Genomic DNA, 72,089 nt, shown 5'->3' on the forward strand with positions numbered 1-72,089 from the left:
AGAGAAAAGAGCTAGAAGAAGAATTTCAAAATTAGTACAGTAGAGTGGAAGCCACACTTTCTGATGTTGGGAGGTGAAATGGGGTCCAAGTATATGGACTGAGAACTCACAGTCTGGCTTCTAACACCCAGCTTCGCCTTGGCTGCTGGCTGACTCCGGCTCCAGCAGGCCCACAACTGGGATTTCCTGGCACAAAACAGGTGTGTATTTTTTCAGGCATTTCCTTGGCTGGAGTGCTCGCCTGCCTCTTGCCTGCTCAGCCAAGCCCTAACAGGAAAGCCTGGGCTGGTCTCCCTGAGGCAGGGAGGTTGGGGAACTGCCCTGTGCTTCGACAGCAGTCCCTGCATCCCCCCCACCCTGCCCCACTTTCCCTCCACGGCCCCCTCAGGCTTGATTCTGCGTCATGTGTGGTGCTGTCCATCATCCACCCTGATTCTGCCCACAGCCTGGCCCTGTCATCACTACGGTACCTTCCTGACCACCCGGAGGTGCTCTGACCTTGTCTTTGACCCATGTGGTGGCTGGGATTTGTTTTACAGTGCAAGAGTCACAGTGCAAGAGAGGCAGTCTGCTGCCTCTCTCCCTGCTTTTCTACCTCCAGAGCAGCAGCTCCGTGCCCCCTGGGATAGCCTAAGGGCACACAGTAGGTATTCAACAGGGAGCTTCTTACAAAGAGGAAGGAGGGCCCAGTCTATCTGGGGAGCCTCCTTGCGGAACCTTGAGGCCTGGCTTTTTGGAGAGATAGGAGGCTGATCCAAACAACCATTTCTGTCCACATTTCTGAGGGAGAAGAGGAGGTGCGGGCAGCCAAGGAGAGCGTTCTCACGCCAAGCAGATAATTATGTGTTCTTGGAAGCAGGTTTCATGGACTGGCTCAGAACTGAACTGGGAATGGGCTCTGAGGGCTGCCGCCTTCTGACGGGACGTGGCTCGGGCAGCGATTTCACTGTCCAGTTTTAACAAGTGGCCGACGCCTTATGGAAACTTTTGAAAGGCATTCTGCTTCAGACCAGCCAGTTTGCACCTCATCTGGTTGCTTTAGCCATCTTTCCCTTCAATTTGGGAGAACACGAAGGGAGGAAAATAAAAATCACTGAGCACCTACTGTGTGCCAAGAACCAAGTCAGCAGTTTCACTGTCCTAAGAACCCGTTAAAGAGGGAGAGACAGAGGCCCATGCAGCAACTCCTGGCAGAGAAAAGAGTGAAGCTGGGCATCTCAGCTTCCACGGCCTTTGCTCTTTCCAAACAGTGACCTTCTCTTTACAAGGCCATTTTTGCTGCACGTCTCGCCCCTACCCCAAAGCCAAAATTCCCCCATTTGAACAGGATAAACATTCCCATGGCAAAGGAACGCTGTGTTCCCCAGAGGAGATGCAATCACGTTGTGGGCTTATGAAATAGGACACTGGGCTGAGGGCCTGGCCCCAGGCTGGAGGGCTGCCTGCCTCCCCCCGCCTCCCCCAGCTGTGCCCTGCAAGGCAGTTGGAGTAATAGAAGGAGCCCAGGGTGGGAAACTGGGTCTAATCTTGACTCTGCAGCAAGCTGGTGTCTTCTCTGGGTCTCTGCTCCCTGTAGCCGTCACAAGGCACCAAGTTTGCTTCAGAAAGTGCAGAGAGTTAATCCACGTGAGAAACAACTCTTGCTTTGCTTTCCTGGGCCTTGATTTCTCCATCGGTAATTGGGAATATTATCTGCATACAGGAGGGACTCAAAGGAAGAGAAGATGGAGCCTTTTTGGAGACACTCTGGAGAGTACTTCCGTTGTGCAATCATTCATTCTTTCCATAATCATTAAACATATATTGAGGGTTTATTATGTGTCAGGCTTTCTGCTGAGCAATGCAAATACAGAAATCAACAAGGTAACAGGCCCTGTTCTTAAAGGGCTCATAATATACACACACATTTTTCATCAAAAAAATATATAAATGTTTGAAGTCCCGTAGTTAGAAAACAATTCCTACTCCTGTATTCCTGAGCCGCATCACTATGATTTTTATCATGTTTCCTTGATTATATAATATACATCTTTCTCATATTTTAACATTTCTTAAATCAGGGTGCAACCTGCAATTTTAATTGCCAGCATTTTCTTCTTTCTTGGTTATATATGAAACAATGATACATCTTACAGTTGATAACATCTTAGATTCAATGAAATATGTTTGGGGAAAAAACTTATTTTTCAACTGGATTTTTAATGTAATTCACAGCCACTGAATTTAATACACGATTTTTCCAGAACATTTCTAGTTCATTCAGATATATAGTGTCATGCAGATCGTGTGTCTAGATATCTCACTGCCCCTCACGTTTTCAACTAGGTGACTTGGAAGGAATCGTACCAACAGGCCGGGATGCTGTATCACCTCTTGGCCACCAGAGGGAGAGAGTGCATTGGGAAGGGACAGATTCTCAGGCTTGCGGGCTTTCCCTCTCCTAAACCTTTCCAGGGTGCCCCCTCCAGGGCAGTCTGAAACTCACTGAAACGCCACCTGCAAACTCAGAATAGAGGAAAGGCCCTCTTTCAGAGCCATGGCAGAACGAGAAAGAGGAGTTGGTTGGATCTGAATGATGTTTGCTGACCCATGCTAAAAATCATCCATGGTTCAAATGAGCTCTTCCTGGGAATGAGAACAAGTGCTAGACACAGCAGAGTTTTGCCTCAAAGTGCAGAGCTGGTGGGCAGGCCCACACCTTCTTAAACCATTCAACACCTGAGACCCACAGTGATTTGTAAAGTTCCCCCACTCTAGCAGTTACCTATAGCTTTCCACCCTTCCTTCCCCCTTTTCTTCCTTCCCTCCTTCTCCTTCACTGAACTACTTATTTATCGAATACCTACTATGTGCCAGGCTCTGTGCTAGGAGCTGGGATACAGCAGTATAAGGAAAAATACTGGGTCCCATGAGGACATGTGACAGGAGACCATCAGGGAACGCATCACTGATAGGTAATAATTGACACAAAGGGAAAAGTAGGAGTCACCCAGGTAAAGAATGAGGGAGAAGCCTTCCAGGCAGATGGACCAGCGTTTACAGAGACCCTGAGGTAGAAAGTGCTAGAAGGAGGCCAGTGTGGAGCCCAGTGGCTTTCCCTCTGTAGCCACTGAAGGGATTTAATCAGGAAACAGACATGAGTAGTCTTGAGAGTTAATATGACAACTCTGACTGCCCGTGGAGCACGGCTTGGAGGAGAAATCTGAGAAGAGGTAGAGGTGATCATTTGAGAGTTATTGGAGAAGTGACAAGAAGTAATGACAACTAAGTGGTGATACTGTACATCAAGGTGTATCTTAGAATTACTGGATTTGGAGAGTGGAAGAGAAGGGAGCATGAAGTTTGACTCCTGAGTTGTCTGAAGGAGCAGCTTGGAAGGGGGAGGAGACTTTTCCTGGGATGGGCCCCTTTGAGGGAGGAGGACAGGAATTGGGAAGGGAACATTATGAGTTGTTTCAGTGTATTAAGTTTAAGCTGCTTCTGGAACATCCACATGCAAGTATGAAGTAAAGAATTAAATCTATGAATCTAGTGCTCAAAACTGGGCTGGAAACGTTAGATTTGGGAGTTACAGGTATGTAGATGGAAGGTTAACCCATGGCAGCACAGACCAATGAGGAAAGTTCTAGCTCATACTGAAATGAGACTGTGTGCAGATCCAAAACCACCTCCCAAAGAAGCAATAAAGTCAAAGTCAAGGAAGACGTAACTGAGCTGGAAGAGGCCAAGGAAGAATGGCTGAGACAGGAAGAGGAGAAGTACAGAACTACGAGGGGGCAGGCGGACTAAACTGGAAACTAAGGACGCTGGGCAGAGGTTGTTTAAAACCAAGTCCTGGCATAAGCCCTGGCCCAGTGGCGAAAGGAAAAGGAGCCCCACATGGAGGGACCTGTGCACATAGCCTCCAAGAGATCATACCAGAGCTGCTTACTGCTCCTGGGGAAGGGAAGCGGGGAGGAGCTGGAAAGGGCACTGAGGGCAGAGGGGAGAGAGGGGGCACTGCAGGCCAACTGTCAGCAATATAAGCTGCACAACAACTAAGAAAACAAATCTCTCTTAGACCTCCATTTGGTTGGAAGAACCAGATCCACATGTATGTATCAAGGGGAAAATATATGTACAACTAATTACCACAATAAGAGAGTACAATGGACGATATGAAAGGTAGAGAAAAAATATTTTAGTGATCAGAAAAAAAAAAAGAGATCTAGTCTAACTGGGTGGTCAGGGAAATCTGCACAGCAGAAATGGACTTTCTTCTGGGCTTGGAAGAATGGGGGGATTTTGAAAGGTACAGGTCACGTGGGTTGAGGAATGGCTTCAGGCCCCTCTGGAGACTGGAGGAGTAGGTCCCTTGTGTCAGGACAGACCTCAGTCCTCCTGGGGCCTCCATCCAGCCTTGGTCAAGTCCCTGAGGCCCCATCCTGACTCACCTGTTCTTTCCCTTTCCTTTCACCAGTCACATGATCCATGAGTGACCGCCGCATGGAAGAGATGTCTGACACTCACATTCACAGCAGTCCTCTCCTGCCAGAGCCTCTTTCCAGCAGACACAAACTCTATGAGTCAGAGTTTACCAGCCCTAGCTGGCCCTCAAGCCCCCAGGATACACATCCGGCTCTGCCCCTCCTGGAAATGCCTGAAGAAAAGGTGAGGAACGTCGCTCCCAGGGTGTTTCCTAGGTGGATGGTAGGAGAAAGAGTGTAGAAAGATGCTGCCTCCCAGCACATGTGACCTAATGCCATGGAAGTGTCGCCGCTGGGGAGATTCTGCCCCCCATACGTGCTCACACCCACAAGCAGCCCTACTTGGCCTTAGATGGAAAATGTGGCTCTGTGTGCGACATGATTTTAAGGACAAGTAGAGAATGCACACACACACATACCAGTCTTCCAACCAGTCCCCAAAATCTTTCCCCTTACACCTGCACCCTTGAATTACTTTACTATCTCCAAAAGGAAGCCCTCATTCAAACACAGGCCTTCAGCACTCCTTGGACCCAGAAGCACCAAGGCAGCCTGGCTAGCTACAGATTCAGTGGAAGAGAACCCAAGACTGCTTAGGTTTTTTTAATGAGATGTAATTCAGGTACCGTAAAATTCACGCCTTTCAAGTATACATTACAGTTTTTTAGCATATTTACAAAGCTGTGCAAACATCATCATTATCTAATGCCAGAATATTTTTATCACCTCAAAAAGAAAATCCATACTCATTAGCAGTCAGTCCTCATTCCGTCCTCCCCCCAACCCCTGGCAACCACCAATCTACTTTCTGTCCCTATGGATTTGCCTACTCTGTACATTTCATATAAATGGAATCATATAATTTGTGGCCTTTTGTGGTTGGTTTCATTCATTTAGCATAATGTTTTTGGGTTCTTTCAGTAGATCATTCCTTTTTATGGCCAAATAATATTTCATTGTATGAATATACTGTATTTTATTTATCCATCAGCTGATGGACATTTGGGTTGTTTCTGCTTTGAGGCTGTATAAGTAGTAATCCTACTACAAGCATCTGTGTAGAAGTTTTTGTGTGGACACGTTTCTATTTTTCTTGGGTATATACCTAGAAGTGGTATTTCTGGGTCATATGGTAAGTCTATGTTTAATATTTTAACAAACTGCCAAACTCTTTTTCCAAAGTGGCTGCATTAGTGTATATTCTCACCAGCAATGTGCACATCGTGCCACTACACCTCCTCACCAAAATGTGTTGTTGTCTTTTTTGTTACAGCCTAGGTGAATGTGAAATAGCATCTCATTGTGATTTTGATTAGCATTTCCCTAATGGCAAATGATGTCGAACATCTTTTCATGTTCTTACTGGCCACTTGTATATCTTCTTTGGAAAAATGTCTTTTCACACCTTCTGCCCATTTTTTAAATTGGGTTATTGGTCTTTTTATTGTGGAGTTGTAATCATTCTTTTTATATTCTGGATATTAGACCCTGTCCAGATATATAATTTGCAAATAATTTCTCCCACGCTGTAGGTTATCTTTTCACTTTCTTGATAGTGTCCTAGAAGCAGAGTTTTTCATTCTGATTAAGTCCAATTTATCTATTTTTTCTTTGATTGCTTTATGCAAGAAAACATTTTCTTATCCAAGGTCACAAAGATTTACTCCAATGTTTTAATCTAAGGGTTTTATTGTTTTAGCTCTTACATGTAAGTCTTTTATCCATTTTGAGTTCCCTTCTGTATATGATATTAAGTAGGGGTCCAATTTTAATATTTTACCAAGTGGATGTCCACTTGTCCCAGAATCATTTGTTAAAAAGATTATCCTTCCTCCACTGAATTGTCTTGATATTCCTATCAACAATCAATTGACTATAAATGTATGGGTTTGTTTCTGGACTCTCATTTCTATTGAACTGATTTATATGTTTATCCTTATGGCAATACCACACCACCTTGATCACTGTAGCTTTGCAGTAAGTTTTGAAATCAGAAAGTATGAGTTCTCCAACTTTGTTCTTCTTTTCCAAGATTGTTGTATCTATTCTGAGATCCTTAAATTTCCATATGAATTTTAGGATGCAACTTTCAATTTCTGAAAAAAAATAAAAAGGCAACTGGCATTTTGATAGGGATTGTGTTAAATCTATAGATCAATTTGGAGAATATTGTCATCTTAACAATACTAAGTCTTTCAGTCCTTGGACATAGGTTATCTTTCCTTTTATTGAGTCTTTAATTTCTTTCAGTGATGTTTCGTAGTTTTTAAGTGTACAGTCTTGCACCTCTTTTGTTAAATTCATTCCAAAATATTTGATTCTTTTTCATGCTGCATAAATAGAATTGTTTTCTTAACCTTATTTTTCAATTGTTCATTGCCAATGTATAAAAATAAATTTGTTTTGTATATTGATTGTCTATCCTGCAAACTTGCTGAACTCATTCATTATCTCTAATAGTTTTTTGTAGATTCCTTAAGGATTTTATATATAAAAGGATGTTCCATCTTCAAATAGAGATAGTTTAAATTCTTTCTTTCCAATATGGGTCCCTTTTTTCTGTTTTTTTCTTACCTAATTCCTCTGGCTAGAACTTCCAGTACAATGTTGAATAGTAGTGACAAGAGCACACATCTTTCTCTTGTTCCTGATCTTAGAGAGAAAGCATCCAGTCTTTCACCATTAAGTTTGATATTAGCTGTGGGTTTTTATTATTAGGTTGAGGAACTTCCTTTCTATTCCTAGTCCGTTGATTGTTTTTTATCAGGAAATGTTGCTTAATTTTTCAAATGTTTTTTCTGTGTTTATCAAGATAATCATGTGAGTTTTTTTCTTTATTCTATTAAACAATCTGTTGACAGTTTTTATAGGTTGAAACAGTCTCAAATTCTTAGAATCTCTTTTGGTCATAATCTTTTTTATATCCTGCTTGGATTTGTTTTGCTAGTATTTTGTTAAGGATTTTTGCATCTATATTCATAAAGCATATTGGTCTATAGTTTTCTTTCTTGTGATTACTTTGTCTGGTTTTGATATCAGGATAATAGCAGCCTCATAGAATGTGTTAAGAAGTGTTCCCTTCTCTTCTACTCTTTAGAAGATATTGGTATTAATTATTTAAACATTTGGTGCAATTCACAAGTGAAGCCACCAGGACTTGGGGTTTTGTGGGAAATTTTGGTTTGGTTTGGTTTGGTTTTTAACTAATTCAGTTGCTTTACCTTGTTATATGTCAATTCAGATTTTCTATTTCTTCCTGAGTCAGTTTTGGTAGTTTGTGGCTTTCTAAGAATTTATACAGTTCATCTAGGTTATCTAATTTATTAGCATACAATTATTAATTTCTTTATAATCCACTTCCTTATAATCCTTTCTTTTTCTTTAAGGTTCGTAGTAATGCACCCTCTTTCATTTCTGATTCTAGTTATTTCAATCTGCTCTTTTTTTTCTTTGTAAAACTAGTTAAAAGTTTGTCAATTTTGATCTTTCCAAAGAACCAACTTTTCCTTCCTTCTACTTGCTTTGGGTTTAATTCGCTGTTATTTTTCTAGTTTCTTAAAGTGAAAGGTTAGGTTGTTGAGATATTTCTTCTTTTTTAACATAGGTATTTATATTTACAAATTTCACTCTACTCAGTGATTTAGCTGCATCCCATAAGTTTTGGCGTGTTGTGGTTTTGTTTTCATTCATCTCAATGAATGAAATATTTTCCAATTTCTCTTCTGATTTCCTCTCTGATCCATGGATTATTTAGGAGTGTGTTGTTTAATTTCCACATATTTTCCAAATATCCTTCTATGTTTGATTTCTGATTTCACTCCATTGTGACCAGAGAACATATTGTGAATGATTTCAATCCCTTTACTGATATTTTTATCAGTAAAAATGTTTCACTTATTTATGGCCTAGTATGGTCTATATTGGAGAAGGTTCCATGTGCACTATAAAAGATATATTCTGCTATTGCTGGGTGAAGTGTTCTATAGATATGTATTAGGTCTAGTTAGTTTATAGTGTTGTTCAAGTCTTCTATTTCCTTGATCTTCTGTCTAGTTATTCTATCAATTTTTTCAAGTGGAGTATAGAAGTCTCCAATTATTATTATTGAGTTGACTTTTCCTCCCTTCAATTCTGCCAACTTCTGCTTCATGTATTTTGGGGCTTTGTTAGGCATGTTAGTGTTTATAATTCTTATATCTTCTTCATAGATTGATCCTTTTATCATTAAAATTGTTTTTCTTACTCTCTAGTAACAATTTTTGTCTTAGCAAAAGGTTTATTTTGCTGATCTTAGTATAGTCACTCCAGCTTTTTTTTTTGGTAACGGTTTGCACAATATTATCTTTTTCCATCCTTACAATCTATTTACATATTTGAATATAAATTGTGTCTCTTGTAGACAAGATATAGTTGTATAACTTTTTAAATTCCGTTCTGCCAATCTCTGTCTTTTAATTGAATTGTGAATCCATTTATATTTAATTTAGTTACTGATAAGGTAGGATTTATGCCTGCCATTTTGCTATTTGTTTTCTATGTCTTTTTTCTGTTTCTCTATTATTTCACTATGCCATCTTTTGTCTTAAACAGATATTTTCTAGTGTATCATTTTAATTCTTCTGTCATTGTTTTCTATATGTTTCTAGTTATTTTCTGAGTAGTTGCCCTGGATATTACAACTAAACATCTTAATTTATAACATTCTAGCTTGGATTAAAACCAACTTAATTACAATATTATCCAAAAGCTGTGTTCCTATGTAGCTCTATCCCCACCTCCTTTGTGCTGTTACTGTCATACAAATTATATCTTTATACACTGTATGCCCACCAACACAGACTTACAATTATTTTATGAAGTTGTCTTTACATCAGAAGGGGAAGAAGAGAATTACCAAAAATACATTTATACTGTCTATTGTATTTACCTATGTAGTTACCTTTACCAATGCTCTTTATTTCTTCTTGAGATACTAGTGTCCTTCTTAATGTCCTTTCATATCAGCCTGAAGGACTCATTTTAATATTTCTCATAGGCAGGTCTACTAGCAATAAATTCTCTCAGTTTTCATTTATCTCAGAATGTGTTAATTTCTCCTTCATTTTTAAAAATCTGTTTTGCTGAATATAGAATTCTTGATTGACAGTCTTTCTTTCAGCACTTTCAATATGTCATTCCACTGCCTTCAGACTTCCATGGTTTCTGAAATTGGGAGTTAATTCTATTGAGGATTTCTTGTATGTAATGACTTGATTCACTCTTGCTGCTTTCAAGAGTCTATACAAAATTACTCTTGTCTTTGACTTTTCATAGTTTATGATATGTCTAGGTGAAGATCTCTTTGAGTTTATCCTACTGGAAGTTTGTTGAGCTACTTTGATGTGTCTATTACTGATTTTCATCAAATTTGGGAAGTTGTCCAATATTCCTGCCCCTTTCTCTCTCCTTCCCTTCTGGAATGCCCATTATGCATATGGTGGTACACTTGATGGGTCCCACAGGTCTCTGAGGCTATGTTCATCTTTCATCTTTCTGTTTTCTTTCTGTTCCTCAGATTGGATAATCTCAATTGACTTGCCTTTAGGTTTTCTGATTCTTTCTTTTTTGTTGTTTTTTTTGTTGTTTTTTTTTGCGGTACGCAGGCCTCTCACTGTTGTAGTCTCTCCCGTTGTGGAGCACAGGCTCCGGACGCGCAGGCTCAGCAGCCATGGCTCACGGGCCCAGCTGCTCCGTGGCATGTGGGATCTTCCCGGACCGGGGCACGAACCCGTGTCCCCTGCATCGGCAGGCGGACTCTCAACCACTGCTCCACCAGGGAAGCCCTGATTCTTTCTTCTAAGTGCTCCAAGCTGCTGTTGAGCTCCTCTAACAAATTTTTCATTTCCATTTTTATACCTTTCAACTTCAGGATTTCTATTTGTTTCTTTTTTATAATTTCCTCTTTATTGATAATCTCTATTTAGTGAGATTGTTCTCATATTTCTCATACTCTCCTTTAGCTTTTAAACATGGTTTTCTTTTGTTCCCTGATGATATTTTAAGGTGATTTTAAATCTTTGTTTAATAAGTCTGGCCTTCCTCAGGGACAGTTCCTATTGATTGCTTTATTTCCCTTGTCTCATACTTTCTTGTTTCTTTGCATGTCTCATAATTGTTTGTTAAAAAACTGGATGTCTTAAATAATGTGACAACTCTGAAAATCAGATTCTTCCCTCTCCCCAGGTTTTGTCATTGCTGGCTTGTTTGTTTAATGGCTTTTCTGGACTAGTTCTGGAAAGTCTTTATTCTTTTGTCATTTGTAGCCACTGAAATCTCTGCTCAGTCAGCTTAAAGTTTAGCTAATTATTGGCCAGAGATTTCCTTAAATGCCTGGGATCAGTAAGCTTCTCAGTCTTTGCCAAGGAGAGCTGTCTGTGTGTTGGGGCATCTTCAACACTCACCTAGGCAGTTTTCAACTCCACCTAGCCTTTAATTTCTGCTTTCATAGAGATTCAAACTAAGCCAGAGGTGAGAGCTTAGGGCATTCTCAGGTCTTTCTTGAGCATACATACTGTCCTGGGCATGTGCAAGCCCTACACATGCATGAGGTGTTCTAGATTCACAGCAATATGCCCAAGGCTTTTAAAGCCCCCTTTGGATATCTCATTCCCCAGTTTTTCCTTTTAAGCTTTTTGATGAGCTTCTTGTTTTCCTCAACTGTTAGCCACCACCTCCAGCACATTTTTTTCCAATGTTCTCATTGCCTTAATGGAGGAGAGAATTTGAGGAGGTCCTCACTTCACCACTTCTACTGACATCTTCAAGACATTTAAGTTTTGATGCAGTAATGAGGTTAGAGAAAGCTGTAGACCATCAGTATACAATAGTAACATAATATGAGCCACACATGTAAGTTTAAATTTATATTAACTACATTTTAAAAAGTAAAAAGAAAAAGAAGCAGGTGAAATTTATTTTTTATTGAAGTATGGTTGATTTACAATGTTGTGTTAGTTTCAGATATACAGCATAGTGATTCTGTTATATATATAACTATATATATATTATTGTTCAGTTTTATATATATATATATGTTCTTTTTCAGATTCTTTTCCCTTATAGGTTATTACAAAATATTGAGTGTAGTTCTCTGTGCTATATAGTAGGTCCTTGTTGGTTATCTATTTTATACATAGTAATGTATATATGTTAATCCAAACTAACCATCCCTCCCCCCACTTCCGCCTTGGTAACCATAAGTCTATTTTCTAAGTCTATGAGTCTATTTCTGTTTTGTATATAAGTTCCTTTGCATTATTTTTTCTTTAGATTCCACATATGAGCAATATCATATATTTGTCTTTCTCTGACTGACTTACCTCATCTAGTATGATAATCTCAAGGTCCATCCATGTTGCTGCAAATGGCATTATTTCATTCTTTCTTATGGCTGAGTAATATTCCATTGTATAAATATACCACATCTTCTTTGTCTATTCATCTGTTGATGGACACTTAGGTTGCTTCCATGTCTTGGCTATTGTAAATAGTGCTGCAATGAACATTGGGGTGCATGTATCTTTTTGAATTATGTTTTTCCCCGTATATATGCCTAGGATTGGGATTGAAGGATCATATGGTAGCTCTATTTTTAGTTTTTTCAGGAACCTCCATGCTGTTCTCCATAGTGGCTGCACCAATCTACATTCCCACCAACAGTGTAGGAGGGCTCCCTTTTCTCGACACCCTCTCCAGCATTTATTGTTTGTAGACTTTTTGATGATGGCCATTCTGACTGGTATGAGTTGATACCTCATTGTAGTTTTCATTTGCATTTCTCTTATAATTAGTGACGTTGAGCATATTTTATGTACCTTTTGGCTATCTGTATTAATCAGGTGAAATTAATTTTAATAATATATTTTATTTAGCCTAATATATGTAAATACATATATTATTATTTTAATATTTAATCAATATAACGTATCACTGAGATCTTTTACACATTCTTTTTTCATACTAAACCTTCAAAACCCACTTCAAGCACATCTCAGTTCAGATTAGCCACATTTTAAGTGCCAAGAGCCATATGGATACTATATTGGAAAGCACAGTTTTAGAGCAAGGAGTCCTGACCCAGGCATCCATAGACAAGATTGACGGGGATATGAACTTGGATGGAAAAACTAATTTATCTTTGTTTTCACTAACCTCCAATGAACTTTAGCATTTACTTCAATTATAAATATAAGCAAAGAACAACAGCCGTATTAGTAGTACCTGAGATTTTTGTCATTGTCACATGATTGGGTTCCCCCAGAAAGCTGACTCTGAGATGGAGAGTTGGATGTAAGAAGTTTACTGGGGTGTATCCTTGGGGTCAATACTTGTAGAGAAGTAAAGGCAGCAGAATTAGGCAGAAGTTGAGCTGTGATGCAGTCACAATAAAGGCCTCAGGTGAGCCTACGGTGAGTTCTGGAGCTAGAATGGCCCTATAGAGTTGTCCTGAGTTGTTATCCCGCATAGTAACTCATCAATACTTTAAAATTATAATTGGTATTGGATCTGCTGCCCCTATATGCATAGCAGGGGTTTTTTTTAATACTGTGATAACTGCATTTCAATATAATTGGTTTTCATTGCAATCTTATTTATTTTATTCATTTACAAACATTCTGGAAGGAAGCCCACAGGCCTACCAAACTGCCAAAGGGGATCCATGGCACAAAAAGTTAAGAACCCTACTATGAGGAACGTGTAGAAGTCCTGGGAAGAGCAGGCCTGCGTGGGGCACTCTAGACAACATTGCACAATGGACATTTATTTGTCTCATGATCCTCTACCTTTATCAAAAAATCTGACAATCTTCCCTACTCCCAAATGCCCCTGCTCTCAAAAAGCTATATTATTTGATGTTTTGTCATGGCTTCTCCTTAAAGGATCTTCGGTCATCCAGCGAAGAAAGCCACATTGTGAAGATTGAAAAACCCAATGAAAAGGGTAGAAGAAGAGAAAGTGGGGCAGCCCCTCAGGGCTCTTTGGGCCAAGGGGGCATCAGCCTCTTTCAAGCTGTGGGCTACCTCACAGGCGAGATGAAGGAATGCAGGAACTGGCTGAAAGGTAAGCCAATGCCCAGGGCAGAAGCAGCCAGGCCAGGCCAGAGAGCCAGCCCTCCCTCTGGCTTGGACTGAGGAAGCTGCTCCCACACTCACCAATGGCAGGGCCCCCACATTTGAGGTCCTCCAGCTCAGGGCTGGCTCTGGGTGGCCGTAATGTATCCTACTACCTGAATTCCCATGGTTTCAGAATTCAGTGCATTCCACTGATTTTAGTTCTTTGCAAATTCTTCACTCCTACATGGAATAGATATAGGACAACCACATTAGCAACGTAGAAGCCATTTTCAAACAAACTGAATGGCCATTCCTTCACTTATTCCACAGTCATTTTCTATGTGCCAAGAAAATATTGGCCTCAGCCTCCCCAATGTTCCAGATTCTTCCCTTTTAACATCATTCTTCTCCTAGTTTCCCTAAACTAAATGTTGCAACAAATATCCCTAACCTACCCTCTCCCGCTTGCCCCCCACTTGTATATATTGTCCTGGAAACCAAACCAGAGAATGAGACAGAATGCATGTCAATTCTCAATGTCAATACATAACTCAATGCTGATTTCACAGCTGGGCTAAAATCATTTCTTTCCAAGCCTTTTTTTCTCCAGACTGTATTCTTTGCTGCTCAGATACCAGCTCTCAACTGAGTCATACAGCTCTACACAAAAAGAGTTTCCTTCCCTCCCCACCTCTTCCTTTGGACCAATAAATTTCCCTTGGAATGTTCCTGGGGCTTCCTTACCAACCAAGGCGATGGCTGGAATAGCGTTAAATTGGTCTCAGCATGGTGCCTCAGTCTGTATGGCAAAACTGACACCACTGTGGACTGATTGTCAGGCCACGCAGAGATTCGGGCTGGGCGCCAGACTGAATGAGGGAAAATGTCCTGGCTAGTGCATCCCTGTCTGCCTTGGTTGCCTCGCCAACCAGTGGTCCAGCAGGGAAGCACAGGCTGATCCCTGCTGATGACTCTGCTTATCTCTTTCAGATAAGCCCCTGGCCTTCCAGTTCACAGACTGGGTTCTGAGGGGGGCCGCTCAGGTGATGTTTGTCAACAACCCTCTCAGCGGGCTCATCATCTTCATAGGGCTCCTGATCCAGAATCCCTGGTGGACAATTGCTGGGGGTCTGGGGACAGTGGTGTCAACTTTAACTGCCCTTGTCTTGAGCCAGGACAGGTGAGTTCCTCTCTCTGAGGGTCTTGGGTTCTTGGGATAGACAGGTGGAGAAGTGTTTACTTGAGTGACCTTATCCTAGTATCAGCCAACCACAGTCTCCTGAGTATCAGCTTTAAACATGTCACTGGAGTTCTTTACACAGTTAAACTTCTCCTAAGTTCACAACAAGTGACAGTACCAGGCTCCATCTGACTGTAGAGACTTCTGGAAACACTCCCTCGAAGGCAGGTGCAGAGGAACACTTAAGCTGCTCTTTCTTCATGGAGCCTACAATCTAGTTGAGGGAGATAAGACTAACAGATAAGAAATGTCTCAGAATAATACAAGACAGTATATACTGGAGAGCTCAGAGAAGGCAGAGCTCATTAAGTGTTGGGAAGTTTAGAGAGGGCAGCCTTGAGCTAGTAACATTGATGTGGGAGAGAGGAAGGCGAGAGGAGAGGGCAGTGAGGGCATGGGGGGGGTGGCATGGAGAAGGGAACAAGTGGGGGTGGGGGGGGGGGGGTGGGGGGGGGGGGGGGGGGATAGCTCTGCACCGGTGGTCACAAAGCCCAGTAACAAAAACAAGTGCATTTTAGTGAACGGGACCATTTCCTCAGACTTTGCCATATGTTATTCCAATGGTTCCCAAACTTTCCTGATGGCCAGAAACACCTGGAGTGATTGTTAAGAAATGTAGTTTCTCAGCACCGCCCCAGTCCCCCTCCCTCCCAGAGATATTCCCATTCAGTGGATCTGGAGGTGGGCGGTGTTTTAAACAAGATTCTCCTGGGTAGTTCTGATGATCAGAGAGGTCTGGGAATGCCCAGAGTCTCAGGTTTTTTTTAAATTTGGTGGTCACCACTTCATTTGTAGATCATGAATTTTTAAAAACAGGATTTTTTAAATTAAAATAATAGAGTAAAATAAAACAGATTAGAGTAATCCATATGTAGTAAAGGTAAATATTATTTTGTGAAATTTTTGTTTCAATCATGTTGGGTGTGTGGGGGGGGTGAGAGAGAGAGAGAGAGAGAGAGAGAGAGAGAAACTGGGCCATACTATAAAATATGAACACATTCCTTCCTTACCATGGGGTACCGTAAAAATATTGAAAAACACTGTCGTGCCTTGTTACCTGTGATTCTTCCTCCCACTTCACAAGGCAGACAGTGAAGGTAAGAGGGTCCACATTTTGCAAGTGAGAGAAAGAAGGCTAGGAGGAGTAAGGTGCTCACGGAAGGAGCCACAGCCAGTGGATGGCAGGGTTCAGGCTTGGACACGTGACCTGCGTCTTCTAGGCTGGAGGTCAGTGCTCTCCCTGGCACGTGGACAGAGTGGACAGCAGATCCGGGGGCCCCTGGTGACCCCAGAGCCTGGGGAGTGATCCGAGTTGCTTGTGTTATAACCAACGCTGCACTCCTCCAGCCCCCCTGACATTCCAGCTCCACCAAGGCACAGGCGTGGGTTGACTTGTCTCCCATGAGAAGTGTCAGTGCCCTTCTAAGGTGGCCTTGGGGGACCACGCCAATTCTAGCTGGGAGACCATACAAGATCAGATGAATAAGAGGCTGAATTCTTTGGGGTGTAGGTCTGGTAGGTGACAGAAGAAATGGGCTCCAGCCAAGATTTGTGTCTCTGTTTCAGGCAGTGGGTTCCCTATTCCTTGCTGCCACTCACCTACAGCCTCACGGAGAGCTGGCATAGAAATGGCCTCCAACAGGATCAGCTCTTGTCCTACTGTTCCATCACTGTTCGCCAAAACTGCCCTGAGGTGAACTCCATCCAGCCCACCTACAGGTCACCTTCAAGAAGGCTGTGTCCCTTCCTGCTCTGACAGTCTAATTCGCCAACTTCCCTCCTGACCATAATCCACTGGAAAACTTGCCAAGCCATTCAAAGAGTTGATCCATGGACTCTTTTTTTGCTCCCAGTTTTATGAGGGAAACACACACACATTCCCTGCCTAATCTTCCCAAACATCTTGATTAAGAATCTAAGACAAGTGTGAAGTAGCTAAAAACCCAGTCCCTCAGCTTGGTTTCCAAAGCCTTCTCTGACAGGTCTCACCCAACCTACCATGTAGCATCACACTCTTCCCAACTGAGCACTTGTGCTTCGGCCTAACTAATCCTACCCTTCCTTCAAATCCCTCCTCTGCCAGGGAGCCACCCCTGACTACCCCAGTGCTCTCTGAACCCTCCTTTCTCTCTGAAAAACCACACACACACACACCCCTTCCCCGTGACACACCTCAGGTTTCTCTTAGATTTCCCTCTATATAAAGCAGTCTAGACTCCCCTGAGAAGCAAAGGGGAGCTTAGACACAAAGTGCATTATTTAATTCTAGATCAGTAAGGGTAATCAAGGTATGTGTGTGTGTGTGTGTGTGTGTGTGTGTGTGTGTGTGATCTAGAAATGTGCTGGCAGCTGTGTGACTACCCTATATTCATTGACTAAGCTGACTTTTTTCTGTGAGCAGCAGGAGAAGCAGACCCAGTGAGTGCCAACAAATTCACACAGTACCTCTGTTTTCAACCCCAGGACCACCATCGCCTCGGGTCTCCATGGGTACAATGGGATGCTGGTGGGAATGCTGATAGCTGTGTTCTCCGAGAAGTTAGACTACTACTGGTGGCTTCTGCTTCCTGTGACCTTCACAGCCATGTCCTGGTGAGGCACCTCCTTCTTTCCGCTCTCGGACCTACAGGGCCCCAAGGTGCTGTGTCTGACACTGTTGTGGGGCCCAGTGTCTTCATAGTCAACCTGGTTTGTCTCTATCTTGCAAGAGTCCATGAGTTGAGTTGCAACAGAAGAGGATCATTTTGAGTTTGAAATAACACGGACCTTTCAAAGAGCAAACGCTACATTTTTTTTTTTGCTGTACGCGGGCCTCTCACTGTTGTGGCCTCTCCCGTTGCGGAGCACAGGCTCCGGACGCGCAGGCTCAGCGGCCATGGCTCACGGGCCCAGACGCTCCACGGCATGTGGGATCTTCCCGGACCGGGGCACGAACCCGTGTCCCCTGCATCAGCAGGTGGACGTTCAACCACTGCGCCACCAGGGAAGCCCTGCTACATATTTTTTTTTTTTTTTTTTTTTACTGTGCTGACAACCTCCTCTGAATGATAGGCTTAGTAATAAAGGTTAACATTTACTGAGTATTTTCTACATGCCAGGCACAGTGCTATGCAAGGGAGGACTATTACTGTCCCCAATTTACAGAAGGGAAGGCTAAGGCATGCAGAAGCTATGCAACCTGCCCCAGATGATGAACCCAGAGTCTGCACTTTCAACTCCAGCCTACATGGGAATCATCTATCCCGTGGCCTAACCAAGACCCAAAAGCTGAAACTCACTTGTGATAGAATCAGAGAGCTTTCTTGAAACAAAATGTCTATATTTAAAGCATAGAATCTTTGAACAAGAAGCATCAGTTGAGGTCTTGCTGTGCATTTGCCTCATTTTTCAGAAGGAATAAAAGTCAAGATGAAGGGTGTTAGCAACCAAAAGGCCTCTTACATATGTAATGTTCAGCTCACTTGAACCTACAGTGGTTCCTATAGCGTTCCTATAGGTTCCTATAGGTGCCTAACCTATAGCATCAAGGGGTCTGGTCGCACCCACTGTCACATGGTGGCAGGAAGCCTGAGGGGAGCCCATGTCCCCCAACCCCCTGAACTCTACCACTCTCTGACATGTTGACTGATTTTTAACATCTTTCTTTTGTTTCAAAGTCTGGAGTTACTAAAACCAGTTCTTTTAATTTAGTTTAAGTGCTGTTTCGTTACTTTTTAGGAGTGTTTGCAAATAAATTACTACATTAAGCATTCTGGGCAATTTACATTTCTTCTTAGGATTTCTTCGTTAATCTATCAAGACAAAATGCTAACACAGTCATTTCTGTGGGGATTTCCTTAATGTCCCCCACACGCCACGCCTGAGGAGGAGGAGAACTTGTCTTCATTTGCATACATTTGGTTTATAACTACATAGATTAAGCCCCTCAGACACAGTGCACTGGGTGGCAGTGTGTCTGCCGTGCCCCCATCCCCACCCTCACTTCCCAATTTAAAGTGAAAAAAAAAAAAAAAAGAAAAAAACATTGGGCCCCTACGCTGGCTGAGCTCTGTGCTACTATCCGGGCACTTCATGAATCCACTCACACAATCCTGGAAATCCAGTCCACAGCGTAGGTACTAAGTAGTGCTGGAGTTATCCAACAAACAAAAATTTGCTGAGGGCCTGCTATGTGCAGAGACTATTCTAGATGTCGGGGAGAGCTGTGAGCAAGAGAAAGTCTCCATCCTCTGGGAGCTGACATTCTTCTTGGCAAAGATAGAAATAAACTCATCAATTGTTCAGTAAAATGATCGTTTCAAGATATGATATGTGCTTTGAGGAAAGCAAAATGGAGCAAATGGGACAAAGAGTGATCCCAGACTTGGGTGGTCAGGGAAGACCACTTGGAAGAGGAGACATCTGAACTGTCACCTAAATAAGAAAGTACCTGCCATCTGAAGATCTGGGTGAAGTATATTGCAGGCAGAACCAGTGGCATATGCAAAGACACCTACTGGAGAAGTATGATGTGTTCAAGAAACAAGACCAGAGGGGCTGAAGCCCAGTGAATGAAGGAGGGGTGGCAGGAGGTGAGGGCAGAAGTAGATGATGGCCAAGGCCCATACACCTTGTGGATCTAGTAAGTCTTTCTTTTAATTGAAATATAGTTGCTGTACAACATTATATAAGTTATAGGTGTATAATATAGTGATTCACAGTTTTTAAAGGTTACACTCCATTTATAGTTATTATAAGATTGGTTATATTCCCCGTATTGTACAATATATCCTTGTAGCTTATTTTGTACCTAATAGTTTGTACCGCTCCAGTAAGCCTCTTGAGTTTTACAACTGTGATGAGAAGCAGTTAAAGGGTTTTAAGCAGAGGAGTGACAGGATGTGGTTTAAATTTAAACAAATCACTCTGCTGGTAGTGTGGAGAATGGATTTTAGCTGGAGTGGGAGTGGATGCTAGAAGCATAGTTAGGTCTGCTGCAATAACCCACAGAGGACAGGAATGCTTTAACCAGGGTGATGTCCATGAAGGTGAAGAGAAGTGGTTGGGCTTGGGGTATATTTTAAGGAAGGTAGTTGGCAGGACTTTCTGGGAGGCTGTGGAGTTTGGGGGTGGGGGTGAAGGAAGACTCGGTGCACTCCTATAATTTGCCTGAGCACCTGGGTTGATGGAGGAGACGGAAAGAAAAACCAGTTGATGGTGAGGGACAGGACACATGTCAAGAGTTCTGTCTGGACATATTAAACTTCAGCATTCTGAGTAGAGATGCTGAGAAAGAAATTGGATGTGCAAATCTGGAACTTAGTGATTTGGTCAAGATTAGGAAGGCAGAAGCATATGGAAGATATTTCATCCTTGAAACTAAAGGTTATCACCCAGGAGGAGAGGATTCCAAAAGAGAAGATCCAAGACAGAGCTGTAGGATCTTCCAAGATTTAGATGCCTGGCAGAAGAGTGGAAGAACCACTGAAGGGGACTTGAGAAGGATAAGCTAGAGAAGCAACTAAGTGCAGTGTCGTGGTAGCCCTGACAGAAAGTGTTTCAATCCAGGCGGAGGATCCAACTGTCAAATGAAAGGGGCAGAGAATGACCACGGCAAGAGAGATGTCATCGGTGAACAGGACAAAAGCCATTTCTGTGGTGTGGGGAGAACATCCACCTGACTGGAGTGGGTTTAGGAAAGAATGGGAGTAGAAAAATTGGGGACAACAAAGATAGACAAGTTTTGAAGAGTATTGTTGTGCAGGGGGCAGAGAAAAGGGGCAATATTTGGAGCAGAAATAAGAAAGGGGGAGGATTTTTAAGGTAGAACGTACTAGAACACATTATGTATTTATGAGAGTGACCTGGAGAAAAAGGAGAGGTTGAAGCTGCAGGAGAGAAAGGAGAGAATTGCAAGAATGAAGTCTTTGAGAGACTGGATCCCAAAGTACAAGGAAGAGAATTGGCCTGATAAGGGAGCAAGGACACTTCCATTATACGAAAAAGGCAGAGAGGAAGAGTATGTGGGAACAAAGCAGTCGGAGTATGAATCTTACGGTCGGGAAAATGAAGCATTTCTCATCTTGTCATTTCTGTTTTCTTAGTGGCGTAAAGCAAGGTGGTTAGCTGAAACTAAAGGGAAGCAGAAAGTGAAGAATTGAGAAAGGAGAAAATGCAAAATTGTTGTCTCAGCAAGTTGGAGAGTTAATTTGCTAGGGACGTATAGTAGGGATTTCAGGCAGTCTTAAATGCCCAATTGAGATTCATCGTACTTAATTAAAAGTGAGCCAATCAACTGCATCACATGAGTTCAAGTTTTGTCCTGCAGCTCACTGCTTGTGGGAGATGTAGAGTGTTGGGTGCCAGGTGGATGGCCCTTTCAGAGGAAACTGAGGCTAAGGAAGGTTAATTTCCTAACGCAGCTCACTCAGCCTGTAAGTGTAGGAGTTAGGATTTGCACCTCGCTCCATCTTTCTCCAGAATCCACTCTCTCCCCAAGGAAGACACCAGGAAGACAGAGGACACAGTCAACTGAAGGTTTCATTTTCACATGGTGGCTCCTAGCATAATTCCAAGTACTTCAGCTGAATTGCTATATTCGTAGCAGCCTCCTCTTAGAAGGTTATTTAAAGCATACAGTCTAAATGTTATCACAGCCCAGGATACACTGTGATGTACATTGTAATGATCCAAAGGCAATACATGACGTTTTGTAAGGATAAGATTTTGTTTAGTTTTCTTGGTTTAAGAAACAAGGAAATATATAAATTATTTTGTAACATTTTCTATTGAAAACAAGTTATAAGACTTTTAAGTTCTGTTTCCCAAAGATGTAGACTTATATTGAACACCTTATTTCCAGTCCCAGGTAAATGGACCACTCGAGTCTCAAGGGAGCCAGGAATGGCTGTGCCAAGGAGAGGGGATAGTGAGTGGTCCAGTGACCAGAGCTGACTAGACAGTATAGACTGAAGGATGAGCACAGCGATTAATCCTTTGTCCCTTCCATCTCCAGCCCTGTCTTTTCTAGTGCCTTGAGTTCCATCTTCAGCAAGTGGGACCTCCCGGTCTTCACACTGCCCTTCAACATCGCAGTGACCCTGTACTTGGCGGCCACGGGCCACTACAACCTCTTCTTCCCCACGACGCTGGTGGAGCCCGTGTCTTCAGTGCCGAACATCACCTGGTCAGAGATTGAGATGTCTTTGGTAAGTCACCAGTGGCAGGTGTGTGGGGCCCTGTTTCCACTGCAGACCGTCTCACTCAACACTTTGTGGATTACTCAGGCTCTCATCTTCTCTAGATGCACCTCCAGCAGATGATGGGTCTTAGCAGAGAGGAGGACAGGAAACGGTCACTGCCACCTCCATATGTTCTTTCAATAAACCCCTACTGAGGACCTTATCAGACACTGGGAATACATGGAGAACAAAACAACATCCCTGCCTTCATGACACCTACACTCTGCACAGGGAAACAGATAATAAACAAGTTTACAGATAAAGGTTAAGTTGACAAGACAGAACGGTGGGATTAAGGGGAAAATATTAAATAAAACAGATAGTTGGGTGAAGGGTCAGGACGCTAAAATAATGTTTAAAATTAAGATTTTAAAGATATTGTCAATAGAAGATGGGGTTAAATTTTTGTTTATTTTCCATAACAGCGGTTCTCAAGCAGGAGTGATTTTTGCCCTCCTGGGGAAGGCAAATGTCTGCAGAAATGTTATAATTATCAAGACTGGGGAGAAAGGGGGCCACTGGCATCTAGCAGGTAGAGGCGAGGGATGCTGCTAGATATCCCACAATGCACAGGTCAGCCCCTGTCCCACAGCAAAGAATTAACCAGCCCCAAATTTCAGCAATTCCAAAGTTGAGAAACCCTGCTTTATATTCTATCGCACGTGTACATATTCATTTATTCTACTGATCTCTAGACATCAGAGATCAAGGGATATAATAAAAACCTAACATAAGATTAGATATACAGAATCGTAAAATTTTGCCTTTGTTAATGAACATAGAGATAGCTAACAGCTTACACTAAAACAAGTTTATTATGTATCAGACACTGTTCCAAGCCCGTAGCTTACTAACTCATTTAACCCTCATCATAACCCAATGCTGTAAGTTCTATCATCATCCCCTTTCACAGACGGGAAAACCAAGGCACAGAGAGGGTTAGATCCCTGAGGTCAAACTGTAGCTAGTGCCTCAAATATTGTTCACAAAATCTGATTTCTGAGCCCTCCCCCCCGCAGCCAAGTCCTTTGTCTAGATGTGCTTAAACCTCTGGGTGGCCCTGGTGCCGGGCAGACACCAGGTGGGGTGGACAGCACAGGCCCTGCAGCGTCAGCCAAACTCCGAGCCTGAACCTGTCAGAAAAGGAAAGGCTCCCCTGCCCCTCATGGCAAACACTGCTGCCAGCAATGCCAAACCTTTTTCAAGCTTTTGTCTTTTTAAAAGCTTTACCTGAGGCTGAGGTTAGAATGGGATCAGAGGCAGGATTAGGGCCTAAATTCAAGACAATGGAAAAGACAAGAAAAGACAGAGCCCTGCATTTAAGCAAAAGCCCACCCTCTCAAATGGAAAACTGCTGGGGTCAGAGCAGGGACAAAACTAATTTTGAATCATCAATGATCAGCCATCTGGCGACTGGACACACACGGCCTCAGGGGCACAACCCGCTATCCCTGAGCCCTAGGGGTGAGTCTGAGCGACAGCCACAGGGACATGTGGCACTGCCAGAGAGAAAGGGCCACCAAGCCCCCCACCCACCCTGCACGGTGAGGCTGTACTGTCCTGTGCTGAGGGGACCAGAGTGGAGACAGCCACACAGAAGAGGTACCTCTTGTTCATCTTCAAAACAAACAAAGTGGTAGGAGCCAAATCCAGATACCCTGAGGCCCAAGCACACCCTCTGAATTCCCCACCACCACCACTCTGACCACTGGCTCCTTTTCTTCTGCACATCCAGATCTGAGTTTTGAAGAATCAATGCCATTTCCCTCTTTCTCTTCAAAACAATGAGGGGAGTGACTTCTGTTTTGTTTAACCAGCTTGTTGTTGTTACACAAGGATTATCCGGAGTACATAGGAGGCCGGTCCTTAGTAAATTTCCACCGCACACCTGACTGCACTGAGCACCAGGGTATTGGCTGTGGCCCGGAGCACAGCTTGGAGGGACCAGGGCCACCATTCGCCAGGCTGAAATTTGGAAACCGGCAGAGCTTCATTCTAAACCCAGGCTTCACTCCAAAGCAGCTCGTCCCCTCATTCTTCTCATTCTTGCCTGCTTGGGCTTTAAACCTGGGTCCCCAGTTGGGAAGGTGGGAGTCGGATTCCCCGCAGCATCCTGCATTCCTCAGATGTAGGGAAGTCATGGAATATTTACTGAGTAGATTTCCAACCTGTTCCCACTCTGAAGCTGAGCTCCCTGGACTGGTACAAAGGGTTTTCAGGGTTTCTTTAAATAAGATGGGGCCCCCACCCTATGATTTCTTGCAGAAGTCTATAGACTCTGGCCCAAACAGTGCTTGGTGATTAAAAGGCCACCCATTCAGAGACAAGAATGGACATAGTTTAAAAGCTCTCTGGGACTCCTCAAATTCTCTAAAGAAATCATACTGACTCCAGAATTAAGTCAAGTTGTTAAAAAGAACAAAATTTCATCAAAGGGAGAAATGCAATGCACTCCCAACATCTACAGTAGCTAATGTCTGTAGCTAATGTCTGTAGCTAATCCATTGGTCCCCAAGCTCTGTTGTACATTAGAGTCACCAGAGGCCCCAGCCATGCCTCCTGGCCCCCCACACCAGTTAAAACAGAATGTCTGGGGAGGGGCCAGACATCAACATTGTTTTAAAAGACCTTTAGGTGATTCCAATGTACACAAAGTTTGGAAACCACTGAGCTAACCAACACATATTTATTAAGCACCTATTACGGGCCCAGGTAAGGGACGCCTGTCCTCAAAAAGGTCATGTGAGCTGGTAATGGAGAAAGGAGTTGGCAGAACCTTAAAGCTGGAAGATAGTCGGCTAGGACAGCCTCCCCATCTTACGGAGGAGGCCACCAGAGCCCAGATTAGGAGGCAACATGCCAGCGGTTACACAATGACCTCCTGCAGAGCCCCCTAAAAGCTAGAGCTCTCAGGCTTCCCTGGTGGCGCAGTGGTTGAGAGTCTGCCCGTGAGCCATGGCCGCTGAGCCTGCGCGCCTGGAGCCTCTGCTCCGCAATGGGAGAGGCCACAACAGTAAGAGGCCCGCATACCGCAAAAAAAAAAAAAAAAAAAAGCTAGAGCTCTCGACTCCCAAGCCAGTCCTCTCCCTGCCCTGTCAATCTCCCTCCTTTCCTTTTTGCCCTCAAAGAACTTTTTGCCAAGGTGTGGGTGGTTCAGCTAGGGCAAAAAAAGCCTATCTGACATCACTGCCAAATCAATCACCTCCAATTCCAGCGCCACCCAATGACTGTCAGGCCCAGGGATTTGGGGCTCCATGCTGTTCTCCAGATGTTCCTCGCGCTACCTTTCTGCAATGCGAAGTGCTCCTCCAGAGCAGGGGAAGTGGCTTCCCCTCCTTCCCAGGGTCCCGCCATCCCCCAGGTAGCACTGAATGTGAGGCAGCCACCAGTAGACTAGGGGTCAAGCTCAGAGGCTCTAGCCTGGGTTTGGCCACAATGAGCTGGCTGACCTTTGGTCAAATCATTCATCAAAATGGCCTAGAATATTTCCAAAATTCGTGGAATATTTCTAGAATTTCAGAAGGTCTAGGGGAAATCCCCTAGTGCCTGAAATCCCCAGTGGCAGTCCAGGGAGGTATCCTCTGGTCCCCTCAAAGCAAAAGCCATGTGTCCCTCAGAAGCACTTCTGTCTGGCCTCTGTGTTGGGGGACCTGCCCGGCTTTGCATGAGGGATGCTCAGATGCCTGCCAGGTGGTGGAGTGAGGAGTTATTTGTTCCAGTTTGTGCCCTCCCACGTTCTCCCACACACTGGAGGGCACAGCCATCCTTCCGTTCCACCCCATTACCCACCCAGGAATGGCTCACTCCTGGCCCTAGGGCCTGGTCCTTGCATTATCAGCCCACGCTCCAGTGACCTGGATTCTGTTGACTTTGCAGCTGCTACAATCCATCCCCATTGGGGTCGGACAGGTGTATGGCTGCGACAATCCCTGGACAGGTGGCGTGTTCCTGGTGGCCCTGTTCATCTGCTCGCCACTCATCTGCTTGCATGCAGCCATTGGCTCAATCGTGGGGATGCTAGCAGGTAGGACAGGGCCCCCTCTCTGCAGGGATCATTTTCCTGGGGTCATTTTTCCCCAGCACACAGCAAATTGTCTAGACTTATCTTCACTGGAGTTTTTAAATACTGTCAGGGCTTGAGAATTATTTTTCCATTTCTCGAGTCCGCAAAGGGAGCAGATTGCAGTAGCAGGATGTGTGGAGAGATGCAAAGGGACTGAGACGTGTTGACCTGTAAACTGAGCCCCTGGGAGCTGAGGGGTGGGAGGAGGGTAACCCAGTGAGGGTGGGGGCCAGTAGCAGACCAAGCAGAGGTATAAATGACCCAGCCCTTCGAAATTTTGACTAAGCTGAAAGGAAAACTTTTCTCAGAAATTGAATTGCCATTTGACAAATGTCATTTAATTTCTATATATGTGTATATATACACACTTATATATGTAACTGCAGACAGTAGAGTCAGAAATAGACGTCAGGAGCTTTAAGAATAGGAGCCTGTTGATTTATCGCAATATTTTTCAAAAATTTCTTGGAAGCACAACTTTAAAAATAATTTGTTTTATTTGGAAAGAATTTCAAACTTATCAAAAATTATGAAAATAGGGCTTCCCTCGTGGCGCAGTGGTTGAGAGTCCGCCTGCCGATACAGGGGACACGGGTTTGTGTCCTGGTCCGGGAAGATCCCACATGCCGCTGAGTGGCTGGGCCCGTGAGCCATGGCCGCTGAGCCCGCGCGTCCAGAGCCTGTGCTCCGCAACGGGAGAGGCCACAACAGTGAGAGGCTCATGTACCACAAAAAAAAAAAAAAAAATTACGAAAATAAAAATAGTCCAAGAGGCACCCACAAATTCTTTACCCAGATCACCTGCTGTTCACATCCTACCCCTTTTGCTTCCCATTTCTCCAACTGTATATATAGATATAGCTATATCTGTATATACATAATGTTTTTCAACCAGTTGAAGCAGAACTTTTTCAACTGAAATCTTTCTTGCTAAAAATGCAGCTGCTCTGGCCAAAGGAGTGGGGAGGGCCTAGAGTCCACCTGTTTGGCTTACCCTCACCATAGAAGTAGTCATACCTCTGAGTGAAATCTTTGAAAAACAGTGGAAACCACTGCTCTCCTCCCATTTTTGGTTTCCTAAGACCAGACACTATTTGCAGAGGCTCCTCTGATGAGTAGGGGTAGCAGGTGTGGGGGGAACGATGGAAGAGAGGCCACCTGAGACCTGGCACCAGCATGGGGTGATCTTTGCACTGTGACCCTGAATCAGCCAGAAATGCAACACCTTGTCCCACAGCCCTGACGGTGGCCACGCCCTTCAAGACTATCTACCTGGGCCTCTGGAGCTACAACTGCGTCCTCTCCTGCATCGCCATCGGTGGCATGTTCTATGCCCTTACCTGGCAGACCCACCTGCTGGCCCTCATCTGCGGTGGGTATCTGGGAAAGCTGGCAACCAAGCCACTCTGCTGTTCCTTGCCCTCCCCACTCCCCTGGTTATGTGACATCCATGGTGGCCACTAATCAGTACTGAGCAGTAGTGATGGAAGGACTGTGGCTGGGGTCCTATCACTAGAGGGTTTAATGGTAGGGTCCCTAACAGCTGGGGGATTTGAGGCTCCTCCACTGTCAGATGGAGTCACCACCACTATTACTGCTACTATATGTACACAGTGTTATAAATTTCACAAGGAAATCCCACACACATTTCCTCATGTGCTAGTGGCAGTGTTCCTGCCCTGAATAACTCTTCATTCAACCACTATTTGTAAGGCACCACTAAGTTCTAGGCCCTTGGCTAGGCATGGAGAATACAGAGGTGACCACATCCTCATGAAGCCATGGTCTAGCAGAGGAGAAATAATTGCACAATTATTCAGGCTAAGATATCTAAAAAGATGGTTGGAAAGATCCAGTGAGATGATGTATGTACCTGGCAGCACTGAGGTCCCAGAAAATGAGAACATAGCGCTAAGGAAGCTTGATTTCCATAGAGTAAACAGAGAAGAGAAGAGAAATGGGCCACGATCATTACACCTGCACCCCAGCGCCATGCTCTTAAAGGGCAGAATATCATCTAGAAGAGCTTTTCCTGTTTTTTCCCCACTTACGTGTGGGGACTGTAAATGACTTCCATGTCTCTCGTATCCTCCTCAGCATCCGGCACAAGGCTGGGCTTGGAGACAGTGGGCTCTGTAAATATTTACCAAGTCAAAAGTGCCGGGTATTTTGAGGTTCAGACTGTAACTGTCTTTGTCCTTCAGAGGAGTGGCAGATTCCTGTGGCTGGAACCATCTGGGAAGGCTTCAAGAGGAGGCTGGGGTTTATCTCAACACTTTCAGGGTGGGATTTGGATGGGCAAAGATGGGGGAAAAGGTGCTCTGGACAGAGAAACAGAGTAAAGGTACAGCAGTAGAAGGAGCTTGTCCAGAGGCACCAGGGGTATGGATGCGCTCCCCTAACTGTCCAACTACTCTCATCCTATGGGTGAACCCACATGCCTGGCTCAGGGACCCAATAAGGCCCAGCCGTGGTGGGACTTGATTAAGGTCCAACAGCATCACAGCAGCTCAGAATCTTGGACAGGAGGGACTTTATCCAGAGCTCACATAGTCTGACCGCTCACCCCCAGACAGATCAGCCTGTGCTAGACCATCACCAAGGTCAGTGTGGACTAGTGAAAGATGCATATTGACCCCTGACTCTATTCAAGGCCACCATGGAAGTGGGGAGGGGATAAAGGGGTATGTAAGCTTTAATCTCTACCCTCAGAGAACACACAGCCTGATGGGAGATGGGTCACATCTACCTGCAAAGATAACTAATAATGTCAGGCAAACATGCCAGATGTCAGGGTATGGTGCAAACACCAAAGCTGCTGGAGCCAGAGCGGAGCCCTGCTCTTGGGGAGGGCTGGGGGTGGACCCTGGAAAGCTGACTCCCGATGGTCCTTGTTTTTCCACAGCCCTGTTCTGTGCATACATGGGAGCAGCCCTCTCCAACATAATGTCAGTGGTAAGTTTGGGGTCTCCTGACACTACCCTAAAGTGCCCCTCCCCAGCCAGGACTTCAGGACATTTGGAGTCTTGTGATTGTGTTCTGGTAGCTAGCACTCCATACAACACCCTTGTCAAGGTTTATCCAGGGTCTGTGCAGAGAAGGACTGGCAATAGCATACATGTGCCTCTGAGGGGGTGTGTGTGTGTGTGTGTGTGTGTGTGTGTGTGAAAGAGAGTATTGTAACTAGCAGTGGAGAACATGGATGGACAGATGGAGGTATTCATGTTTGGCCAGATATGGGAGATCATCCCTGGGGGATTTTCAGCTCCATCATTAAAAGATTCTGATTGTGCCCAAAGGTACAAACACCTCAAATTCAGACCAACTACTCTGACATGATAAATCCAGAAACCAATGCCCCATCCTCAACCCCTACCGCATCCTTCTCCCCCAAGGTCCCTGGAACCCAGGAACATTTTCAGATCCCAGTGTTTTTGATTTCAGGTTGGTGTGCCACCAGGAACCTGGCCCTTCTGCCTCTCGGCACTCACCTTCCTGCTCCTGACGACCAACAACCCGGCCATCTACAAGCTCCCGCTCAGCAAAGTCACCTACCCAGAGGCCAACCGCATCTACTACCTGACAGTGAAAAGCAGTGAAGAAGAGAAGTCCCTCAGTGGTGATTAACCAAGTTACAGGCAGAAATGCTCTTTGCCTGGACCTGGGTCTGCTCCCTGTAATCTCAACTCTGGGTCAATCAGCTGCAGCACTCACTTTCTTTGCTTCTCTTTGTACCCGTGTGGAACCAAACACACCTGTAACTCCCTTTCGCTGGTGCTGATTTTCTCTTCCTGCCCAGATCACCTTAACTAACCATTGTGCATCGTTAGAGGAAGTTGGTGAGGAGCTTGCTGGCACTAATAGTAAGGGATGTGTTTTCAATGTCATTGGCTTAAGTCTTTTGGAAAGGTGATTAAGAGATGATCTTTTGGCATGTTTAACTAAATAATAGATGCTGTGAAACTGAACTTGCTGAGTGGTTCCTGAGTGGGTGAAAATTCGGGGGATGCAGGCACCACGGTGCACGGAGCTAATGGCTGATGGGCACATACAGCTTTCCATTAAAGAGAGGAATTTCACACAGGTAGTTTTAAAGTAAAAACAGGGACAGCTAGGGCACTGAAAGTGTCTAAATAGGGAGTCTTGAATGTTCAGGGGTCAAAGTAAAGGACAAGAGGGTATTCCGTAGCAGGAAGGAATCAGTAAGTTAGAATCCTATATGACTCATGATGAAGGATAAGCATTTCTCAGTGTAGGTCAAGCCAGCAACTTTGAGCAGGGAATTCAGTTGAGGAAAGTACCTGAGCTCAGTATGTGAGAGGCTGGGGAAATTTATTTCATTTTCCTGTCTGCTTGTGGGTGTTGGAAGCTTTATGAGATTTATGATACTTTAAACAAAGGGTTAGGCTTGAGTAGAAGAACAAAACTTATCCATGAATTTCATAATTTGCCTTCCCAATTACAGGCATTAGCTTACATTCAATCTTTATTTATATATAGATCAGGGGTTGTCAACTTTTTCCCAGAAAGTGTCCAATAGTAAATATTTTTGGCTCTGGGGGCTATACAGTCTCTTACAAACACTCAACTCTGTCATTGTAGAGCAAAGCAGTCTTAGACAACATGTAAATGAATGATGGTAGCTGTGTTCCAATAAGACTTTATTAAGCAAGCAGCTAGATTGGGCCCACAAGCTATAGTCGGCTAGTCCCTGATGTAGATGATCAATATAGCAATGCTTAGGAGCTGGAGATCCACATAACAGTTATAGGAGCTGGTGGGAAGTGGGCAGACCCAGAGGACACCACCATGTTCTTTACACCAGATAAAGCCACAAGGCATTTCCATGCTGGGTGATAGTGTGAAGATCCTTAGGAAATGGAGGGCACTCAAGAAACAGTGATCAGTGTGACTGGAAGCAGGAAAATCTGTCCTGAGGCTCTTTCCGAGACTGACAGGCCCAGTGATGAGCACCAAGAGGCGCAGTTTTACACAGGGACTTCCTTCCACACACGTCTGGGAACCACCCCAAGGCTCACCCTCTCCGGCCCCTCGCTCTCTTTCCCCTCTGCCAGCAGGTACACCACCACGAGAGGAAGAAGAAAACTCAGGCCCTTCAGTGCAGGGGTTTCTAGGCAGGAAGAGGAGGGGGGCTCTGGAATCTCAGGGTTATAAGGGAGCATGCAGGCCAGGTTGTCCCACCATCCCGTGATGAGTGATCCCCTCCATATGGAGGATGAAGGCTTCTGGGGCTCAATCACCCAAAACGGAGGGAGACACCCCACCCCCACTCCGGCTATTCTAACAAGAGATAGAACCAGAAACCCTATTCATTCATTCATTATGGGCAAATTGTCATAGGAAATCCCCTCTTCTCTCTGTTAAGCCCTTGAGAATCTCCATCCAAAGCACTGGATCTGATGGGAACAGTCCTTCAACCATGCTTTCTATTGGATTTTCAGGAGAGGAAAACTATTTGGATATGAAAAATGCTTTCAGCTCAACTGGACAAGATTATCTCTCCCCCTCCCTTCTCTCCCCACACCACTTCATAGTTTGTCATTTACAAGGTACCACTTTGGTCACTGGTATCTGGGTTGTTTTTCCCTCCCAAGTTCCCCCTTTAACCCCCACAGGAATTAAAAGTTAACGGTAATACAAGCTGCCAAACTCATTTGGAAAAAAAATGGATAAAAGCTAAATTATTCAGAGAAAGGAAAAAGTATGTCCAGCAAGTCTGGAAAAGCCACAGGACCCCAGAAACTCTATAACGCACTGTGATCAAGATGGCCAGGTTATATATGTACAAATAAAAAAACACATTATCTGCTAGTGTGATGTAAGAAAGAACCGCCGGGGCCAAGTATTATTAATCACTGAATTCTCTGGCCAAGAGAAGTTGTACAGGAGTGATAAAATGTTTAAAAAAAAAAAATCTTTGGGGGCTAAGAGGCCGAAAATTGATGGTAATTTTTCAAATTTGGTCAAACAATCTCCTTCCAGAGGCAGAACAATTCTCATTAAGCCAGGCTGGTGGGCAGAAGTGGCATCTCTCTCTCTCAAGTATGGATGAGGGTGGGGTAGAAGTGAAAATCCCCACCCCTCTAAGAAAACTCTGCCCAGTGCAGGGCACTCTTCCCACAGGCCATAGACGGATGCCCAGATGTCCTCTGAAGTAGCCCAAATAGCCTTTCGGGACCTGAGAGCTAGCTCCCTGGAGTGATCTTGTCCCACCTTCACCAGAGCTTTGCCAACTACTGTCCCCTTGAATGAGTATGTCACAAGCCCTAACCTTACAGATTCTCACCACCAACATGGGGTTGCTTGGGAGCAGGCCCCCAGGAGGGAAGGAGAAGGGCTTCAGGGAGCATATCATAGCTGTTTTCCTACTATCACCCCAAACTACCAGCAGCAGCCCTTGGGTATACAAATGATAGTTGAACATAAGTATGGATGAACAGAAATAAGCAGTCATTAAAGAGAGTAGGAATGTATGTGTGGGGTTGGGGATAAGGGGGCTTTAGAGGAGGCACTGTCTTAAACTATCTTTCCCCAACATACCCCTTTCTCCCTCTCTCCACTGTCTCTTCCCTCTGACCTGGCCATCTCACCCTCCCATTTTCATCTTCTCTCCTACAACACTGATGAGTTCTACTATCACTGTGAAATAGTTTTGTTCTATTTTTAGAAAAAAAATTCTATTTTTTGTTCTATTTTTTTGCTGTATTTTTAAATAATCTTAAATCATCTCTCCTGTCTTCTTCTTCTATGATAATTGACATAATAAATTTTTTTACTTCTTCTTGGTCAAACTTGGGAGTTTGCTAGGGAATAATCCATTTTCTTTAATTGTAAAATTTTGTTGCCATACTATTACTCATAATATTCTCATGATAATCTCTATCTCTCCTGTTATCTGTTGCTTTGTCTCCTTTTTCATTTCTAATCTTATGTAATTTTGCTCTCTTTTGCTTAATCAGGCTTGTGAGGGCTTCATCCATTTTATTGGTTTGTTTCAAAAAAACAGTTTAGAATTTATTTGTCCTTTTCTACTCATTTTGGTTTTTTTTTTCTATGTCTTTTTCCTATTTTCTCATGGTTTATTTAAATGGTTTTCTTCCTAATGTTTTAAAATTCATATAAAGTTCCTTTATTTTAGATCTTTCTCTTTTAACAACAAAGGCATTTTAAGGCTATTAATTTCCCTCTGAGTACAGCTTTAGCTGTGTACTGTAGGTTTTGGAATATTCTACTTTCATCAGTTTTAAACAGTTCATAACTTTACTTTTTATTTCTCTTTGACGCAAGGATTATTTAAGAATGTGTTTTTTTAATTTCTAGCACTTTAAACTTTTTGATATTTTTTAACTTCTTATATCTAGCTTTATTGGATTATGAGCAAAGAATATGGTCTGTTCAATCTCTATTTTAAAATGTTATGCATTTTTCTGTGTGGCCAAGTATTTGATTGATTTTGGACATACAAAATGCAGATTTTTGATTTGAAGGAAATACATATTAAATTCATTTATTAATTGCATCATTCAACTCTTCTATGCACTTATTTATTTTTTGTCTATGAATCTTAATTCTGAAGTGTTTATTAAAATTCAACTATAATTGTATAGTTTTATTAAACTCTCTTTATATTTCTGAAATATTTGTCTCATATATTTAGCAGCTACATTGTTTGGTGCCTATGGACTATGACTGTCATTTTTTCTTCTTAAATTTTATCTTTTACTATTACAAAGTACCCATTTTTATACTCATTAGTGCCTTTAACCAAATTCCAGCTCAGCTGACATTTATGTTGCCATACTTTCTTTCTGGTATTTTCTTTTTTTTTTTTTTTTTCTGGTGTATTCTTATCCCTTTATTTTAAACTTTATCATTTCCTTTTAACTTTATCATTTCCTTTTAACTGTTTTTCTGACTTCATTCACTCATTCATCCAGAAGATATTGTATGGGGATCTATTAATATGTTACTCAGGCCCCCCTGACAACAAACCCGGAAAGAATCAGACCAGTTCCTGCCTTCAAGGAATTCACTTTATGCGGATTTGCCTGAGCAGGTGATTAGTCTCACCTGAAGTAAAGGTGAGGCTGTCACCACAGACTACCTGTGCCACATAAGGTCACAGCACCAGTTTCATGATTTTGAGTGAATTATCTTGTCGAGTTAGTCTTCTGTTTAGGAAAAGTATCAAGCATGATATTAAGGGTTTAAGGAAAATTTCTATGCCTCTTCTGCTCTTGTCCTCTATCTTGCCATTATCTGCTGCCCAAACATTCCCAGCCATCCCTTCAGTTCAAGTCTTTGAACCTGTTAAAATGTAAACAGTCCTGGGAAGGTAACACAGTAAGCATGATCAATCACTTGCATCTTAGTTTGAAGGAGTCATTTCTGAGAATAGGTTGGATGAAAAAAGAGGGGAGAGTACAAAGGAAAAAATGGGTAGCACATTCTGAGAGCATCTTTGGCAAGGGAGGGCATGCTGACATGGGGCTGGGCTGGGTGAATGAGGTCTGGAGGCCCCTTTGTTTCATCAGGAATGATGATGAAACTGTCGTATTCGGCTTGGAGAAGAAACGTCTGGGGCCATGACTGTCCGTAGTATGAGGTAACACATGTGGAAGAAGAAGTCAGTTTACTCAACAATACTTCAGAGCATGGAATACGGACTACTACATGGGAGTGTTAAGCAAGCAGATATTGAATCAGTGGAGAGGAGTGCTTTTTCACAGTGGAAGTTGCCTGAAAAATGGTTGTCCTCTGAGACCCTGAGCTCAGGAACAGGGCTGGGGGCCTGTTGGAGATGCTTGCTTTGGGTGGATGTAGACCAGCTGACAACTGCAGCCTCTCTTCCAGCTCCAAGTTTCAGTGATTCTATAGCCCTGAGTTCCTACAGAAGAATAAGGGGGAGGTATCATTAAGGTGGCAAAAAGGTAAGAACATGGAGATAAATATATCAAAAGTATACCATTGCTGCCATTATAGCTTTTCCTAGAGCTTGACTAGTTAGCCATTTGGTCAGTCTACCAAAATGCTCAACATGGCTGCTTGTGTGAATGCAAACTGAGGGGCCAGCATCACTCAACTGTGCCTTGTCCTTGACTTTCTCCTCTTCATCACTCTCCCCTCTCCAGGGATTCTTCTTCTGGTCAACCCTCTAAGATCTGCCCATCAAAAAACTTAATCTTCCTGGCCTACTTCTGTGGCTACATCAAACCTGTGTGCCCCAGTTTGTTTGTGCTTCCTGTATGAGTCTGAGCTTTGTCTCCTCAGGTCATAAATGCTGTGAGGGCCTGGGGACAACTATTACCTAAAACCAGCTAGGAGCTGGCAGTTTCAGTGTGGGTATGATTTCCACCCAATAAACCACAGTCTCACCTGACAACTTTAAAAGGTATTCACTTTTTAATGTGAGATTTTTCAACTTGCCTGGGCTTCCCTGCCTCTTGCCATTCAGAGAAGATAGAAGAATCCATAGAGAACACTTCTGTCCCTAATGGAACTAGAATTCCAAGGCCCCAAGGAGGGAGGCAGGGGGCATTGCTAAATAAGTCCTTATTCTCTGTGAACTGATAACTAGGAGTTGCCAGCCCCTCCTACAGCTACACAGGCTGCTGGAACAGAATGAAGTAAAGGAAGTAACTCTCCGGGGAACTTCTAGCTTGGCTTTCATTTATTCCACAGGAACTCTAGGCTTTTCCCCTGGAGGAATCTGACCTCCCCAAGTTTGGCTCCTGGAGGTCAATGCAGGCTCCTCCCCCTACGAAGTTGGAAATGCAGAGTTGAAGCCGTGAGCATTATGAAGAAGACTTAGTTCTGAAGTAAATTCTGATGACCAAGCCCTCCAGGAGATAATCTGTACGCATAGATTATCTTGGGGATGCCGCAGAATCTGAGCTGTGGCCTCTGGTAAGACCCTCAGGGGACAAGGGTCCACCTCAGTCTTCTGCTTTCCAGGAGCACTCGACTGCCCCTCCCTAATCTAGTGTGCGTGACAGATACTCACCACACTTCTGAGTACACAGCTCCATTTGGCTCATGGAACGTGTGAGAATTTCCTGGATGGCTCCTCCCTCCCAGGTGATCATTCCTTGTCTTTTCAAACTGTTTACATGTTGTACGTGGGTAGCATCTCCCTGTCACTTTTAGATGCTTAAGGGCTGGAGTGAACACACCACAGGAAGTTCAGGAGCCTTCAAGGAGAGGCTAGAGTAAGAGGTCAAGAGATGGGCCTCCAGAGCTGAGCCAAGAGACCAGCCAGCTGGGGGGACAAGGAACGTGTCCTCAGCAGACAGCCATGGGCCTTGAACTTGCAACACCAAAAGAAGGCCCCCTGTGCAGGAAGCTGACCTCTTGTCAGTTCCCCACCCCTCCCTGGAATGTGGGTCCCTCCGGGGCTCCTCCCTCACTCTTTTGTTTGCTTTCCTTCTTCATGAGGCCCTCCGTAATCAGGACCCCTCCTCTGCAGTTCCAAAACACCTGGCCTGGTGAGAAGGGGGCCTTTGACGTCAGTGGGGAGTTTGTCTACTCAGGTGTAGCTAATATCCTCAGTGTGAGGTTCCGTTTCTGAACTTGGGTAGCCACCTCACACCCTGTCACTGAGGGGGGTTGGGGGTATACATGTGCAGGGGTGGGGGTGGGTATACAGTTGATGCTTGACCCATCATACTCACAAAGCCAAACAAAACATGTTTGGATTGGGCCTCATCCCCAGACTCCAGCCCACCAGAGCCCCGCCCCCCCAAAGGCCTCATGGGACTTGGGAGGGCCGCTTCCCTAATATATAGAGCTCAGAGTCCTTTCTGGATGCGGGGGTTAGGTCATGCCCTTCTTGCTCTGAGACAGACCCCAGGACCCAGTCAGCAGAAGTCAGAAGGAGGAAAGGTCTAAAAATTTCCACAAAACCAGAAAGACAGCATCTAGTATTAGGCTGTGCAGAAATAACCATCAAGACGCTGACGGCAATACTGTTCCCCAGCCTGTGCCCTGCCTGTGGTGGGGGGAGTTAAGGGAGTTCATTGAGGTGGGAAGGCAAATTGGCACCCTGAGGAGACAACACTTAGGTAATTGCTTTAAAGGCAAATACTGGAGCAAGAATTCTAAGGAGAGGAGTAACTGGGAGGTGATGCTTGAGGGAGGACAGGGAAGCTATTATCAGGCAGTCCAGCCTCTGGCCCTTTAAAGGAAACCTGCCTGATCAAACCAGTTTGGAGGAACCATGGTAGCCAAACCAGTCTTCCCCGGGGAGTTTAGGAATGTCGGAGAGTGAGCAAGCTGCAGGAAGAACGTTGTCTTTCCTCTCCCTCTTCCTCCATGGTACCCTTCCTCAAGTGGAAGGCGTGCACAAGGCATAGGGTTAGGAAACACAAAGGGAATTTACAGAAAGCCAGTAAGAGGATGAGCTGCGGGCTCTGGGAACCGAAGGGGTTCGGCTTTAGGGAGAAGTCCAGCGCCTGAGTTGAGGACCAGAGACGCCGCCCAATTGGAAAGGAGCTTCTTCCCAAATCCTGATGGTCTAGATTCCTCCAGCCCTGTGCAGAAAATCAAAAAGAGCTCAGGTAAGAGGTCCTGGGGGAGAGAAATGAATCAGATAGAGCCCTAGCCAACAGGACCATCTATCTGACTTTTCAAAGGAAGAGAAAAAAGGTAGGCCAATCTTTTTCCATTCCTTTCTTCTGCTGATCTGCAGGAGGGCAATCCTGGGGTGGGGGACCTTATTAAGAACTCCAGAGAGAGTTCAGATCCTGGAAGCTTGAAGCTGGAAGGACTCTTAAATAGTTATAGTTCAAACCCTTTACTTTTAGATGAGGAAACCATGGCTTGTCCAGGAACCTGCCCAGGTGATAAATGAGCCTGGACAAATGCCCAGGTGTTCTAACTCACAACCCTGAGCTCTTCTTGCTTATCTAGTGATGGATCCAAGTTAACCCATCAGCCCTCAAATCCCCTTACCACCTTCCTGCCCACTGGATGAGCCTTCATATTATTTATCATCCTTTCCACAACTCTGTAACCCACAACTCTGATATCAGTATGGTTCCCAGGGCAGCCCCTTGTTGAGCTGACTGTGGGATGCTAATGAGGTAGATTTGAAAACCTTCTTCCCAGGAGTCCTTCCTTACCTGCTGCTTCTAGGGTGGAGGCACCTGGTCCAGGCTCCTTAGCCTTTCTCCTCAGGTCCTGTACACCTTCCACAGACAAGCCAATAGAAGTAGAGCATCTCAGGAACCACAAATATCTTAACATCCCAGCTTAACAGACCATCTCCTCAATGGCCCTCTCTTACATGCCATCTTAGATTACTTTAGACATGTTGTGTGTAGCTACAGAGAGTGGATGTAGAAACATCCAGAAGGAAACAGATAGCCATGCCATGAGGAACAACATTCCAGGACATTGAAGTTATCTGATCAGAGAATGGGATCTCCTCAAAAACTGGCCCCAAAGGATATGAGCCTTGGTGAACTTGCTGAAGTTAGGCCATCCTGTGAGTCTTGAAAAGCCCATGGCCAGGCCTCTGCCTACTGTCACATACCCCTTCTCTCAGACTTGTATAGCATCCACACCCTCATTTAAGATTAGAGGGGAAAAATAAGTTTACTCTCAAGTGTCCACTGTGACTAACTGCTATTGGTTGTCTGGAGCTTTGTGTTAAGAAGGATTCTGAGGCTGTATTGAAACTTATTGGGAAAGAGTGCTATGATCAGTTAGCTATGTTTGCCATTGGTAATGCAAAGAAAGGGTGGCAGGGAAGAGGATGTGGGGAAAGGGTGTATGGAAACATTGCCACAAGAGAAGAAGCTGGTATACAATAGCCCAGAATTTCCTTGGGCTTTCATTGGATGGCACAAATGCAATGGTACACAGGTGGGTTCTTTTTATTTGTTTTTGGTGACTTTTGTTACTCCTTTTAGGGTATGATATACTTCATAATTTTTTTTTAAATAAAAAAGTCACAAGTCCATTGGTATCATTTGCGAAGGCTCCAGCTATCTGTAAAACACCTACACTACATGGGAAAAGAATCAAAACCAGGACGTCAAAATCTAGCTCCATGAATAATTAGCTGTATAGCCTCAAGGAAGCTACTTCTCTTTGGGCCTCAGTTTTTTTCTGCTAATGCCTAGACCTAAAGTTCATTTGGTTATAAAGGATTGATAATTTCAAGTAGTTTCATTTGATTGGAAAATTTTCATGTGCATTGTAACTATAAAAGTCCACCATGGCCCTAACTCCAAAAGATGGATCTAGGGTACCTTCTGCAAATAATGGAATGATCCATGTGGCCAAATAAGCCAAGGATGGCTTCACGGAGGAAGTAGAACATAAAGCAGACACTGAAGGGTGCACAGAAACTAGGCAAGAAGAGGCACAGAGGGCCAGAGATAAGGCCAGAATGCCAAGGCAGGGTGTGTGTTGGGCAGAGAAGGCTGAGCAGGTTGATGAAGTCAGCTGTATTGTGGAATACCTGGAAAGCATGGCAGAGGAGTTTGAGCATTATTGTACTCTTGGCAATAGGGAGCCATGTAGATTGTTGAGTAACAGAGTCATGTAATGATATGGTCTAACAGTTGAAGCACAGAATGGATTGAAAGGAGGGAAACTGACAATGTACACAGGTAATGCTGAGGTGTGAGCTCGGTGTAAATAGGGGAAGGAGAGTGAAAACTCACTCTAAAGGAAGGTCAGTCAGGTGTTACCCCAGTGACAGAATGGGCACTCTGACCTTTGCACTCTCTTCAGCCTCATTCATGAGGTTGTAAATGAGGACCAACTCATATATGCTAATTAATATCTTCACGGCATGAGACAGAGACACCAAAGTCCCCCCAATACTCCAAGCCTTCATTTCCTCCTCTATGAGGGGGCGGGTACTCGGTTGGGGGGGGGACTGTATGAGAGGGCTGGACTGGATAATCTCTAAAGCCTTTTCCAATTCTAACGTTCGATGCCTCTGATAGTTTATAGAATGATCTTTGAAAATGTCAGCTAAACACAACTTCACAGAAAAAGATAGCACCTCATTTACCACCCACAGGTATCTATATCACACACACACATACACACACACAGAGTAGCCTTGAAAATTACACATCACAGTGCAAAGCTCAACTTCCACATGGGGAAACATATGCCTAAATTGCGGCCAAAGTGTTATCCTGTAGAACTGGGTGTAGGAAGAAATCAAGTTATGTACTATTGTCACTTCAAAAAATCCTGCTGGCATAGTAGCTAGGAAATTACCTCCTGGTGTGTGGTTGTGTCTGCCACAGTAAGTTGGAGGAATAAGAGACCCAGTGATCTGGGGAGGGATGACAAAAGGGTCTTGATAGTAGGTTCCAGATCCTCTATATGTTGGGCATTGCTAGTGATAGATGGACAGTATTGGTCCACCTCCAGGAGACAGGAAAACCTGTTCAAAACCTGAGAAAGACAGCTTGTAGAAGGAGTATAGGTAAAGGCTTGAGTAAAGGTTGATTTTAGTAAAATAGACTAGATCATTTTTCTTCTGAAAGGATGTCATATATGGTTTGGGTTTGTTTTTTTCCCTTCAAAGAAATTGCAGTAAGCTTCAAACTTGTATTTGACAGGTGGGCTCTTCTGTAAAATGTTTTTTACCCAGGATATTTGAACGGATTGCATTTTCTGTATGTTAGCAGTCAGTAGAGGTGTGGGTACTATGGGATACTACTCTCCAGGAAAAAAAAAAAAAAAGTGCTTCTGAACAAATCATTATGGCTCATGACTATTCTTTTCTTCTCTGAGTCAATGGGAGGAAAGTATCACTGGACTCTTGCCTGTTAAAACACAGGATGGTGGCAATCCTCAAGGGCAGGGACCATGCCCCTGAAATGGTCCTGAACAGCCCCAGTGTGAAGCTACACACATTGGGACACTTGAAAGGCTTGTTAGAGAAGGAGGGGGCAGCAGTTCCTACACCAGGTGGGAAAGCCGAGGAGTTACTCAGCTGCTAAGGTTTACCTGCAGGTTCTCAAGGACAGAGCTTCTCAGCACGTATGTAGCTAAGCCACGAGAGCAAAGCCCTTGGTCCTCGAAGCAGACAGAGGTGGGCTGGTGAGGCCAGAGTCCTCAGGCCCAGGCCGTAAACATCATCATCTGTTTTCTGCACCATGCCACACAGTATTATTTTTATGTGTGCCATGATGCTGGGGGGCAGGGGGAAGGGGAAGCTGGAAAGAACTCCCCAGGGTGAGTTATTGTCAAAAAAAAAATTTGTTCTTGGGCTTCAGAACACCCAGCTGCCCTCTTCCAAGAAGCTTTGGGGTTTTCAACCACCTGGTGTAATCTCTTGTTAACCAAAGCAAATCCCATCAAGCAAGATCTCTGTCTTCAGTGGCCTGTTTTATTCTCTCTCATTAACTGGGTTCTTCTATCCACTCATGAAGGATTTCTGGGTTTCTGGTTGGTTGGTCATAGATGGCCAATCACTTTATCACATCTATAAACTTCCCTTCTTTTCTCCAGGTACTGCTGGAGATAATCAGCTCTTGCCCTGAAACTTCTAAATCCCTACACAACTCAGCTATTACCATCGTTAACCTATGAAAGGCTCACTTTTATTTCAATATTTATCAAGCATTTAACATTTACAACGAGATATATTATTTTTTTAATAGTTCATACCCCGAAATAGCCAACGGTTGTTCATTTTACTATTCAGAAATTAAAATGTGTAGGATAATTATCCCTCATTAATGTATTCAACAAATACTTCTGAGTGCCTACAATAGGCCAGGCTCATGCTAGGTGCTGGAAGTGCCAATATAAACCTCTGTAACCCAGGCTGTCAAGGATCCCACCGTCCTGTGAAGGTGACAGACAGGAACACGAAGTAGGAGTGGGTGATGATAGGTATAAAATGCCAGGCCTGCCCTGACTTAAGGACCCACCCTGCCCAGAGCACAGGCTGTTCCAGAGACATGGCCTCCCTGAGGAGATACTGACATGAGCTCTGCAAAATTATTTTCCCCAACATTTTGCAAGCATTAATTTCATCTTCATAACAATATGAGAACAAAATAGCAGGTACCCTCCGAAATATCTGTCATCATTCTATAGGTTGGGTTTGCAAGGTCAGCTCTACGGGGTCTGTATATCTCCTTCTGAGCGCCGTGCTTGCAATGAGGGAAACTGTCGATGAAATTACTTGACTTGCAAAATGCCGTGCAGAATGAGCGATGCTGGTTCCCGGCCAGTGTTATCGTTTTCTTTTTTCCCCACCACACCAATGGAACATTTATTTCTAGAGCATTTGATAGATGTGTTCATGATATTTTTGAAATTGCCTTTATCCATTATGAAAGCCCTGAGAATCTGTCCCAAAGGTAGTGGTAAGTTGCTATCATCTTAGCTTTAAGCATTTTCACAGCCTCAGGAAATGTGTTACTTTCTCTCCAATCTTCCTTGTGGCATCCGTCCCACCTGTCATCCTCACCGCTTAGCCGGCACATCTGGAGGGGCCATCGCCCTCCCTGGGTGGTTGGTCTACAGCTCAGCACTCCCGTCCTGCCCACGGGAGGTCCAGGAGCAACACGATGTCAGACCACATTTGGGGCTACCTCCGCAATCACCCCAAATAAGAAAAAAAAATGTGTTCAAGGAAAAGAAAGATACTCTTCATTTTTGTTTCTGTGGCTGGGACATCGATTCTGGGAACACGTAGTACTGTGGACCCTGACCCACTTTCCTGGGCTCTGAGCAGGCAGCACAATCTAAGTGCTGAAAGCGAAGGGCCAGGGCAGGAAACGGGAGCCAGGTCTTCTGCGGCCATCCGTAGAGCAGCCAACTGGGAGTCTGGAGACCTGGGTGCAGCTCCTGGCTGTGCCATAATTAATAAGCTATGTGACTTGGGTGGGGCGAGGTGATTTCTCTGGATATGGGAGGTAGACTGTGATCTTGAAGATCCATGCAAGTCTGAACCTATGATGCTAAGGTCAAAATATGGCTCTGCGCAGGGCGTGGCTAGGGTGGCTGACCATTGGCACGTGAGAAATGAGAAGCATTGAGCCAGCAGAGGTGCCCTTCCAGCCTGGGAGGTGTACACTGTGGACTGGCTATGGGAGAATGCCCTGCTTTGCCAGATGATGCAATAATACCCCCTCGGTCCTCACCCCCCTGCCCAGAACCTATCCGCAGAGGTGCCCTGGGGAAGGCTGACCTTCCACGTGTGTCTTAAGCACAGGGTCAAGGGGGCTTCTCCAGCCTCTGGAGTTATGGCTCCATGGTGACCCACGGGCAGGGTGATGAGTGAAAAAGGAGCTTTTTTCCCATCCCGAGCCTAGAGGGAAGGGACACAGTCACATGTGTGACCTTTCAGTCTGAGAGTATAGACAGAATACCTTCTTTGCTCACACACGTCCCACATACTCTGGTTGTTGGTCCTGCTATATTCTCAGCTTTGCTAAAGTTGTTTCTACATGAGCAGTGTGAACTAGACCAGTTTTTTCAAACTTTAATGTGCACACAAGTCAGTTGGAGATCTCGTTTAAAAAGAAAAAACAAAAAACTTATTCCAATTCAGTGGGTCTGAGATGGGACCTGAGAGTCTGCATTTCTAACAAGCTCCCTTGGATGTCCATGAAGCTGGTCCACAAACCAGACGCTGAGCAACAAAGTTGCAAAGAGGACTGAGGGCTGAGAGCCACATGGCTCACTGTTTGTAGGATGCTTCAGAAATCATCTGAGCCTCAATTTTCCATCTTTTGGTGATAACAATGCCCAAGTGAGTTAACTTACAAAAGTGTGCAAATGTAGTAACAGTGTGAAAGCTCTCCACTATTCCAGGCAGCCACTTGATCATCTAACTCTAGACTTCACTGGAACCAAAAGCAGAAAGTGTCAGAAGTGTCTGTCTCGGGGACCACCACGTACTCCAATTAGTCAGTGTGGGCCGGCTGTAGTAGGGTTTGGGGCACACATCATGACAAGCCATCAGGTGACCTGACACTGTCAATTCTCAGACCCAGTTTGAGAAACTCTGTGCCACGTGGTAAGCTACTCTGTTCTCCACAAGGGTAGAAATGTTTCTTGTAGCTGATTGCAGCTTCTTAGCTCCCCACAGAGCAAAGCAATGTGCACAGAAATCACCTGGGGAACCTTGTTGACCTGTAGATTCTGATTCCATCAGCCTGGGTGGAAACTGAGATTCTGTATTTCTAACAAGCTCCCCGAGGAGGCTGGTGCTGCCGGTCCAGGGACTACACTTTGAGTAGCAAAACCCTAGATGAGAGGTTCTCAGCCCAAACTGCACGTTAGGGCCACCTCCTAAAACATCTTGGGCATTAAAAACTCCGATTTTTAAAATGGGTCTGGGGTAGGGGTCAGGCATTTTTTTTAAGCACCCAGGTGATTCTGATGTGCAGCGAGCACTGAGGACCCACACACACAAACTCCCTACCGCAGGCGGAGGCCAGGCCACCGGCTGAAGGACGGGAACGGGCGGTCGGCTCGGGCCCACCATCCACGCCAGTCCGAGACCGAGTGAAGGAGGTCTTAGAGCAGTGTATTACTGGGGAAACAAGGCAGGCTGGCCCGTCCATATCTTGACACTGATAGGTGTCTGGGATGCAGTTTCTGTGAGGAAAGGAAGTGGAAGTTTCATCGGGAAGAATGGAAAAGAGGGATTTTTCCGCAGATACTGGTGCACTCACTGCTGCAGCTCACGCCACGCTGCTCCTCTGGCTCTGCACATGATTTCCCTGCACTCTCTGCTTGCCTCTCGGGGGGTGGTCCAGGGTGGGACACTGACCTGTCTTGTTTTGCCCCCGGCCAGGCAGCGCTGGGGGGCCGCCGCCCACGACGAGCCCAAAGGCAGATGAGGGCTCGGAGGCTGTGCACCCCAAGCCCAGGAACGTGTTCCACATCGAATGGTCATCCATTCGCAGAAGGAGCAAAGGTGTGCGCTTCCCACCACCCCCCACCCCTGACCCCGCTCCCGGGTCCTTGATCTGCTCACCTCTAAAATGGGGACCATGGCAACACCTCCATCACAAGGCAGTGGGGAGAGCCACAAGGGTGAGGTTCAGTCTCATCACCCCCGACCTCTGACCACAGCCACGGGTTCCAGGGTCTAGACGCCCTGGGGCAGGGAGACTGGAGCCAAGACAAGCAGCTGACTCTGTCAGTCTAGGCCAGGAGGTTGCAAACTTCACTGCACATTGGAACCACCTGCATCTCATTCCCGGAAGTGCTAATCCAATTCACCTGGGAAGAAGCCTGGGTGGCAGAAGGAGCTTTAAAAGCTCTCCATGAGGGAGTTCCCTGGTGGCCTAATGGTTAGGATTTGGCCCGTTCACTGCAGAGGCCTGGGTTTGATCCCTGGTCAGGGAACCATCCCATATGCCGTGCAGCACAGCCAAAATACAAAAAATAAAATAAAAATAAATAAAACTTTGCACTTTTAAAATGACCCCCAAAAAAGCTCTCCATGAGATTCTAATGTGCTGCCAAGTCACAACCACTGATCCTGATGCTACTGGTCGTGATGCTGATGCTGGTCCTGATGCTAGACAGTGGTGATGTCTAGACAAGGGAACAGATGGAGAGCCCTGGAGGGGAGGGGCTCCCAAGGTCAAGAGGAGGGTCTAGAGGGCAGCCAAAGCGGGGAAGCCAGAAACTTGAATTTGGACGCTGAGGACATGTTGTGTCAAACAGGGAAGAGCTGGCAGTGGGGGAGGGGTGTGGGGTCAAGTGGGGGTCTCCCCAGTCAGATGCATGGTGGGAGCAGCGTCATGAAGACCCAGGGCAGAGGGGCAATCTAACTTTGCCCTCCAGAGAAGGGAGGCAACTTGCCCAGGGTCACACAGCTGGTGAGGGCATGGCAGGGATAAAACTGATTCCTGGGTTAGCGTCCTTTTACAGTATCACATGCTTCCCAGAAGCATGTGACTTTCTTGCCCCAGTTTGTCTGAGCCTCCTTGTTTTATAGCCAAAGTAGCCAGCCAGAGAAATGGCCTGGGGTGGTCTGGTAAAACCTCATACACTGGGGAGAGGGCACCAAATTAAATCAAGGACCCCTTTAGCCCAGGAGTTTGTGTTTGACAGAGGCCCGAGGGCATCCTCAGGAAGAAAGCTTAGTTTGCCTCAAAAAGTTAACAATCTCCCTGCAAACATATTCTTAAGATAGTGGCTGGGGGCTGGGGTGAAAGAGGGCCTAGCAGAGAGCCCCACGCAAAGGAGCCTGGGAGGCAGGTTAGCAGAAGCTGCTGAAGAGCTGGCGCTTCAGACAGAAGCAGAGAATCCATCAGGATATCAAACACACTAGCCTCACAGTCTAGAGTCATCCTCTTTGCTTCCTACTCTTCCTTTCAAACTTCCTTAATTTGTTTCTCTTACATAGTGTAACTTCCCAACCACACTGGTATTTGCAGTCCCTGCTCCTTCAGATGGGGGAGCTCAGAGCCATTGACGTGTCTCTTCTAGTGTTTAGGTGCCTTGAAATCTCATGAATGCAGACAGAATGGCCAATTGAAGATACAGGGCATTCTGAGCCCAGACAGCCATTCTCACACTGGACCACAAGAGGGCACCAGAGCATAAACAGCAAAACCTCCAAGGGCCTTCTTTCATGTTACTTAAAACCTTTCTGAAATTACTCACCTTTACAAATAAATTATCTTGTAATAATGAAAAATACATTCAGAGCTACTTAATAACAGTTTTCTAGAATTACAAGGACATGCCAAAATCTGTGTCAAGTGACAACACGGATATCACTTGTCTTAATCCAACAAGAAGCTGCTGCTAAAATACCTAAAATTCTAAGACATACATCCTAAAAATACCAAAACAGCTGAGGTTATCCAGTTGGAAAAAGTTGTAGTATAATTTGAACACAGACGTATGGTTCAGGCAGCTTAATGTTTTATGAGCAATAATGCCTCATAAATACCAATCTTCGTGTTCATGTGGAAAAAGAACCCTGGGTTCAGGGCTCACAGACAGCTTTGTTTCCTCACCTAAAAAATAGGGTAGTTGAACAAGATCAGAGCCTCTTAACTAAAAGTCAGCTGAGTCTCTGAATTCCCTAAATTCTTGTAAAATGTCCAATTTACATGAAGATGTGAATTTTTTTCCCCGAAGAGCTTGCCCAATTGGGTGTGTGCAGTAGCAGAGGAGGGGGTCCTCCTGCCCCAGGCGCAGAGGCTGGGACATCCTCACTGGGGTAGAAAGTGCTGAGTATTCCAACTTGAGCCTTGCAGGAAATTTGCTGCTAAGGTGCCAGGGTAGAGGTCCTAACAGATGATGTTCTCCCTGCCAACTCCAGTATTTGGAAAAGGTGAACACCAGGAAAGGCGCACCAAAGACCCTTCTCCCCACCAATACCGGAAGCCCACGGTCGAGTTGCTGGTGAGTAAAGAGTGGCCCGAATCAGGGGCAGCGCCCACATCACATAGTCCGCAGCAAGGTAGAGAGCTGAGGTCCAGAAAAGACGTCCTCTGATTTAGGCAAACTTTTCTTGAGTTCATATTTCCAGAAACATAATTATGTGGGATAAAGATGTCTACTTTTCAGTTTACTTTATAAAGTTTCATGTTTCTTTTATTTTGATTATTTCTTATCCATCTTCCTCTGAATCCAGCATTCAAGCACTTAGGAAATAAGCTGGTGCCAATTTTCAAAACAGAACATTTACTTGTTTAATTTTATGGACAGTTAAATTTTAAAGACTAGACATGCTAGGGTGGGAGGGGATACTTTCTTCTGGAAAGAGTATGGTACAGTAGAAGTAATATTTGTTTTAAAAAAAGAATCTAAAAATCGGTGGGTAAATCTAAATTCTATCATTTGACCTTGACTTTTACAAATGAGAACCTCTCCATCCATGCCTGAGACCTCATCCACAGAATGAGGATAAAGATGTTGTCTTGTTATACTACAGTCATGAGGGATTGGTTCCAGGACACCTGATGTGTACCAAAATCTGTGGATGCTCAAATCCTTTACATAAAATGGCATAGTATTTGCATATAACCTACGCACATCCTCTGGAATACTTTAAATCATCTCTAGATTACTTACAATACCTAATACAATGTAAATGCTATGTAAATAGTTGTAAGTACAATGTAAATGCTATGTAAAAAGTTGCCAGTGTGCAGTAAATTCAAGTTTTGCTTTATGGAACTTTCTAGAAATTGTTTTTGAGTATTTTTAACCTGAAGTTAGCTGAATCCATGGATGATACAGATGGCTGACTGTGCAAGGCTGTTGCCCATATTAACTCAGGTAAAAGATCAAACAAAACAAAAGATATTCTGGTCTACAGAAACAAAAATGATTAAATAGCAATTTCACTAAATACCAAGTGAAAATCTTAGCTTGTCCCCAAGCAAACAAGTCACTCCTCAGTGTGAGAGCCTCAGAATGTGGGAGCTTCTTGCCCGTCTCTTGTCCCTGGACAGGATCTGGACACCATGGAAGAGAGCTCCGAGATAAAGGTAGAAACAGACATCTCCAAGACTTCCTGGATTCAGAGTTCCCTGGCTGCCAGCGGGAAGAGGGTCCGCAAAGCCCTCGGGTACATCACAGGAGAGATGAAGGAGTGCGGAGAGGGGCTTAAAGGTAAAGTTTCCGTGAGAGCAGCCCCTGCTCCTATCCCTAAAAATGTCCCCTCTGGTCGTCCCCCAGGAAACACGCTGCACAGGTCTCTGTAGATGAGACTGAGTCCCATTTCCATGGATAGGATAGGATAGGATAGGATAGGGTAGGGTAGGATAGGAGTTTCACTCTTATGACAGACACGCAGTCTCTCAGGATGTAAATGCCATTACATGTAGGTATACAAGCTCTCAGTTCTGAACATAACAGTCATGTGCTTTCAAATATCGCCTCAGAATGTCACATTGTACACAACATTGCAAAGCAACGATACTCCAATAAAATTTTTTTTTAAATAAAGAATGTCACATTGTAGGACTGGGATTCTAGAGCCAGCATTCTAGAAACATGCCTGCCCTAGAGATGGATCGTGGGAGAGCCGTGTCTACTATTCCAATAGGTTCCCGTTAGCAATCCTCCAGACCTCAGGCCATGGGTTTGATGCCTGCTGGGCTGCAAGAGTTTTCTTTCTGGATCCCTCCTCTTGAAAATTCATGCCACTCTCACAGGGGCACAGGTCGCACAGGGTACCCACTGCCTGAATGACAACCTAAAGACCACAGCCAGCTCTCAGTGGGTCTGAAGGGTTTTCTGGGAAGTCAGATGCCCCCTCAGGTTCTTGGTGTACCCTCCTCTGTGGCAGGTGACAGCAGGGAGCTGAACCCACCTTGACGCCCAGCTTCCCTCACCCCTCGCCCTCTGGGGCCTCGCCTAGAGGTGTAACAGCTGAGCCTTGACTGGTTCTATTTCAGACAAATCCCCAGTGTTCCAGTTCCTCGACTGGGTGCTCCGGGGCACATCCCAGGTGATGTTTGTGAACAATCCCCTCAGTGGCATCCTCATCGTCCTCGGCCTCTTCGTCCAGAACCCCTGGTGGGCCATCTCGGGCTGCCTGGGCACCGTGGTGTCCACCCTGACAGCACTCATCCTGAGTCAGGACAAGTAAGTCCCAGGAAACCCAGGGTCCAGGCCTGAGACCACAGGTAGATCCCCGTGGGGACATTCACCAGCCTCACATCCCCACTGCCTGGCTCCCGGCTCAGAAACCCCTCACAATAAGGTCACTAATCACTCAAAACAACCATTCCCTGGTTACTTTTAACAACCACACATTGTCTAGGGGACTGTGAAGGGTTGATGGTTTGAAGGGGTGTGTGGTCAGGCTCCAGCTGAGAAAAGCCTGACTCAGAAGGAAAATCAAGAAGGCAGTGCCCTGCGTCCGGCCTCGGGGAACCCCTTCTTCACCAGCCCTCCCCCCCAGGTCCGCCATCGCAGCCGGACTTCACGGCTACAACGGGGTGCTGGTGGGGCTGCTGATGGCTGTGTTCTCGGACAAAGGCGACTATTACTGGTGGCTTCTACTCCCCGTCATCGTAATGTCCGTGTCTTGGTAAGTTTGCTTCCAAGGCTGTGGGTGTAGAGGCTGCCAGCCTTTCTACCCCAACTCCGTGACTGTCTGTCCAAACTGGAGTTTAAAGAAGCATTTCCTTAGCTTGCACATCAGAAACAGCCACTAGGAATAATTACTGATGTTAGACAGCAACAGCACCACTGTGCTAGGTGGTCTGTACACAGTATCTCATTACATACCCTCCTTCACTCTTCATTTTTGTAAGATCTAAAAGAGCCCCTGGTCCTACCCCGGCAGAGCACAGGGAAGAGAACTGAGGCCCACAGAGGTTAAGAGCCATACTACAGGGTCCTGTCAGTGTCTGGAGATCTTCCCATCCCTCCTGCTCCCCCAGTGCTACCCTGTCCTTGGGCACCCTGACCAGACAGGGACAACCTCCCAGTGTGGGCTGCAGGCCCAGCCCTGCCCAGAGCCCTCATACGGCCAGGCTCCAGGTCCTTACTCACCTGCAGAAACCACAGGGCACCCCGGCCAGGAGTGCTCTCTGCCTCAACAGACATTTGCTGAATGATTGAATGAATGTGATTCCCCTCACCATCAGCCCCTTTCTCATGCCTGCGCAGGGAGCCATGTGGCTCTTCAGGGAAGGTCTGTGGCTCCCCACCTTAGGATCTCCCCTGAAAGCCCTCCTTCTGAAGTTGAGTCTGGGCGTCCACCCTGTTGCTGTGCAGGGGCAGAGGAAGGAGGTCCAGGGGAGGAGCTGCCCAGGGCCAGTCAGGCTGGGAGAGGGAGCCAGCCAGCTGCTTTTCCCTGGGAAGGCACAGGGGGCCCCCTAAACCCACTCAGGCTAGTGTCAGGGCCAGGGGGCATCTTGAACAGCAGCTCCTGTGCTTCTGCCCTCAGCCCCATCCTCTCCAGTGCCCTGGGCACCATCTTCAGCAAGTGGGACCTCCCGGTCTTCACGCTGCCCTTCAACATCGCAGTGACCCTGTACCTGGCGGCCACGGGCCACTACAACCTCTTCTTCCCCACGAAGCTGCTGCAGCCCTCCTCCTCCATGCCCAATATCACCTGGTCGGAGGTCCAAGTGCCCTTGGTAGGTATCGTAGAAGGTGGAAGGGCAGCGTCTGTCCAAACTCAGTGTTAAAGTGGCATTTACTTATTTTGCATGTCAGAAACATCCATGAGGGGCTTTCCTGGTGGGGCAGTGGTTGAGAGTCCGCCTGCCGATGCAGGGGACACGGGTTCGTGTCCCAGTCCGGGAGGATCCCACGTGCCGCGGAGCGGCTGGGCCCGTGAGCCATGGCCGCTGAGCCTGCGCGTCCGGAGCCTGTGCTCTGCAACGGGAGAAGCCACAGCAGTGAAAGGCCCGCGTACCGAAAAAAAAAAAAATCCATGAGTAACAACTATTACCAATTATACAGTGCGAGACACTCTACCTCAATATCTCATTAGCCACCAGCTTTTTCTTTCCTCTTTTTAAGAGCTAAAACGGCCATTTTTGGCCACACAATGTCCTATCATAGCACAGGGGGAGAGACTAAAGCCAGATTAAGAGACTGCCTGAGGTCACATGGTTAATCAGTAAGGAGCAAAGTCAAGACTAGAACTCCCGCCTCCTGACTCCTAGACTTGGGTTCTTTTATCTTTTTTTTTTTTAAAAAAAGCCTTTTTGATGCTTTACTCCAGTTTCAATCCAAGCGACTCTGTGTATTTTTTTCCTCATTCAATGTCATTGAATCATTGAAGATGTGCACATCACACACACTGCCATCTGTTGGCTCGACAAGTCTCTGCTCCAGCCTGGGGAGCAGCTTCCCCTTGCTCTCTGGGGCATCCTCACACTTTAAAGCACAGGTGTTGCTCCACTATGAAATATCTATATAACAGAGATTTTTACGCTTTTGGCAAGTATTCTGTATATACTGCTGGCCGCTGGAAGTCTGCCAAACTAAATAAGAAGCTACTCTAAAAGCGTTAAGTCGGCCTGGAGAACTATGCCCATCAGCCTTCTTTTCTAACTGGGCACGTTTTCTCTGAGGTCCCCCTACTCTCTGTTACACTAAATGACTCCATAGGCTAGAGCTCACTCTGAACTTTGTTATTGGCAATTCATCATCTAACCACAAAGCCACCTGGGCTTGTTGAAGGGAATTTGTGTCAGAAATAATGGTGCCTAGTTTCTCTGAACAGTTCAAGGAGACAGCAGCATGGCAGGGCAGAAAGAGCCCTCCATTTGTCCAAGACGCATTATCTAGGAAGAGACGTATTCACATTAGCCCCATCCTTGTTGGTGTGTGTGTGTGTGTGTGTGTCTGTGTCTGTGTCTGTGTGTCTGTCTGTGTGTGTCTGTGTCTGTGTGTGTCTGTGTGAGTGTACCTTCATGAGCCAAAGGTGAGAAAAGGTGCTGTTAGCAGTTCAGCCCCTCAGGCTTCCCTTTCACGATATTAAACCAATCAGTATCTTTTGAAGTCAAAATTGCTCTAATTGTCGTGCTATGGGGAAATGATGGTAGAAAAGGCAAGTTTAAGATATTTTGCATGCTCCAAACCACATTTTCAATTGAAAAGATAACCAGGAATTTTGTAAAAATGAAAAAAATGGAAAATATTGTACAAATGCTTTAGAACCCCCAAATTTCCAGGAAAGACAAATTCAACGTTTGGTGGTTATTCTTTAAGAAATACTTTTCTGGCCAATTTTGAATGGATTATGGTAATAGTGAGTATGTTTTGTCATTCTGACAATTATAACTAGAGCCTTGAGTTTTGGGGAAACAAGTGGTAGATGTCAGAGAGAGGGTCTAAAGCTCCCAACGATTTTGAGGCCCCACAAGCTCCTCTGCTCTTTGGTGAGGGGAGAGCGTGCTGGAGGGTGCAACCGGCTGGAGACCAGAGGAACCAGCACCACTGCCTCTGCACCAAACTCTCTGCCTGTCCCGCCATCCCCCGCGTGGCGATGCCGGAGCCCAGTCTTGCTCTCTGTCCTGGGATAACGGGGGACGGAGCCCAGAGGGTTGCCCACAAGACTACCCTGCAGTCCTGTCGCTGCACACTCTCGTGTGGGGCGAGGGCCCTGGAGCTACAGGACCTCCCTCCCCTGCACCCCAGGAGGAGTCCTCAGAGGACTTGGGCTGAGGGAAGAACTGCCTTATCATGAAATATACACAAGGGGAAGGATGGACCCCAGTGCATCCCAGCAGGGCCCAGAGCCCCTCCTGTAAGCGTTTCTTTGCTCAAGGGCCTTTGGCCAACCTTCCAAAATACAGGACCCAATCTCAGTTGCTGGGGAAGCCCATGTGCCCTGGATCCTTTTCCCAAACTCCAGAGTACGTGTGCAAGTGCCCACTCGACATTGCACCCTGGCCTTCCTGTCTCATTCACACACAGGTCTGCTACCCGAGACACACAGAGGCCTAACACATCAGGGTTCTCCTCCATCAGCCATGTGACAGGTTCATCAATAAAACCCGCAGATGCCAAGATACCACCTGCCCAGGTGCTGCTCTGTGGATACGAGTCCAGCTCCTCGCCCAGACGACGGCACAAACGTGACCACAGCCCAGACATGCTGTTCTTGGAAACAAAAAGGACCATTTTTCCATCTAATATTTAGCCTTCTAGTCATGTTTTTAGCTTTAAAAAAATGTTACAAGAGTTTTTCAACCCCAACTTTGGTTAGACATCTATTACTTTTCTAATGAATAACACCCTCATTTGAAGTATTCAGTTTCTCTTCACTGAGAGTTTAGTGCCTTACACTCATGTTTCTAAATAAAGGAAATGACATTTTAACCCCTTACTGTTCTAAGAACTTAAGATTAAAACAATAAATCTGTGTGCCTTTTAGAGTGAACCTATTTGAAAATATCTTAGAAAACTGTTGCAAAATATTAGTGTGGAGGGTTTGGCCCCAAACCTTTTCCAGCCAAGCTTCAAGTTGTCTCTTTTGCCTCCATAATTGCATGTGCTCTTGTTGGACCTGCAGCTTTTGAGAGCCATCCCTGTTGGAATCGGCCAAGTGTACGGCTGCGATAACCCCTGGACTGGAGGCATTTTCCTCATAGCTTTGTTCATATCATCACCTCTTATTTGCTTGCATGCTGCGATCGGATCCGCCATGGGGATGTTAGCAGGTTAGTGTCATTATTAATTAATGGGCCCCTTATTAATGGGCAATAAGGATGCTGTATCTGGGGCCTGCTCCAAAGAAAATGGTGCCATGTGTCTTCCATGCTCCACCGGCTTATTCCTATAAACTCTCCCTCCTTCCATTACACCTGTCTTTCCATTTTGGGTGCCGGTGCCCTCCTACTCCCCTGAGCAAAAGCTGTCCTCAGGAAAGGCTCTGGTGTTAGTCATTTCCACCTCAGTATAAATTAAAAGCTGGGGAGGAGTTGCTTCCAGGCATGTTTATATTTTAAGTCTTATCTCTAATCACGATAAGAAGCATTTGTCCTCCATTAGAGAACATTAAGGTTCTGTTAACCCGCCTTTTTCTGGCAGGGAAGGGACCTTCTCTGGACTGCTCACTCAGACTTCAGATCACTACTCAAAAGGGTCTCTTGTACCCATACCAGCTTAACCACTGATATGCATGTGACCAAGGCCATTTGTTTCCTTTAGATGTTTTTTCACTGAATAGTCAGAAGTCCTTTTTATACATACTTTGGTGTTGATAACTGGTCTGGGTTGAGGACTGTGGAGGGCTTTGGGGCTGGTGGGTGGGCCCACGCGACCTGCACAGCACTCAGCCTGTCTTCTTCCCCCAGCCCTCACTCTCGCGACACCCTTTGACTCCATCTACTTCGGGCTGTGTGGCTTCAATAGCACGCTGGCCTGCATCGCCATAGGAGGCATGTTCTACGTCATCACCTGGCAGACGCACCTCCTCGCCGTCGCCTGCGGTGGGTACTGCCAGCGGGATTCCCTTTCCACCTCCGATGATGCCGGGGTCCATGCCCACAGGGAAACCGCCCCGCGGAAATTCTGCTGGTCCTCCAAAGATAAATGGGAGGATGTGTTTGCTTTATAAAAGCGTTTTTATTTTAAGCTGTTTTGAATGGTCCTTTAGTGATTAGTACATTGAAAACTATTCTCAGTGAACACTAAGTGTTCAGCCACATGGAGGTTGTTCGGTTGTTGCCCGTGGGCTGTCTGCTGTGGTTGCTGCTTTCCGTGCTGGTGATTGGAACTTTCCGACAGAGCAAGTCTTATGCAAATTAATCTTTATATGTGGAATTGGGCAGTTTACATCAGATACAGCAGTTAACCTTATGCACCCAAACATTAACCACAGAACCTTCAAATAATGCTTGTAGGAATGCTGAAGAATGTGGTCAGGGCACTCAGTAACTTTCTGATAAAGGTTTGCTGTTGTTAATATCCTAGGGACCATTGGGATGGTTTTAGTGGAGAAAGTGAGAGCTCAGAAGCAAAGCCAAATTACTGTGGCCCGTTTTCACGGAACCTCACCTCTCACCAGCACTTGGGTCTTCCCAGTGGCCAGCCTAGTGGTACCCTCCACACACAAAGCCCAGAAGATGAGGCAGTAGGTGTATTTGGTCTTCCTCAAGCTTAAAGAATGCTGTTCCTCCCTGGAAACCCATATTATGTTAATAACTTGTGATGAAATATCACAGCAGGGAGTTCTGGGATTCACGTGACTTGGCTGTATAGTAAAATGTTCATTTATGGTTTATGCTCCTAAATGTTCCTTTGCTAGAATGCAAGGTGGTAGGACCCAGGAGAACTGTAACAGCTAAATTCTGGTCCTTTTCAACAAAGTTCATCTGCTGTCTTAGTTGTGCTGGAATTTGCATGGAATTTAACACTTTTCAAAGCTGCCAAGCAACGGAAACATAACTCGATTTTTTTTAACCTGAGAGATAGCATTTGTGGCATGAAACGTATGGGGGGAGAATATGTAAACTCGAGACACTCTTAGTCACCTATTTCTTGGTTCTTTTGCAGCTCTGTTTGCAGCCTACCTGGGTGCTGCCCTGGCTAACGTATTATCTGTGGTGAGTCAACATGGGCTAGGAATGTGCATTACACCCTCCTCTGTATTCTCTCAGCTCCCCAAACCCCTCCTCCAGGAACCCCTTCGCAATCCATCCCTCATGTCTCAAATCACGCTTCCCTCCTTCACAGCCGCAGACAGAAAGAGCTGGGCCTCAAAAGTGTTAATGTCAACACTGGTCAATCAGATCCTGTGGTCAGTGGGCCAGTGGGGCTCCGTATAGAAGGACAGTCTGAAGAGCATTATCTTGTAAATCAGACTCGTTTCTTGTAAATCAATCCTCTACAACTAGTTTTAAATCTTCATATTTAATTTTTTTCCTATGTTTCTAGATCATCTACCCAAGTAGCTTGTGGGCCAGTGTACATCTTTGTTCACCCCATAGCTACTACCAGGGAGTCAGGAGTCACGAGGCAAGGCTTCCAGGAGGACAAGGCCAAGCCCGAGGGAAGCCAGAGCTGGCAGCTGAGGGCCTGTGCAGCAGTCTGAGAGCCCTTCTCCGCCTGAGCCCCAGTGCAGGTTGTGTGTGAGGTTGGGGGAGCCACATGGCCAGCCCAGCCCCCAACACACACAGGAGGGACACTGGCCCCATCGCAGAGCACACAGGGCTCAGCCTACAGTCTATGCCTCCCCCTCCATAAAGGTTCAAGGCCCAGCTCACACAGGCAACCAGGAAAAGTCCTATTGATCCTGCAGGTGGAGGTGGAGATGGGCATTCCACTAACCCGTGTTTAAATCCCTCCTCCATCCTCAGTGAAATTGCATGGTTTGGACAGAGCATAGGAAGGAATTTTGTAAGCAATAGAATTCGACTTCCCTAATACCATCCTGTGTCCCCCAGTGGACTAAGTCCCTCTTCTGGGCCACATCATGTTTTGTGTTTATATCTGCTACGACGCTTGACAACATTGTGACAAGTCTAGTACACACCAGTCCTCTTCCACCTTCAGCCCTTGTGCTCCTTCGAACAGGGGCCCGGTTGTATTCTTATCTTTATCTCTAGTACCTATTATAGTGCCCAGCTCATTGTAGGTGCTCAAGAAATGCAGAATGAATGAAACCCTAAGGTAGTGAGTCCCCACCATGGGATACATTAGAGCTGGGGCTAGATAGCCGACCATCAGAAACAGGACGGAGCCTGGCATCTGAGGTTCCTGTCTGCCCCAGGCTTTCCCACCTCTTCTTGCCCCCATCCTTTCACCCAACTGTCCATCCAGTAAATACGTGTCACGTGCCTTCCTTGGACAAGGTACTAGAAGGGATGCAAACGGGATACTTTGGTTCCTGATCATAGGAATTTACAGGATAACTGGCCCCTTCATCTTGTGCAGAGAAGTTACAGGTTATATCACTCTACCTAGACATTTTTCAAAACAAAATCATGTTTATTTTCTGTGTACCTACTATGTTTAAGACACTGTACTGCCCACTCTCAGGGATACAAAAAAAGTGCAAGCTATTAATTCACTCTGAAGGAATTTCCAGTCTCCTTGAGGAACAGGATATAAAAATGTTGAATGACATTTATGAGACCGTTCAAGCCTCTACAGAAGAGGGCACTTAGGAGCCACACAATTTTGCTTTCTAATCGGCTCCTGCATGTGCAGCCCCGTATCTTCAACAGCACTGCCCTCTGCCTCACGACAATGACCACAAACTGAGGACCATTTACTGAGCGCTTAGTATGCACTAGGCACCAACTCTGAGTAGATATCTTTATCCCTATTTTGCTGTTGAGGAAATAGTTGTCAGAAAGAGGAAATGGCTCCAACAAGGTAACCAGAGCTGAGATTTGGATTTGGGTCTGTGGAACTCCCAGCCCACATCCTTCTCACTGTAGGACTTGAAGGAGATGCTTTCCAAAACACCCTATGCAGTCTTAGCAGGGCTTTGGTAAGACTCACGGAGTGGAATTCTTCAGTCATGGGTGTTCCTTAAGGCTACAGTTCTGGTACCAGGCTGTCATTGCTCCTCCTAAAGTCCCACCCAACAGGGCCATCTTTGACCACACACCAAGTGGAATCACTCCTTCAATGGTACTCCCTGAGGCTTTTACTGCTTATGATAAAAGGATGTTTGGGGGAGAAGGGGCATTGATTTGCTCGGCTTCATAGTTGACTTTGTAGGCTCTTTGCTAACAAGCTATCCAGGTTATCTCAAATGAAGAATGGGGAAGGGTATGTAAAAGCCTCAGGGCATCTTAAGATACAAAAAACAGGGGAACATCATGAGAAAGGCTGTTGGGAATGGGAGAGCCCTTGAGGAGAGAGGTAGCTACTCCTGATCTCCAGCTCCCTGGGACTAGGATGTGACATCTCTGCCTCTCTCCATACGTCTGTTCTGTTTCTGTGTCTCTCTGGGATGGGTTTCTTCTGCTGCACAGAGGCCCCCAAATATCCACCCAGCACTGGTTGGCTCTCTAGTTTTTTCAGATCGAGTCTTTGGACGCAGTCTCTGTATCTCTTAGCTCAAATTCTCAAGACAGGGATTCTATTCCCAGGTAGCCTGCCTATGGGAAGCTGCATTTGGGTCAGGCGCTTATCTCTAGTGCAAGCAGACATGACCAAAGAGAAAAAGGTTTTGAACGAAAAATGGCTGCCGATGCTGTTCCTTCCACAGGGGCTTTGGGAGAAGGTGGGGAATGGCCACAAGTCCTAGAGTGGGAGGTAGAGCCTGGCCAGACACCCAAGACAAAATATGTCTTCCACATAAAGGCATATTATAAGAGGGTTCCAGCGGCTGCATTTTGAAGAATATGTGTCCCCTGTTACCATGCAGACTGACCCCAATGGAACGATTTGATTTATGTTGGTCATGAATTAAGTATTATTCTGCTCAGTGCCCACCAAGCCTCCCCTCCTCCACCCAGGACCCTAGGTGATTGTGAAGGGCCGATGAGACGAGCACAGGCATCTGATATAACCAAGGCTTCTCTTGTGATCCGCCTCCCCCCAGTTTGGATTACCGCCCTGCACCTGGCCCTTCTGCCTCTCGGCACTCACCTTCCTGCTCCTGACGACCAACAACCCGGCCATCTACAAGCTCCCGCTCAGCAAAGTCACCTACCCAGAGGCCAACCGCATCTACTACCTGTCCCAGGAGAAAAACAGAAGAGCATCGACCATCACAAAGTACCAGGCCTACGATGTCTCCTAAGTTGCCCTTTCCAAAACATGTCACTGTAAATTCAGCCTTCAGCAGGCTGTCCAGGTCCCCAGGCTGAAGGCCACTTAAATTCTCCTTCTGATGGTTCTGTGATTCTGCCCCCAAGCAAGCCTATACCCCAGTTATTCCCAAGAACAGGGAAGTAAGCGTGCAGTCCCTATTCAGGAAGTTCTATGTTCTAAGATGCACAATACTTATCAAAAACATGGTTAATTTAGACCTTATATCTATAGCTCACTCCACAAGAGCTCTCTTTGTGGGGAATTTTCTCTCTTTTGCAAAATAAGCCACACCCCTAAAGAGAATTCACCAGGAAGGGGACAGAGATGGGTGACATTGTTAGCCAACTCAGTCATTTGATGCAGTGACGTAGTGTCAGGAAATCAGTCTACAAGGCAAAAGGGCAGGTCTACCCCCAGCTCTGCCATGAGTGAACTCCAACCACATCCCCCCCCCTCAGCCTCAATTTCTTATTGGTTTCATGACGAGGAGGGGTCCTACAGTCCCTTCCACCTCAGAAGTATTGATTCTTCTCTTTCCTATAAACTGACAAAATCAGCATGACCAATAAATAATTACTTTAAGTAAAAGATGAAAGGGCTATCTGGAGAAGAGGCAGGACAATTTTAATGTTGTGTGGAGATTTATTCTTGAGTCATGAGATGTTCTCCAGACTTGGGATTAGGAACCTAAGTTCACTGGAAATTCCAACATGCCTTCCTTTACGTAACAATTATTACTAGAAATGTCATCAGATGAAAATTGATCTTTTTCAACATTTAAATCATATTTTAAACAAATGTGTTTCCTTTTATAATATTCATAAGCATACTCTCATTAAATGTTTAAGGTTGCAAGTTGGTGTCAGGGTTTTCTTAAAATGCGGCTCAGCTACATTGTCCACACCGTGCTCATTTGAGGGGCTTTCCACGGTCAAGGATGTGTTTGAAAAGAGATGAGGATGAATAGATAAAATGCATTCTTACCTCTTTCCACAGAATCACTTGCCACCCATTCTGTCTTAACACTGAAAAAGAAACAGCTATGTATTCACTGTAATGACTGTATTACATAAAGTCCAAAACAATAAAAGATACCTCTTCCAAAAAAAAACAGAGAGAGAGGAGGGTGGGTTGAAAGTTATCAGAAGAAGGTTTGATTTGCTTACAAAGGGAATTATACAGTAATGACCATGGTCATTGTTTTCTGTTTCAGTTGAAGTGCAAGTTGTTGCAACCCATCTCATTTCTTAGGGGATAGTCTTGCACCCTAAAATTATTAATCCAGCCCTTCTTGAATGGCCAGTAACTCTTGTTATTTAGTTGCTGTGGTTATAGCATTGAGCTCCTAAAACACAGGGTCCCTTTGCGGGAAGCCACGTGGCTCAGCCTTCCCACCCCTCCCCCAAAAGACAGGGATGAACCACTTATAGTGCCTCAGTGCCCACCCCCTGCACCCTTCCAGGTTAGCATTGTGGGGTAAGGACATAAGGCGGGAGATGAGGGAAGGAAACAAAGGGGAGCGGACAAACTATAAATCCATCATTTAGCAAAAGCTGGTGTCTACGTTTATATTTTCTTTCCTGTGTCAGCCCTGAGATCCCAGCCCTCTTCCATCAGCCCAAAAATACTTGGCTGCTTATTTCTCTTCCAGATTATATCTATCCAATTATGGCTTCTCCAGGAAAACAGAACACTTCTCGCTGGAAACAAATGCCCCACATAGGAAATGGGAACAAGTCACACTCCAGAGGCTACCTCTGAGTTTGTGATCACACCTTGAGGCCAAGAAAGTCTCAGGCTCTATTTTCATGACCAGTGAGTTATGACTGTCTGAGGATCAAGCATCCGAGAATTTCACCAGAAGGCTGTTTATGCTCACAGCTCACTCAGCTGCCCCAGAACCTCTAAGTGATGACATAGAACAATTAAAATACCATTTTTCATGCATTTTCCACCAAAGTGTTATAATCTGGTTTTATTAAGAGCAGGAAACCCTCCACATGCATGGCATTCTGATTATTGACCACTAACAAATCCATTCAGCTGTTCTAAGTATTTCAATATCCTCACCTATAAAGCAAGTTGAGTTGGCCCAGGATACCAAGCAAGGTGGAAATAGATGGAATAAAAGAATTTGATTTATGAAATGTATGACATCTAGAGGTTACCAAAGGATTTCTCCTCCAGCCCTTCAATTCCATGTCAGCAGTGGAGAGGAGAGACAGCTCCAACCAGCTCCTGAAAGCTGGTTACCCAAGTGAGCATATCCCTCCAGTGCCACACTTAGTGACATCACCTTGGTAGCTGGAAATCAGAGAGGGTGGGAGTATTTACACCCCAGAAATTACAAACCTGATCTTTGTTTTCCTGGATGGCCAGTTCACCAGCACACCACTGACACATCAGTTTGGTGAGAAGGAACTAATGTAGGCTTACTAACCAGAGACTCCAAGACTAGGGCCAAAATATTCAATCCAGCGATGCTACATGGATGCCACTCTACATACAGGAGGCAGCTGAGAGAATAACAAAAGTGTTCTCAATCATAAGATTTACCCACAGAAGCCTGTACTGAAAACACTTTGAGTGGAAGCATCCAAATAAGGAGAAAAATGAAACCAGGAAATGCTGCAAAGGACACAAGAAGTGTAAGGTGATCAAACATGTTTATTGTTTATTAGGACCAAAGGGGAAAAACAGAAGAAATAGACCTACAACTGGAATATCAAATGATGGTGGCAGGGTGTGTGGGGGAAGAGGCAGGAGAGCCTATTAGAGTATTTAGCTTGTACAAAAATTCATACGTTTACAAGGTCCACAGGGAGGAATAAACATGGGTGATAAGGGCAACCACCATGAGAACAAAATCAGAATTATAAATTTTAAACCAGAGGAAAATTCTCTTTGCAATGGAAAGTAAAAAAGGAGTAAAATATTATAGAAAATCTCCCTTCCAAAAAAAAATAAGCACAAAAAAATAAGCAGAAGGTAGAAATTAGTCATAATATGACCTTAATTGACCCAAAAAAAAAAGTTAACTATTAAATTCACCACTGAAAGACAGACTCTCAGGCTGCATTTTTTTAAAGACTGAACAATTTTCTATTTACAATAAACATTTAAAACAGAAAGACATAAATGTTTGAATACGAGAGGATGAAATAAGATATACTAAACAAATCCGGACTGAAAGAAAGCTAGGGTATCAGCCATAATACCTTGAAAAGTGAAATTAAAGCCCAAAAATAAAGGACAAATAATGATGTAAAGGGAACAATAAGCCAAGAGCACACACTCATCATCAACACTTGTGACCTAAACAGTCAGTCTCAAAATACATCAAGCAACAAATGACTGAACTGCAGGGGGAAACAAACAAATTAATAATTGTAGCTAAGATTTTACCAAAACCTCAGAAACAGATCTATCATGAGAACAAAAAATGAGCAGAGATATCAGGGCTATGAACATTACAATTAATAAGTGTGAGCTCTTATGTACATGTAGGATTCCAAACCCTCCCACTCAACACCCCTCAAAAAATGTGTTCTCAAATAGAGAACAGATGTTCTTTTAAAGCACTCATGGAGCAAGCTTGGGGTCCTCATGAGATGCTGGTGGGAAATTGAACACTGTTGCCTTTTGGAGAGCAGGTCCTCAGAATTCAGTCATGTTGAGTATCTACACACCTTGTGGCCCAGAAATTCCTGGCCAGAGTATAAACAGTTCCAGATGGGGCTGTTCACCACGGCCTTGGTTGCATTGCAGAGAGCTGGAGAGAGGGCAGAGGCTGAGTGGGGTGCTGCACACCAGGGAGCCAGCACAGCAGGTAGAAGGCCAGAACCACACATAGAGCCATGAGGATAGATCTTAAAAACATAGTGCTGGCATAAAGAGGAAAATGACATTTATAATCATACCAATTCATAAATTTAAAATGCATGCACACAAAATAATAGATATTTTGCAAGCATGCAAACAAAAAAAGAGGTACACTGGAATGTGAGAGAGAAAAGAGAATGGAGCATAGAAATGAAAAGACACACAGACCTTCACACATTCAAGAGAGGAGCTTGCACAGACCAAGAAGATAATATGGAGGGACTAAGCCACATGATTAACTCAATCCTCGGTCAGAAGAAATTATAAAAGGGGTGGGGCATAGTGTGTGCTCTGCTCAGCTCTGTCAGAGCCTCAGAGTGAACGCAGAATTGGGTGGGGTCAACCTGCAAAGCCTGAGAGCATCCCATCTACCTCCGCTAGCATATGGAAGCACTCTGGCCACACTACAAACTGAGATAGATAGATGATAAATAGATAGATAGATAGATAGATACTTAGATAGATGATAGATAGATGATAGATACTTAGATAGATGATAGATAGATACATAGATAGATAGGTAAATAAATGATAGATAGATAGATGATAGATAGATAGATAATAGACTGATGATAGATAGATGGGTAAATAGATAGATGATAGACAGGTAGATGATAGATACATAGATACATAGATAGATAATAGATGGATAGATAGATATAGATAGATAGGTAGATAGACAGATAGATACATAGATGATAGATGACAGATAGATGAGAGATAAATAGATAATAGATAGATGATAGACAGATACATGATACATAGATAGATAGATATGTATTAGACAGATGATAGATAGATGGGTAGATAGATGATAGATAGATGATAGATAGATAGATAGATAGATAGATAGATAGATAGATGATAGATACTTAGATGATAGAGAGATGATAGATGATAGATAGATACTTAGATAGTTGATAGATAGATGATAGATGATAAATAGATAGATGATAGGTAGATGGATAGATAGATGATAGATAGATATAGATGATAGATAATAGATAGATAGATAGATGATAGATAGATAGATATAGATGTGAAGATTTTGCACTTCACCTCCAAATTAGTTGAACATATTTTAACCCCTAGAAGAACAATAGTAAAGAATGTATGTTTTATTTCTTCTTTTAGAGTGTTTTAGAATCTCTGATGAAATGTAGGAATAAGAGGAAATTTTTGTTGCTGTTGAGATTGCAGAAAGGTGGGAAAGAACATTTCTAAAAATGAAAGATGTAGGAATTGAGGATATAAACTGAGTTCAGAAAGATCATGAACCTATGAGAAAGATAATAAATTCACAACACCTCCTACAGTCATCAAACCTAGTTGGTGAGTCAGAAGGTAGGTGTGAAGAGGTCCCAGCTGTGAACTAACCTGGTTTTGAATCCAGTCCTTACAGGCTGGGAGGTTATCTCAGAGCCTGCAGCTCATTGTCTATGAAACGAGGGCTGTACCTGCCTCAGAGCAGTGTTCATGTGAAGGCTACTTAAGAACCCTTGGGGTCAAGATGGCGGGGTGGGAAGAGGCGGAGTTTGCATATCCCCACAACTAGGGCACCAGCCGGATGCTGGTGGGGACTTCGACACCCAAGGAGATGGGAGGAACCCCCGAGTGACCGAGTAGAACGTTGGGGGGAGTGAGGGGAAGGAGAAGTGAAGACCAGACAAGACTTGTGCCCCTGAGTGGTGGCTGGAAGAGGCGAGGGGTTCCCATGCCTGGGGGGACCCTCAGGGGCCTGGAAGATCAGACGGACAGGGGAGAGCACAGCTAACATTTCCCCTGCCCAATTGGACCCCGGGAAGCCTGCTGGGCTCCTAGGACTGGTCCTCTGCCCTCCAAGGCCAGAGGCACTCCTGGGCCCCTCTTGTGGCACTGAACCTAAGCCCCACCCCCTACCCCCTCCAGGGCCGCCTTTTCAGGCAATGTGGGTATTAAGCATAGGCCCCGTCCCCCACCTAAACTCCATCCATGCCTAAGCTCCACACCCCACCGACCAGGCCTTTTCTGGCTTTCTTTTTTTTTCCTTCGATAGCTACTTGCAAATATAATAAAATGCTTAAGAGTAACAATTTTATTTTTTTAATTTGAATTTTATTTTTTTATACAGCAGCTTTTTATTAGTTATCTATTTTATACGTATTAGTGTATACATGTCGATCCCAATCTCCGAATTCATCCCACCAAAAACAACAATACACCCTCAGCTTTCTTCCTTTGGTGTCCATACATTTGTGCTCTGCATCTCTATCTCTATTTCTGCCTTTCAAACTGGTTCATCTGTACTATTTTTCTAGATTCCAAATATATGCATTAATATACAATATTTGTTTTTCTCTTTCTGATTACTTCACTCTGTATGACAGTCTCTAGGTCCATCCACGTCTCTACAAATAACCCAATTTTGTTCCTTTTTATGGCTAAGTAATATTCCATTGTATATATGTACCACATCTTCTTTATCCACTTGTCTGTCGATGGGCATTGAGGTTGCTTCTATGACCTGGCTATTGTAAATAGTTCTACAATGAAAATTGGGGTACAAGTGTCTTTTTCAATTATGGTTTTCGCTGGGTATATGCCCAGTAGTGGGATTGCTGGGTCATATGTAATTCTATTTTCAGTTTCCTAAGGAACCTCCATACTGTTCTCCATAGTGGCTGTATCAATTTACATTCCCACCAACAGTGCAACAGGGTTCCCTTTTCTTCACACCCTCTCTGGCATTTGTTGTTTGTAGATTTTCTGATGATGCCCATTCTAACCAGTGTGAGGTGATACCTCAATGTAGTTTTGATTTGCATTTCTCTAATAATTAGTGATGTTGAGAAGCTTTTCATGTTCCTCTTGGCCATCTGTATGTCTTCTTTGGAAGAATGTCTATTTAGGTCTTCTGCCCATCTTTTGATTGGGTTGTTTGTTTTTTTAATATTGAGCTGCATGAGTTGTTTATATATTTTGGAGATTAGTCCTTTGTCCGTTGACTCGTTTGCAAATATTTTCTCCTATTTTGAGGGTTGTCTTTTCATCTTGTTTATAGTTTCCTTTGCTGTGCAAAAGCTCTTAAGTTTCATTAGGTCCCATTTGTTTATTTTTCTTTTTATTTCCATTACTCTGGGAGGTGGGTCAAAAAAGATCTTGCTGTGATTTATGTCAAAGAATGTTCTGCCTATGTTTTCCTCGAAGAGTTTTATAGTGTCCAGTCTTACATTTAGGTCTTTAATCCATTTTGAGTTCATTTTTGTGTATGGTGTTAGGGGGAGTTCCAATTTCCTTCTTTAACGTGTAGCTGTCCAGCTTTCCTAGCACCACTTATTGAAGAGACTATCTTTTCTCCATTGTATATCCTTGCCTCCTTTGTCATAGATTATTTGACCATAGGTGCATGGATTTATCTCTGCACTTTCTATCCTGTTCCATTGATCTATATTTCTGTCTTTGTGCCAGTACCATATTGTCTTGATTACTATATCTTTGTAGTATAGTCTGAAATCAGAGAGTCTGATTCCTCCAACTCCATTTTTTTCCCTCAAGATTGCTTTGGCTATTCAGGGTCTTTTGTGTTTCATTACAAATTTTAAGATTTTTTTGTTCTAGTTCTGTAAAAAAATGCCACCGGTAATTTGATAGGGATTGCAGTGAATCTCTAGATTACCTTGGGTAGTATAGTCATTTTCAAAATATTGATTCTTCCAGTCCAAGAACATGGTATATATCTCCATCTGTTTGCATCATCTTTGATTTCTTTCATCATTGTCTTATAGTTTTCTGAGTACAACTCTTTTACCTCATTGGGTAGGTTTATTCCTAGGTATTTTATTCTTTCTGTTGAAGTGGTGAATGGGATTGTTTTCCTTAATTTCTCTTTCTGATCTTTCATTATTACTGTATAGGAATGCAAGAGACTTCTGTGCATTAATTTTGTATCCTGCAACTTTACCAAATTCACTGATTAGCTCTAGTAGTTCTCTGGTGGCATCTTTAGGATTATCTATGCATAGTATCATGTCATCTGCAAACAGTGACAGTTTTATTTCTTTTCCAATTTGGATTCCTTTTATTTCTTCTTCTTCTCTGACTGCTATTGCTAGGACTTCCAAAACAATGTTGAATAATAGTGGCGAGAGTGGTCATCCTTGTCTTTTTCCTAATCTTAGAGGAAATGCTTTCAGTTTTTCACCATTGAGAATGATGTTTGCTGTGGGTTTGTCATGTATGGCCTTTATTATGTTGAGGTATGTTCCCTCTATGCCCACTTTCTGGAGAGTTTTTATCATAAACCGGTGTTGAACTTTGTCAAAAGCTTTTTCTGCATCTATTGAGATGATCATATGGTTTTTATTCTTCAATTTGTTAATATGGTGTATCACATTGATTGATTTGCATATATTGAAAAATCCTTGCATCCCTGGGATAAATCCCACTTGATCATGGTGTATGATCCTTTTAATGTGTTGTTGGATTCTGTTTGTTAGTGTTTTGTTGAGGATTTTTGCATCTATATTCACCAGTGATATTAGTCTGTAATTTTCTTTTTTTGTAGTATCTTTGTCTGATTTTGGTATCAGGGTGATTGTGGTGTCATAGAATGAGTTTGGGAGTGTTCCTTCCTCTGCAATTTTTTGGAAGAGTTTGAGAAGGATAGGTGTTAGCTCTTCTCTAAATGTTTGATAGAATTCACCTGTGAAGCCATTGAGTGCTGGACTTTTGTTTGTTGGAAGATTTTCCATCACACTTTCAATTTCATTACTTGTAATTGGTCTGTTCATATTTTCTATTTCTTCCTGGTTCAGTCTTGGAAGGTTATACCTTTCTAAGAATTTGTCCATTTCTTCCAGGTTGTCCATTTTATTGGCATAGAGTTGCTTGTAATAGTCTCTTATGATGCTTTGTATTTCTGCTGTGTCCATTGTAACGTCCCCTTTTTCATTTCTGATTTTATTGATTTGAGTCCTCTCCCTCTTTTTCTTGATGACTCTGGCTAAAGGTTTATCAATTTTGTTTATCTTCTTAAAAAAACAGATTTTAGGACTTCCCTAGTGCTGCAGTGGTTAAGAATCCGCCTGTCAATGCAGGGGACACAGGTTCGAGCCCTGGTCCAGGAAGATCCTACATGCCATGGAGCAACTAAGCCCGTGCATCACAACTACTGAGCCTGTGCACTAGAGTCCAAAAGCCACAACTACCGAGTCCACACGCCCTAATGACTGAAGCCCGCACACCTAGAGACCATGCTCCGCAACAAGAGAAGCCACTACAATGAGAAGCGCTCGCACTGCAATCAAGAGTAGCCCCTGGGGGCTTCCCTGGTGGCGCAGTGGTTGAGAGTCTGCCTGCCGATGCAGGGGACACGGGTTCGTGCCCCTGTCCAGGAAGATCCCACATGCCGCAGAGCGGCTAAGCCCATGAGGCATGGCTGCTGAGCCTGTGCGTCCGGAGCCTATGCTCCACAACGCGAGAGGCCACAGCAGTGAGAGGCCCGTGAACCGCAAAAAAAAAAGCAAAAGGGTAGCCCTTGTTTGCCACAACTAGAGAAAGACTGCAAGCAGCAATGAAGACCCAACATAGCCAAAAGTAAATAAATAAAATAAAATTTTTTCGAAAAACAGCTTTTAGTTTTATTGATCTTTGCTATTGTTTTCTTTGTTTCTATTTCATTTATTTCTGCTCTGATCTTTATGATTTCTTTCCTTCTACTCACTTTGGGTTTTTTTTATTCTTCTTTCTCTTCTTCCTCTATGTGTAAGGTTATATTGTTTATTTGAGGTTTTTCTTGTTTCTTGAGGTAGGATTGTATCGCTATAATCTTTCCTCTTAGAACTGCTTTTGCTGCATCCCATAGGTTTTAGATCATCGTGTTTTCATTGTCATTTGTCTCTAGGTATTTTTTGATTTCCTCTTTGATTTCTTCTGTGATCTCTTGGTTATTGAGTAATGTATTGTTTAGTCTCCATGTGTTTCTATTTTTACATTTTTTTACCCTGTAACTGATTTCTAATCTCATAGAGTTGTGGTCAGAAAAGATGCTTGATATGATTCCAATTTTCTTAAATTTACCAAGACTTGATTTGTGACCCAAGATGTGATCTATCCTGGAGAATGTTCCATGTGCACTTGAGAAGAAAGTGTAATCTGCTGTTTTTGGATGGAATGTCCTATAAATATCAATTAAATCTATCTGGTCTATTGTGTCATTTAAAGATTGTATTTCCTTGTTAATTTTCTGTTTGGATGATCTGTCCATTGGTGTAAGTGAGGTGTTAAAGTCCCCCATTATTATTGTGTTACTGTTGATTTCCTCTTTTATAGCTGTTAGCATTTGCCTTATGTATTGAGGTGCTCCTATTTTGGGTGCATATATTTTTATAATTTTTATATATTCTTCTTGGATTTATCCCTTGATCATTATGTAGTGTCCTTCCTTGTCCCTTGTAACATACTTTATATTAAAGTCTATTTTATCTGACATGAGTGTTGCTACTCCAGCTTTCTTTTGATTTCCATTTGCATGGAATATCTTTTTCCATCCCCTCACTTTCAATCTGTATGTGTCCCTAGGTCTGAAGTGGGTCTCTTGTAGACAGCATATATATGGGTCTTGTTTTTATATCCATTCAGCAAGCTTGTGTCTTTTGGTTGGAGCATTTAATCCATTCACATTTAGGTAATTATCAATATGCTTGTTCCTATTACCATTCTCTTAATTGTTTTCAGTTTGTTTTTATAAGTCCTTTTCTTCTCTTTTGTTTCCCACTAGAGAATTCCTTTAGCATTTGTTGTAGAGCTGGTTTGGTGGTGCTGAATTCTGTTGGCTTTTGCTTGTCTGTAAAGCTTTTGATTTTTCCATCGAATATGAATGAGATCTTTGCTGGATAGAGTAATTTTGGTTGTAGGTCATCACTTTAAATATATTGTGCCACTCCCTTCTGGCTTGTAGAGTTTCTGCTGAGAAATCAGCTGTTAACCTTATGAGAGTTCCTTTGTATGTTATTTGTCATTTTTCCCTTGTTGCTTTTAATAATTTTTCTTTGTCTTTAATTTTTGTCAATTTCATTACTATGTGTCTCAGCTTGTTTCTCCTTGGGTATATCCTGCCTGGACTCTCTGAACTTCCTGGACTTGGATGGATATTTCCTTTCCCATGTTAGGGAAGTTTTCAACTATAATCTCTTCAAATATTTTCTCAGGTCCTTTCTCTCTCTCTTCTACTTCTGGGACCCCAAAATGTTAATGTTGGTGCATTTAATGTTGTCCCAGAGGTCTCTCAGTCTGTATTTATTTCTTTTCTTTCTTTTTTCTTTATTCTGTTCCATGTCAGTGAATTCTACCATTCTGTTTTCCAGGTCACTTATCTGTTCTTCTGCCTCATATTCTGCTACTGATTGCTTCTACTGCATTTTTCACTTCAGTTATTGTATTGTTCATCTCTGTTTTTTTGTTCTTTAATTCTTCTAGGTATTTGTTCTTTAATTCTTCTAGGTCTTTGTTAAACATTTATTTCATCTTCTCGATCTTTGCCTTTACTCTTTTTCTGAGGTCCTCAATCATCTTCACTCTCATTATTCTGAATTCTTTTTCTGGAAGGCTGCCTATCTCCACTTCATTTAGTTGTTTTTCTGGGGTTTTATCTTGTTTCTTCATCTGGTACATAGTTCTCTGCCTTTTCATTTTGTCTATCTCTCTGTGAATGTGGTTTTTGTTCTGCAGGCTGCAGGATTGTATGTCTTCTTGCTTCTGCTGTCTGCCCTCTGGTGGATGAGGCTATCTAAGAGGCTTGTGCAAGGTTCCTGATGGGAGGGACTGGTGGTGGGTACAGCTGGAGGTTGCTATGGTGGGCAGAGCTCAGTAAAACTTTAATCCACTTGTCTGCTGATGGGTGGGGCTGAGTTCCCTCCCTGTTGGTTGTTTGGCCTGAAGCAACCCAGTACTGGAGCCTACAGGCCCTTTGTTGAGGCTAATGGCAGACTCTGGGAGGGTTCACACTAATGAATACGTCCCAAAACTTGTGCTGCCAGTGTCCTTGTCCCCACAATGAGCCACAGCCAGCCCCTGCTTCAGCAGGAGACCCTCCAGCAGTAGCAGGTACGTCTGGTTCAGTCTGCTATGGGGTCACTGCTCCTTCCCTGTGGGTCCTGATGCACACACTACTTTGTGTGTGCCCTCCAAGAGTGGAGTCTCTGTTTCCCTCAGTCCTGTCAAAGTCCTGCAATCAAATCCCACTAGCCTTCAAAGTTGATTTTCTGGGAATTCTCCCTACTGTTGCTGGACCCCAAGGTTGGGAAACCTGATGTGGAGCTCAGAACCTTCACTCCAGTGGGTGGGCTTCTGTGGTATAATTGTTTTCAAGTTTGTAAGTCACCCATCCAGCAGTTATGGGATTTGATTTTATTGTGATGGGGCCCTTCCTACTATCTCATTGAGGCTTCTCCTTTGTCTTTAGATGTGGGATATCTTTTTTGGTTAGCTCCAGTAGCTTCCTGTAGATGACTCTTCAACAGTTAGTTGTGATTCCAGTGGTTTTGCAAGAGGGAGTGAACGCACGTCATTCTACTCCACCACTTTGAACGAATCTCATTTTGTTATTTCTTATGGTTGAGTAATAGTCCATTGTATATATGTACCACATCTTATTTATCCATTCATCTGTTGATATACATTTAGGTTGATTCCTTATCTTGACTATTGTAAATAGCGCTGCAGTGAACATTGGGGTGCATGTATCCTTTCAAACCATGGTTTTCTCCAGATATGTGCCAAGGAGTGGGATGGCTGGATCATATGGTAGCCCCAGTTTTAGTTTTTTAAGGAACTTCCATATTGTTCTCCATAGTGGCTATACCAACTTACATTCCCAACAACAGTGTAGAGGGTTCCTTTTTCTCCACATCTTCTCCAGCATTTATTGTTTGTAGATATTTTGATGATGGCCATTCTGACTGATGTGAGATG

General features: G+C 44.4%; 1 protein-coding gene across 1 annotated transcript; it reads left to right on the plus strand.

The window, feature by feature from the left end:
• Positions 1 to 4,470: 4,470 nt before the first annotated feature.
• On the plus strand, positions 4,471 to 60,086 carry SLC14A2 (solute carrier family 14 member 2). Its single transcript, XM_027118851.1, has 19 exons — positions 4,471 to 4,650; positions 13,385 to 13,565; positions 14,549 to 14,738; positions 17,262 to 17,390; positions 21,793 to 21,985; positions 25,895 to 26,042; positions 27,319 to 27,453; positions 28,987 to 29,036; positions 29,526 to 29,700; positions 44,893 to 45,015; positions 47,386 to 47,468; positions 48,524 to 48,683; positions 49,472 to 49,661; positions 49,981 to 50,109; positions 50,974 to 51,166; positions 54,058 to 54,205; positions 54,842 to 54,976; positions 56,043 to 56,092; positions 59,047 to 60,086. The coding sequence occupies exons 1-19, from the start codon at positions 4,471 to 4,473 to the stop codon at positions 59,245 to 59,247; spliced, it is 2,793 nt and encodes a 930-aa protein (XP_026974652.1). The 3' UTR covers positions 59,248 to 60,086.
• The last annotated feature ends 12,003 nt before the right edge of the window (positions 60,087 to 72,089 follow it).

Source organism: Aethalodelphis obliquidens, unplaced genomic scaffold, assembly GCF_003676395.1.
Source record: "Aethalodelphis obliquidens isolate GAN/ISIS:26980383/991018 unplaced genomic scaffold, ASM367639v1 scaffold19, whole genome shotgun sequence".
In the NCBI taxonomy this organism is placed as follows: Eukaryota; Metazoa; Chordata; class Mammalia; order Artiodactyla; family Delphinidae; genus Aethalodelphis; species Aethalodelphis obliquidens.

Bases quoted from the DNA above. Each gene is read 5' to 3' on its own strand.
- SLC14A2 (XM_027118851.1), top strand. From the start codon at position 4,471: ATGAGTGACCGCCGCATGGAAGAGATGTCTGACACTCACATTCACAGC. The intron at 49,662-49,980 runs GTAAGTCCCAGG...CCTCCCCCCCAG, and splicing joins CTCATCCTGAGTCAGGACAA to GTCCGCCATCGCAGCCGGAC. The intron at 51,167-54,057 runs GTAGGTATCGTA...TTGGACCTGCAG, and splicing joins CGGAGGTCCAAGTGCCCTTG to CTTTTGAGAGCCATCCCTGT.